General features: G+C 42.2%; 1 long non-coding RNA gene across 1 annotated transcript; it reads left to right on the top strand.

The window, feature by feature from the left end:
- Positions 1-15,022: 15,022 nt before the first annotated feature.
- LOC148149701 (uncharacterized) lies at positions 15,023-67,806 on the top strand. The gene is made up of 3 exons (XR_015757318.1): positions 15,023-15,138; positions 58,480-58,664; positions 67,537-67,806. It is a non-coding gene; the product is annotated as an uncharacterized LOC148149701 (long non-coding RNA).
- The last annotated feature ends 4,283 nt before the right edge of the window (positions 67,807-72,089 follow it).

Raw genomic sequence — 72,089 nt, 5'->3', positions numbered from 1 at the left:
TGTGAGAGCTTGAGAACATGCAGCCAGGCTGTTTCTATTGTTCCAACCTCACAAAAAAAAACCCAAGGCCTCACAAGTTGTTAATTTTCACATAGACTGCTCATCACCTGTCCCCAGTCCCTGTGTAAAGAAAACTGGGACTAAACATACCTCTTAAAGTCACAGCATCATCACACCTCACCATCGGCGCAATTCACCAAGAGTAGGGCATCCACCATGGCTTTCACTCTGACTCTACCCCAGAAAATCCTCCTCATTGATGTTAAATTGACCGACCTGGTGCAGATAAGAGAGTTGTAAAACTACAGCGAAAATAGAAATATCAGACTCTTATGAAAAGAAATTCTGATTTTCCTCTCAAGGTTTAGACAGGAAGCTCAGAACTCAACACCGACCAGTTACTATCTTGTTTTCATGGATTTTCAAATAATTATTAGCTAAACTTGCCTCATTCCTAAGCAAACCTCTGTATCCCCTTGAAATGTTATAATGATGGATTCATGTCAGAATGTCACTCCCCCACTGTCGCATTACCAGTTTAGACATCCATCCTAAATCTGTATAAGGTTACATATCTCAAATCTCTCTATCAAGGCTTAACAAAGGTGGCAGGACGTGACATAGCCATTCACTGTGATTGATGAGTAGGCTTAGAGGTAGTGTTGGTGAAATATTGTTCGACTTCTGATGATCCCCAAAGATTAATAGCTCATTATCTGCCACGGACATCATGGTTGGTTCATGTCATGTGGCCTTTGCTCACAGGGCAGGGTGAAGACAGTGTTGAAAGAGAACGAGAGCAATTACATCCTCATCAGCAAGTCCAGGAAGAATGGCAACTTCTAATGGCTCCTACATAGGTCTCCAGATGGAGATGGAGCAGCCGAAAATCCTCCCCAGATAGCTGAAGGAAAATGGTCAGTCCCTACATCTATCAACCTTGCTGTTGCTTTTCCATTTGCTCTTGGAAACCTAGTTCAGTTGCAGATGAAGGATGTCCCGGGCTACCATTAGCAAACTCTGATATCTGTTGGGAAAGAATGGGTGACTATCCCAGCCTACCGGCCATCACAGTTACCGCTGCATTAAATTATACCGGTTACTTATTTGAAAGTTCAACCCGAGAACAGTGTGGCATCTTCCAGTCCTTGAGACACAATGCATCTAGGATGTCATTGAAACCATTGCTTCAGTTAACGCCTGGTTGTATCCTTCCCAGGGTAATAGAGAGAGGTAAGCAGCTCAGATAGTGGGACTCTCCAACATTGTTGACTTTCTTCAGGTGCAGTGTGTTGTAGACTGCACACAAACTGCTTTGAGAGTGTTCAATCACCAGCCTGCAGATTTTGTCAGTTGAAGGGATTTCCACTCCCATCGATGTCCGATGTAATCATTGATGCCAAGTTTTGGAGGAAAGCCCAGCTATCTTGGGAGCAGCCATGAAGCATACATACTAGAGAACTCACAGGTCTCTGTTCCCTTTCAAGGATGATTGGACCACAGAGGAGTGGCTGCTGGGAGAGAAGAGCTACCCTTTCCTGGGAGCGGCACATGGCTCAGTGCCAGGGACCCAGGTTCGATTCCAGCGTTGGGCGACTGTCTGTGTGGAGTTTGCACATTCTCCTCATGTCTGTGAGGGTTTCCTCTGGGTGCTCCGGTTTCCTCCCGCAGTCCAAAGATGTGTAGGTTAGATGAATTAGCCATGCTAAATTTTCCATAGTGTTCAGGGATGTGTGGGTTAGCTGCATTACTCAGGGGTAAGTGTAGAGTAATAGGGTAGGGGAATGGGTCTGGGTGGGTTACTCTTCGGAGGGTCAGTGTGGTCTTGTTGGGCTGAATGGCCTGTTTCCACACTGTAGGGTTTCTATGAATTCCAATCTTAGCATCACTTGAAAACAAAAAAAAACAGAGATCACAGTGAGTCAGGCAGCAACCATGGAGAGACAGCAAACCAATGTTTTGAGTCTAGATGAGTCTTCATCAGACCAGTCTGTTCAGAACTGGTGAAGAGTCATCCAGACTCAAAACATTACATTGCTCCCTCTCTCCACGGATATTATCTGACCCGTTGTGATTTCCAGCATCTTTGGTTTTTCAGTACAGATTCCAGCATCTGCAGTAATTTGGTCCTACCTTAGCATAAACCTCAAATTATTACAGAACGAATCTACAATGCTGTCCATGTCTCCACTAGAGCTATAGTGGAACATATGAATGCATCCTTAAGATGAGGTTTCAATGCCTGGATCACTCCAGCACAGCCTTCCATTACAGCCCAGAAAGGGTCTGCCTTATTAATGTGGCATGTTGTCTCCTAACAAAGGGAGAATGGCCAAGATGGAGAGGAAATGGGTAAATCAACATTGACATTGACTTCCTGCTATCATACCTCTACACCGCTGAGGCCAAACGCCAGCTCGCAGATACCTCCTCCTACTGCCCCCTTGGCCATGACCCCACCCCCCACCACCAAACCATCATCTCCCAGACCATCCATAACCTCATCACCTCAGGGGATCTCCCATCCACCGCCTCCAACCTCATAGTCCCACAACCCCGCACCTCCCGCTTCTACCTCCTGCCCAAAATCCACAAACCTGACTGCCCCGGCCGACCCATTGTCTCCGCCTGCTCCTGCCCCACCGAACTCATCTCCGCATACCTTGACACTGTCCTGTCCCCCTTAGTCCAAGAACTCCCCACCTACGTTCGGGACACCACCCATGCCCTCCCCAACGCCTTATTTTCACCATGGACATCCAGTCCCTGTACACCTCCATCCCCCATCACGAAGGACTCAAAGCCCTCCGCTTCTTTCTTTCCCGCCGTACCGACCAGTACCCTTCCACAGACACCCTCCTTCGACTGACTGAACTGGTCCTCACCCTGAACAACTTCTCTTTCCAATCCTCCCACTTCCTCCAAACCAAAGGAGTAGCCATGGGCACCCGCATGGGCCCCAGCTATGCCTGCCTCTTCGTAGGATATGTGGAACAATCCATCTTCCGCAACTACACTGGCCCCACCCCCCACCTTTTCCTCCGCTACATCGATAACTGTATCGGCGCCGCTTCGTGCTCCCACGAGGAGGTTGAACAGTTCATCCACTTCACCAACACCTTCCACCCCGACCTCAAATTCACCTGGACAGTCTCAGATTCCTCCCTCCCCTTCCTCGACCTTTCTATTTCTATCTCAGGCGACTGAATCAACACGGACATCTACTACAAACCAACCGACTCCCACAGCTACCTGGACTACACCTCCTCCCATCCTGCCCCCTGTAAAAATGCCATCCCATTCTCCCAATTCCTTCGACTCCGCCGCATCTGCTCCCAGGAGGACCAGTTCCAAAAACGCACATCCCAGATGGCCTCCTTCTTCAAGGACCGCAATTTCCCCCCCCGACGTGGTCGATGATGCCCTCCACCGCATCTCTTCCACTTCCCGATCCTCCGCCCTTGAACCCCACCCCTCCAACCGCCACCAGGACAGAACCCCACTGGTACTCACCTACCACCCCACCAATCTCCATGTACAGCGCATCATCCGCCTCCATTTCCGCCACCTCCAAACGGACCCCACCACCAAGGATATATTTCCCTCCCCTCCCCTATCAGCATTCCGTAAAGACCACTCCCTCCGTGACTCCCTCGTCAGATCCACACCCCCCACCAACCCAACCTCCACTCCCGGCACCTTCCCCTGCAACTGCAGGAGGTGCAAGACTTGCGCCCACACCTCCCCCCTCACCTCCCTCCAAGGCCCCAAAGGAAACTGTACCTCCACACATATCATCTATTGCATCCTTTGCACCCGATGTGGCCTCCTCTATATTGGGGAGACGGGCCGCCTGCTTGCGGAGCGTTTCAGGGAACACCTCTGGGACACCCGGACCAACCAACCCAACCACCCTGTAGCTCAACATTTCAATTCCCCCTCCCACTCCACCAAGGATATGCAGGTCTTTGGACTCCTCCATCGTCAGACCACAACAAAACGATGGTTGGAGGAAGAACGCCTCATCTTCCGGCTAGGAACCCTCCAACCACAAGGGATGAACTCGGATTTCACCAGTTTCCTCATTTCCCCTCCCCCCAGCCTGTCTCAGTCAAATCCATCAAATTCAGCACCGCCTTCCTAACCTGCAATCTTCTTCCCGACCTCTCCGCCCCCACCCCAGTCTGACCTATCACCCTCACCTTGACCTCTTTCCACCTATCACATTTCCGACGCCCCTCCCCCAAGTCCCTCCTCCCTATCTTTTATCTTAGCCTGCTGGACCAACTTTCCTCATTCCTGAAGAAGGGCTAATGCCCGAAACGTCGATTCTCCTGTTCCCTAGATGCTGCCTGACCTGCTGCGCTTTTCCAGCAACACATTTCCATTCCTGCTATCATACAACAAGCAAACCCTGGTCAGGCCAAAGTGCATGTGTTTCTGATTATTTTGCACACTGCAAACTCGTCTGTTGCTGAATTAATGTTTCGTTCTCCGTATGATGGTATACTTGGTGTCTGCAGCTTTATAGAACTTTAGTTAGACCACACTTGGAATATTGCATACAGTTCTGGTCACCACACTACCAGAAGGATATGGATGCTTTGGAGAGGCTACAGGAAAGGTTTACCAGGATGTTGCCTGGGATGGAGGATTTTAGCTATGAAGAAAGGTTGGATAGATTGGGTTTGTTTTCATTGGAAGGCAGGAGGGGCAACCTAATAGAAGTTTATAAGATCATGAATGGCATGGATAGAGTGGAAAGTATGAGGCTTTTTTCCAGGGTGGAAGGGTCAATTACAATCGAACACAGGTTAAGGTGTGAAGGGAGAAGTTTAAAAAAGATGTGCGAGGCAGGTTTCTCACACCTAGGGTGGTGAGTGCCTGGAACGTGCTGCCAGAGGAGGTGGTGGAAGCAGACACAATAGCAGCATTCAAGAAGCACCTGGACGCATACCGGAATAGGAAGGGAATAGAGGGATACAGATTCTGAAAGTGAACACAGCTTTTTAATATAGAAGGGCAAAATATAATGGTGCAGACATGGAGGGTCGAAGGGTCTGTTCCTGTGCTGTATTGTTCTTTATTCTTTGTGTGATGCCACTTTCAAGTATCAACCCTTGACAGGTCCTACTTACTGTGAGGGAGAAAGCAGCAGGCAGAGAAACAAAGCAGTCACATTGCTTGATATTAATGGTCAGTGATTTTTAAGGCTTCGTCAGCATAGTCCATCCGAATGTCCTACACTGGGGTCTTTTGTGATAGGCAGAGCAATAATGTTCACCCTTCCATCATTAGTTAGCCCTCAATAGTTCAGATCTCACTTAGATTGCTAAATTGCACTGAAATGTGCCTTTAACATGAGAGAGGCACACTCAGTACAGAGTCCTTTGGGAGAAAAGTATGCTACAATGAGGCATGGATATGTGAACACCTAGCTTTGGATAGCAGTGTGCTCATAGAATCTTATGAAAAGAGGCTGTCCGGCTCATTGAGTCTGCACTGACCCACCAAAGAGTATCCCACCCAACCCCAGCTTTCTACCCTATTCTATAACCCTGCATTTTCCATGGCTAACCCACCGAACCTGCACATTCCTGGGCACTACAAGTTTCTTTAATATGGTCAATCCACCAGACACATCTTTAGACAGCACCCAGAGGAAACTCACACAGACACGGGGAGACTATGCAAACCCTACTCAGGCAGTCGGCTGTGGCTAGAATCGAACTCAAGTCTCTGGTGCTGTGAAGCAGCAGTGCTAATCACTGAGCTATCATGCTGCTTCCTGGAAAAGTTCACACGTAGAATGTTCTTTCACCTTTAGAGATGCTTGGAATCATCACTGATTTCATACTTTCATTCACAAAGTGCGTGTAAATGTGGAAGACCTCTTCAGGGTAGATCCCAATATAAAACCTCCACCCTCTTTGTAGCCTCAATGTTATCCACATTAAAGTACAAAGCCTTGGGTGCAGCCAATAATATCATGGTTCAAGGAGCCGTGATGCCTGAGGCTACCTGCAGCTAAGGAGTCAGTCACCTGTGAGAAATGGAACACTGATTGGCCATTACAATTTCTTTCATTTTTCTGATGCCTGAAAGTGGCTGTGTTTTCCTCACATGGACACAGCTTCACCAGGTCAGACAGGTCCAAAGAGACTAGAGCAGGCATGGTGCAGGTGAAAGCCTTGCTGCTGTATCTTCGAAGCACTGAGGCTTCCTCCTCAGAAGACGAGGTGGAAGACGAGATGTGGATTGCCAAAACTGGCTGTATAGCACCAGAGGACATAATCTCAGAATTAAAGGCCACACATTTAAGACAGAGATAAGGAAGGATATCTTCTTTCAGAATCTGTGGACTTCTTTACTGCCGATTTTTTCAAGATTGAGATTGACAGATTTTTGATCAGTGAGGGAATCAAGACCAAAAACCAAGAGTTGAGGATTATTAGATTTTTGACTGATGGAGTAGACTTAATGAACTAAATGGCTTAGTTCTGTTCCTACATCTTACGGTCCTGCCTCTGGTGATACGATTGTTCCTGCGATGGGACAGAAAGAGTTTTGAGTGTAATGGACGTGGATGGGAGGGGCATCTTTGATGGTCAGGCAGACAAAGGGTGAGTTGCTTCTCCTTACAACAGCATGTACTTCTGGGAGTCTCGGGAGTGGGGCTGGGGGGAAGGGGACTGAGAGTGTGATAGGTGGATGGAGGTAGGGGTAAAGGTGATAGGGCAGAGGAGAGGGTGGAGTGGATAGGTGGGAAAATAGATGGACAGGTAGGACAGGTCATGAGTGTGGTGCTGAGCTGGAAGGTTGGAACTGGGTTAAGGTGGGGGGAGGGGAAATGAGGAAACTAATGAAATCCACATTGATGCTGTGGTGTTGGAGGGTCCCAAGGCAGAAGACAAGGTGTTCTTCCTCCTGGCATCGGGTGGTAAGGAAGTGGTTCTGGTGGCGGGGTGTGTTTGTAGGTAACGGAAATAACGGAAGATGGTGCGATGTATACGAAGGTTGGTGGGGTGGAAGATGAGGACCAGGGGGTTCTGTCCTTGTTGTGGTTGGAGGGGTGAGGTTCAAGGGCAGAGGTGCAGGAAGTAGGGGAGATGTACTGGAGGGCATCATCAAGCACGTGAGAGGGGAAATTGCAGACTTTAAAGAAGGAGGCCATCTGGTATGTTCTGTGGTGGAACTGGTCCTCCTGGGAGCAGATGCGGTGGAGGCAGAGGAATTGGGAATAAAGGATAGCATTTTTAAATAAGGCACGCTGGGAGGAGGTGTAATCCAGGTAGCTATGAGAGCTGGTGGGTTTGTAGAAAATGTCAGTGTTGATTCGATCACCGTTGATAGAGATTGAGAGGTGCAAGAAAGGGGAGGGAGGTGTCAGAGATGGTCCAGGTGAATTTAAGGTCAGGGTGGAATGTGTTGGTGAAGTTGATGAACTGTTCAACCTCCTCGTGGGAGCACGAGGTGGCACCAATGCAGTCATCAATGTAGTGGAGGAAAAGGTGGGGAGTGGTGCCGGTGTAATTACGGAAGGTGGACTGTTCCATGTAGCTGATGAATAGACAGGCATAGCTGGGGCCCATACGGCTACCCCTTTCATTTGGAGGAAGTGGGAGGTTTCGAAGGAGAAATTATTGAGGGTGAGGACCATTTCAGCCAAACAAATGAGTGTCAGTGGAAGGGAACTGGTGGGGAAGTCAGGAGAGGAAGAAACGGAGGGCTTGGAGGCCCTGGTCATGGCGGATGGAGGTGTATAGGAACTGAATGTCCATGGAGAAGATGAGGCGTTGGGGGCCAGGGGAACAAAAGTCTTGGAGGAGGTGGAGGGTGGGTGGTGTCCCGGACGTATGTGGGGAGTTCCTGGACTGGGGGGTTAGGACAGTATCGAGGTATGTGGAGATGAGTTTGGTGGGGTAGGAGCAGGCTGAGACGACGGGTCGGCCAGGGTGGTCCGGCTTGTGGATCTTGGGGAGGAGGTAGAACCGGGCGGTGCAGGTTCCCGGACTAGGAGGTTGGAAGCTGTGGGTGGGAGATCTCCTGAGGTGATGAGGCTGTGTACGGTCTGGGAGGGGATGGGCTGTGAGGGCATGGTCAAGGGGCAGTAGGAGGAGGTGTCTTTGATTGGCACCTGTCTTCAGCGGGGTAGAGGTCAGTGCGCCAAATTACCACTGCACCCCCCCCCCCACCCCCCACCACCTTGTTCTGCTGGTTTGTTGGTGAGCTTGAGGTTGGAGCGGAGGGAGTGGAGGGCTACGCATTGCGAGGGTGAGAGGTTGGAGTGGGTGAGGTGCGTGGAGAGGTTGAGGCGGTGCATGTCCCAGTGGCAGTTTGAAATAAAGAGATCGAGGCAAGTAACAGACCAGGTGGATGTGTTGGAGGTGGGTGAAGGGGTTCTTGGAAAGTGGGCGGGAGTCTTGGTGGGAAAAGTAAGCTCCGAGGCGGACGTAGCGGGAGAAGTGTTCAATGTCTCAATGCATGTTGAATTCATTGATCCGGGAATGGAGGGGGATGAAGGTAAGTCCTTTGCTGAGGACTGATCATTCGTCCTCAGTGAGGGGGAGGTCTGGAGGGACGTTGAAAACTCGGCAGGGCTGGGAACTAGGACCTGGGGTAGGTGTGGAGCTGGGAGTGGGGGTGGAGCCTGTAACTAGAGTGGGCCTGGTAATGGAATGACCGGAGGATGACGTCATTTACGAAAGTGACGCTCACCCTGGGCGTCGGGGCGGGAGGGGAAGTGGTGACTGTGGGGTCTGTGGAGGGATGTGTGGGCGGTGTACAGGTGAGTGGTGTCAGTGGGGGTGGAAGTGGTGTCAACGACGGCAGCTGCCTATACCACCCAGCCAGTCTGGCTGACCCAAAACACTTCACCTCATTCTTGGTCTCTTTGCCACTTCATGCCACGGCATTCCATTAACATGGAAGTGGCACCTCACCTCCTACCCCCTTCCTACCTGGCACCCTCCTCCCTAATCACCTGTCATCTTACCCTTCCGGCATCCTAAACTGCCACTTGCTTACACACTTTCCTTTGGACAGCGCCTGTCAAAGTGGTTTTCCGTCATTCTGGACCTTTATGTTTGAGAACATGGCAGCTGACTGCTCAGTAAAGAGGGTAAGTTTGCCTTCAGACAGTTCTGTAACACTAGGGAACTGCTCACATTGAAGCATGGCTCCATATTTGTGAAGGAGCCCTCATCAGAATCTGCTGTCAAAAATGCAGAGCTCTCTTTCATGGAGATATAAAAGGATCCCTCAGAAAATCTGGACAATTATGTTAGAACTACAATGGCTATTGTCCTACCACCAGCTAAAAAACCAGGCAGTAATGATGATCAAAGACATATGCTTCTTGTTTTGACCATTTGCTCACTGATGTTTACAGTTTGTCAGTTTATCTCAAAACTATAATGACACAACCTGAACATCCTCACAAACATATTTCTTGGAGTCATTCTTTATAAAGTGAACATGATCTTAACCAATTATGATTACAAAATGAGCCAAAATTCTTTCCAAACCAGATGGGCAAAAATCCTGAAAGCCAAGAAAATTTTCATGGCTTTCCAGGAAAATTGTGCTGCTTAAAGTTGCTTGTTATAAAGAACTCATTTACCTTGAACAGGGACAATTGCCAATTTTTTAATCTTTTGCGCACGATACCTGCTGAGAATACTCTCAATCCCTGGCAACTATAATGTATTGGTGAAGCAGATTTTTTTAAAAAAATTCATGTACAACAACAATAGGTTACAGTATGCAGTAATGTAATTACTTCTTTCTTGCATTTCTTGGCGTGTGTCCATTTATATAATATACTGATGAGAGAGAGGACTGTTACTGTTGGTTAATGGAACATTTTCAGTCACCAGTGTCAGCATACCATTTTAGATATAGAGTAAAATTCCTTTAATATGTTCTAACATTGTCCCTTAGGCCAGCTTCAGAAGAATACACTAATGCGCTGTGACATTTTCCCATTTCCTACACCAGTCACCCTGTGGCCTGTTTGATAGAGTCAGACCGAATTAAGGTAGTTTGTGGTGTCAGATAATGTTCATGAGAACAAAATTGTTCAAATTTCTTTCAGTATAGTACTGTTACACTCAAGGTAAGTTACTTTAACAAACTGAATATAGCTTTTATTGAAGAAGTGGTGTTTGTTTGTAAAGAGAAAACACAGTTGGTAAACAAGCAAGTAGGGAGAGACACACTGACTGATCCAACAAGCTTACTCATGAGTCTTGCTTCATACAATCCCTACAGTGTAGAAGCAGACCATTCAGCCCATCGAATCCACACCAAGCTCCGAACTGCATCGCGCTTAGACCCATCCCCTTAACTCTGCATTTCCCTTAACTAATCCACTTACCCTACACATCCCTAAACACTATGGCACAGCCCACTGACCTAACCTGCAACATCTTTGTGGGAGGAGACCAGAGCACCCAGAGGAAACCCACCTAGACCCGGGAAAAAACTCCACACAGCCGAGGCTGGAATGGAACGCAGGTCCCTGGTGCTGTGAGGCACCGTGCCACCCATGCTTTTTCTATATGACAATTGGTATCTAAAACAGTTAACTGATATGACAACATAAGCTCCCCCCTTGCAGGATGCTCCTGGGTGCAGCTAACCAGATTCAGGGTGCTCCTATATCTTTAACAATATTATGTTACCAATTGCTCCTTTACTAAGTTCATGTAACTAACAGTAATGCATGTTTTTCCTTAGATTGAGCTTGATATCTCTCAGGAAGGCATCATGTTTATTTGTTGGAATGTAACAAGTTAATAAATACTGCACAATAAATCTTTTCCGTTTTCAAGATTGAGCTTAACCTCTGCTGAAGACATCTTCACATCTTGGGCATCTTCCCATGGATGGTGTTTGTAACTTAGATTAATGGATGAAATTACTCCAGGAAGGCTGGTATCCTGTCACCAAGTCACCCTTCATTTACACGTGCACAGTGTATGACACTGACCGAGCTAGCACAGAGCTGGCCCCTGGAGTGAGCAGAACCTTTGACACTCCTGATTATATCTGTCAGCCAGAGCTGCCTAATTGGGCCAGGTCAACAGCCCCAGTCAAGGAACTCATATTCAATGAGGTCCACCTGGCTGACCACATTGCAATTACTGGAGTCAGCACACTCTGGGTGAGAGAGGAACATTTCCTGGTAGCTGGTGTAGGAATTGAACTCACACTGTTTGGCATCAATCCATAATGAACACTAGCTATCCAGCCAACTGAGCCAGCCAGGTCCCACTAAGGACAAAGGGAACTCTATCATGATTCAGAGAGAAATGGGAAGGGGTGAGTGAAGAGATTTACTAAATGGAAAACAATGTTGAAAGCCCTGTTGACCATGTGTAATGCAATCCTCATTGAGGGGAAATAAAAGACAAACACAAAATTCCATATTCCATGGAAACTTTCTTTTGACAGAGTCCAGTAATAAAAGAATCACAATTTTATTAACAGGTGAAAGTTAGAGTCCTGTCGCAGTTTTGTGTCATTCCATTCCAGGATAATCTCTAAAGCTGTAAGACAGCATGTTGTGTAGATTCACCAAGCTGCTGTTACTGATGGGCAACTATTATTCTGAGAGGGCACTTAAAGTAAAGGGATCATTTCTATTGAAGTAGACAAGGCCAAAACTTTAAAAAGGTTTTAAAACTGTGAAGGATATTTTATGCAATGAATTAAAAAAAGGATTTATTTGGCTATTCAGTGATGATGGCGTTATCAATTTAAAATAATCATAAAGGCAAGTGGGAGAGATGTTAGAAAATAAATTCTCTTACCGTATCATAGTTACTTCAGATAACAATTAAAAGATGCAATATTTAATTCAAGGAAAAATTGAATAAATAATTGAAGTAAAGGATGAACTGAAGCAGTTGGGAGAAAATGAAAGTGGTAATTTTCATTTTGAAATGCTGCCAGAGAATTAGCACAAGACAGACTGAATGTTTGTTTGGCTCTCCAGTTTCTTGTGAAGGAAAAGTAACTCCACCATTTTTCAACATAGATCAAATGACCTGATCAAGTGTAAGACTGTGAATTAACTCTCCGAAATCTGAGTGTAATCAAGCGTCCAGTATAAGTCAATTGGTGATAAAGATATCTCATCAGACCAAGTAACATCAATTAGAAGTAGCTGTAGTGATAAGGCTGATTTAATTATAATGTAATCAGCAGGACCAAATCTGCAAGCAGACCAATACAACATTAAGGCAGATGTTCTTCAATGTGAATACTAAGCTTCTTTCACTTTCTCACCAGCTAACATATATTTGGAAAATGCTCAGTAACTTACAATATCATCAAGTGTTTTGAATCATGAACTTTATTCATTTTTATAATATGAAATTTTATTTAATTTTTATTCAGAACAAAAATAAGTACATCATTAATAATGGGTTGAAATTTGCTGACAAAATAATAGTGAGTTTTAACATTCTGCCTTTTATTAGAGTATAAATCACCCAGCAACTTGTGGTAATGAAGCAAGGTCCCATGAGTTGATAATCAGTGCAAATTACTGGGCGATTTGCAGTGCTGCACGGTTAGAAACAATGCAGTTATCGGAAACTAACTCAGAGCCATGGAAAAATAGAGCACAGAGGGAACCATTCAGCCCAATGTTTCCATACTGTTTTCCTTGAAAGGAATTAGGAATTTGTAATTAATTTCTGTTGCTTCCAGTTAGATCCACTTCCTTCATATAGGTCAACATGATTCTGTTCTGAGGAAGGGTCACTGGACCCGAAATGTTAACTCTCATTTCTCTCCAAAGATGCTGCTAGACTTGTTGAGCTTTTCCAACAATTTCTGTTTTTGCTTCTTTTCTCTCTCCAGCATTTATCAGATTCCTTTTAAAAAGTAATGTCCCCCTGACTGGTCCCTTGAATTGTCCATGTGTTCATGCAGGTGGCTTGATAAAGAGCTGCTAAACACTGTATCCCACCCCACTTCCCAGGAATATAATGAATGTCTCTTGAAGCAGCCATTTGATGGGACTTCAACAACTTGAATTGATCCCTTAACAGTTTCAGGACAGTTCCAAGATACCCAAATCACACCCTCCCTTTGGGAAGATCAGCAAGTCTGGAAATGACTATTTTTCGCCCTACCTATCCTCAGCTCCAGTCCCACCTAGGATGGGATAATCCAGTCCTTCATCTCACCCAGCATTTATTTCAAGTTGGAAAGGTCAATCTGTTAGTTCACTGTTTCACACTTTTCATCGTGTTTACATTATTTAAAAATAGTTTTAAAATAGAGAGGTTATGCTGCAGCTGTATAGGATGCCAGTGAGGCCAGGTACGTGGAGTACCATGTATAGTTTTGGTCTCCTTACTTGAGAAAGGATATAATGGAGGGAGTGCAGAGGAGGTTCACTAGTTTGATTCTAGAGTTGAGGAGGTTGGTTTATGGGGAGAGATTGAGTAGCCTGGGATTATATTCATTGGAATTTCGAAGAATGAGAGGGGACCTTGAAGAAACATATACAATTATGGGCGAGGTGACCTACTCCTACTCATACGTCTTATGTTCTTATCTTTTAACAATCAATTATGTGCATAACATTTAATGGGTGAACCCTCTTCAGCATAGCCATTGTGCAGTATCTCACCTAAAATGTTTGCCAGATAAAATACTAGATTCACTACATTCAAAAGAGCCTGTGTTTAACAGCGAAAGTACTTTTATAAACCTCTTTATTTTCAAAACATTTTCCATTTTCCAGGCTGTGACGAAATCAATTCCATGGGAATAACTCCGAGGAACTTCGGCATGTGAAGTGTCACAAAAAATTGAGCAGGTCTTTGGGTAACCTAACGATAGGAGCTTAATTATGCACTTCTCCAGTTTTAAGACTTTTTACTGGTTTATTTGTCAATAAATCATTTTCTACAATAGGATGTTTCACCATAATACTTAGCTTGAATATGTTAAATGAGAATCTGGTCCAGTCTGAATGCTCAATGATTTTCTTAGGCTACTTCATATATAAGGAGAAAGTGAGGACTGCAGATGCTGGAGATCAGAGCTGAAAATGTGTTGCTGGAAAAGCACAGCAGGTCAGGCAGCATCCAAGGAGCAGGAGAATCAACGTTTCGGGCATGAGCCCTTCTTCTTCCTGCCCGAAATGTCGATTCTCCTGCTTCTTGGATGCTGCCTGACCTGCTGTGCTTTTCCAGCAACACATTTTCAACTACTTCATATATAACATCATTTATCCACGATAAGTCTGATTAGCTGGGATATGAGCAATAACAAAAGTTAGCCCAGATCAGGTATGCTTAACAACCAAACTAATATGTTTAATAGCTCCGCAACCCCGACTCCAATCTAAATCCTGCCTTAATCTTAATAACGTCACATTTCTGAAATTCTGTCGTTCCAGCCCATTATTATTGAGTTGCAGCACAAAGAGCTGGCTTGAAAGTTTTTCATTCTGATGCCAATAAAAAATGCAGGGTTTCTTTCTGATTAAACACATTGCATTTTCAGCAAAACAGATCTCGCTGAAAAGTAATATTTACAAAAATCAGATCATAGATGTATTTGTCGAGAGTGTGGTGCTGGAAAAGCACAGCAGGTCAGGCAGCATCCGAGGAGCAGGAGAATCAATGTTTCGGGCATAAGCCCTTCATCAGGAATGAGGCTTGTGGGTTGGGGCTGAGAGATAGATGTATTTGTTTTGGTTTCTTAGGTTTCCTTCCACCTCTACTACCTCATTGGACAGTTTCTCTCTGCGAAATATCACTTTGTGCCCAGTGTTGATCTTATGTTAATCGATCTGTAAGTATATGATCAAAAGAACTAGAGCAAAATAAGAACACTTTTCCAGCTGTGGAAGTGCTCACTTTAACATCATTCCTCAAAACCCATAGCAACTGGCCTCGTTTTAAACTTACTGTCACATCTGTCATCGGTTTCCACCAATTAGACAAAAGAGGTTGTTCTTTACCTGGAACCTCATCCAACCTACGTCTCTACTTCCCTTTGTTATGTCTCTTGTTTAGTTTATTGGCAGTAACAAGAACTTTTGAACTATCAGAACTTCTCTGCTTCTCATACTGTTTGAAGACTATGCAGTGGCTTGTATTTCAATGTGTAAGTTATTCAAGCTTTACCTCTATTTGCATTTAATGTCTGTCGGACCATCAACTAAAGACACTTTGCTGTTTTACTGGAGGGTGTTTCTGCAGTATCTTGTCATCTTCTGACCCCTGGACCCACGATCAGTACTTGCACTGGACCTTCTTAGTCTCCAGTTTCTCACCACATTCCACCACAACAAGATTAAAGCAGGAGAAACGGGTTCAAATTCATGAGACATTGGCACCAGTACTGGGGAAGGAGGGTGCTGTCCCAATGGGATAGACACCTTCTGAATCAGGCTGGGACCAGAGTGCTGGTGAATCACATATCTAGTGCTGTGTGATCCAGGGCTTTAAACTAAATAGTGGGGGTATGAGTTCGGTTGCACTTAAATTTAAGGACAAAGTTGAAGGGTTGAGTGGGGGGAGAGGGCTCAGCAGAGGTTATTAAAGTTTCCAGAATAAGTAAAAGGACAGAATATGGAAAGAGTCAGGAATTTTCGGGCATGGCAGATAAAGAGGCAGTGAATGCAGGATTGAGGGTACTGGTGTACTTAAATACATCCAGTGTATGAAACAAGGTAAATGAGCTTATGATGCAGATTAAAATTGGCAAGTACAGTAATGTGGGTAACACAGGGATGAGGCTGCAAGGAGATCAGGACTGGGAAATCCACTTTTAGAACACCATGTACAATTCTGGTCATCTTTCCATAGGAAGGATGTTGTTAAACTTGAGATGGTGCAAAACAATGACTTACTAGTATGTTGCTGGGACTGGAGGGTTTAAGCTTTAGGGAGAGGCTGAATAGGCTGCGGCTATTTCCCTTGGAGTGTCAGAGGCTGAAGTGTGACCTTATTGAGGTTTATCAAATCATGAGGGACATTGTTAGGGTGAATAACCAAGGCCTTTTTCCTATGGTGATGGAGTCTAAAACTAGAGGGCATTGATTTAAGGTGAGAGGGGAAGAATTAAAACGGACCTGAGGGGTAACGTTTTCATGTGGAGGATAGTGTCGGTATGGAATGAGCTGCCAAAGGAAGTGGTGGAGGCTGTACAATTACAATTACAACATTTAAAAGGCATCTTTAGATTTTTTTTTTTTTAGATTACTTGCAGTGTGGAAACAGACCCTTCGGCCCAACAAGTCCACACCGACCCGCCGAAGCGCAACCCACCCATATCCCTACAACCTAACACTACAGGCAATTTAGCATGGCCAATTCACCTGACCCACACATCTTTGGACTGTGGGAGGAAACCGGAGCACCCGGAGGAAACCCACGCAGACACGGGGAGAATGTGCAAACTCCACACAGTCAGTCGCCTGAGTCGGGAATTGAACCCAGTTCTCTGGCGCTGTGAGGCAGCAGTGCTAACCACTGTGCCACCGTGCCGCCCTTTAAAAGGATGGATATATGAATAAGAAAGGTTTAGAGGGATATGGGCCAAATGCTGGCAAATGGGACTAGGTCAGAATGGGATGTCTGATCAGTGCAGATGAGTTGGATTGAAGGGTCTGTTTCTGTCCTGTATGCCTCTATGATTCTATGACTATCCAAAGATGAGCATCCTATCGAAAGGATAGGCAGATGGGTAGAGGGGGCAGTGCTGACACTTAGTAAGAAATGAAATTAAATTGACAGCAGGAAGTGATAGAGAGTTGGAAGGCATAATGTGTAGGTTGGGAAAGTGCAAAGGGGAAAAAGACCCCGATGGCAGTCATGTACAGCCTCCTAGGGTAGCCAGGATGTAGTGCAGAAAATAAATCATGTAAGGAAGGCACTATAATCATGGGGGACTTCAATATACAGTTGGACAGTGAAAAGCAAGGTGATAATGAATCTTGAAGAAAGGAATTTGTGGAATATCGACAAGATGTTTTTTGGAGCAGCTTATGGCAGAACCCACAAGGGAACAGGCAATACTGGATTTGGTGATGTGTATTGAGACAGACCTGTTTAGGGAGCTTAAGGTGAAGGAATTCCTCAGACCATAATATGATAGAATTCACGCTGCAGTTTGAGAGGGAGAAGCACAGTATTACAATTGAATAAAGATAACTGCAAAGAGATGAGGGAGGAGCTGGCCAGATTGATTGGAAGTAGAGCCTAGCAAAGAAGACAGTGGAGCAGCAATGGCAGAAGTTTCTGGGAGTAAGTTGGGAGGCACAGCAGAAATTCATCCCGAAGGAGATGAAGCATTCTTAGGGGCAAAACAACCATGGCTGAAAAGGGAAATCAAGGAGAACATGAAAGCAAAAAAAAAGTACATAATGTGATGAAGATTAGTGGAAACCAGCAAGAAGATAACTAAAAAAAGCAAGAAAGGGGAGAAGATGAAATATGAGAGGAAGATAACTAAAAAAGGGATTGTAAGAGTTTTATTAGAGATAAATAAGATAACAGAGAGTGAAAAGTGGACATCGCACAGCTGGAAAATAAGGCTGGAGAAGTGGCAACATGGAGCAAAGAAATGAAGGTGAAACTGAATAGGTACCTTGCATTGGTTTTCACACTGAAGGCACCAGTAACGTATTAGAACATCAAGGAAGTCAGGGGAAGAGATAAATGTAATGACCATGACTAAGGTGACGATGCTGGGAAGATTAAAGATCTGAAGGTAGATAATTTACCTGGACCAGACGACTACACCCCAGAGTTCTAAGGGAGATAGCTGAGGCGTTGGTAAAGGCAATCACTGGAGTCAGGGAGGGTGCAAGGGGAACTGGAAAATGGGTGACATAACATCTCTTCTTAAGACAAGAGGAGGCAGAGGAAATTATAGGCCAGTTGGCCTGACATCAGTTGCCGATAAGAGTTTAGAGTCCATTGTTAAGGATGGACTTGCGGAGTTCTCGGAGGTACATGGTAAAAATAGTCAGCACAGCTTCATCAAGGAGAGGTCATGCCTGTCAAATCTTTTTGAATTCTTTAAGGAGCAAGTTAGACAAAGGAGAGTCAGTGGATATAGTCTATTTGGATTTCCAGATGTCCTGAGATAAGGTGTCATGCAGGAGGCTGCTAAATCAGGTAAGAGGCCATGGTATTCAGGTCAATGTACTGACATGGATAGAGGATTGGCTCACTGACAGAAGGCACAGGCAATATAAGGGTCTTTTTCAGGATGGCAGCCGGTGTAGATCTGCAGGGATCTCTGTTGGAACCACAACTATTCATGTTATTCATCAATGATCTGAATGAAGGAACTGAGGGTATTGTGATAAGTTTGAAGATGAGACAATGATAGGTGGAGACAGGTTGTGCTGAGGAAGCAGGGAGGCTGCAGGAGGACTTGGGCAGGTCAGGAGAGTGGGCAAACAAGTAACAGATGTAACACAATATGGTGATCTGTGAGCTTATACACATTTTCAGGAAGAATAGAGGTGTAGACTATTTTAGAAACAGGGAAAAGCTTTGGAAATCTAAAGCATGAAGTGACTTAAGAGTCCTAGTTCAGAAGTTTGTCAATATTAATAGGAAGGTTCAGCTGGCAGTAAAGAAAACAAATGTAATGTCAGCATTCATTTCAAGAGGGCTTGAATACAAGAGTAGAGATCTACTGCTGAGGCTGTATAAGACATTGGTCAGACTGGAATATTGTGAACAGGTTTGGAATGTGTGCATAAGGAAGGTTCGTGTTGGAGGGGTTCAGAGAAGGGAGAGATGTCTAAGAGCATCCTCAAGTTCTGTGTTCAGAAGTGCAATTTGAGCACTTCACCACACGTGTGGGAGAGATCAGAGACCACTCCTTTGTGTGGGGCCCAGTCACCCTTTTAATATCCAGCTCAGATTGGAAGAGAGGTCAATGATGCTCTAGCTCCTCTGTGGGATACAGCATTTTTATACATTTGCATTACAATAATTGTATGCAACATTGTCACTGTTCTTTCCTCTTAATCTGTGAAACACTTGATCAATGATGGACACCTCTGCAGACAACCCTAGGTTCCCCATGACCTTACAATGTTTACCAGTCATCGTTATCGTCAGGCCTTGGGATCTTACAATGTATCCCATCAATTCATATTCCAAAGTTAACAGCTATACTCTTTTTCTGACATTTCCCAGACTTTCTTATCTCTAAGGGCTGCTCGAATTCTGTTATTCATTTTATTAATTGCTATCCCTGTCTCATTCTGTTACCCATCTTATATTTCCTATTGCCCTGATCACAGGTGATACAAAAGGGTCAGGTAGACACTGTTCCTCTATCTTACAGCTACAATTTAGCTGATTCTACTCACATACTGTGTTCTGTGATGAAAGTTACTGCCTCTACTCTGACTAACTCTTTACCTAACAAGACAACATACCTTTCATTGATACAACTAAAACTCAACCACTGTCACAGTTTAATGAACTTGTCTGATCTCCTAGATTTTTATGAGCCATAATCCCACCTTTATCATCTGCCTCTGCTATTATGGGATCCTACTTTTCTCTTTCATGCTTACTACAAATTTCAGGCTCTCTGTTCTTAGACATTTCGTATTAAACTGCATCCTATAGACCTCTGCAGCTGCTGTTTCTGCAGAACTTCCTGTATATTAATTTGTAAAATTCTTTGTTCAAAGTAGACCCTGTTACATTGGATTATCACTCTTCTCAATGCTACCATTATTCTAACTTGTGACCTCAAATAAATGCTGGAGCAGGCAAACTAAATCTGTTACTGCGTCCATATTTATGTCAATGCCGAGCACTACTCTGGCCACATTTATGCCAATCTGATCAGGGACTACCTCAACAAGAAGTTTACAAGAATGATCCCAGGGATGAAGGTCTCATCATATGAGGAGCAGTTGAGGACTCTAGCTCTGTACTCAATGGAGTTTAGAAAGTTGAGGGGAAATCTGAGAATACTGAGAGGCCTGGATAGAGTGGACATGGAGAAGATGTTTCCAATGGTGGGAGAGACTGGGACCACAGGGCACAGCCTCAGAGTGGGGAGCGATCCTTTAGAACTGAGATGAGGAGGGATTTCATCATCCAGAGAATGGTGTCTCTGTGGAACTCATTGCCACAGAGGGCTGTGGAGGCCAAGTGTGTTTAAGACAGAGACAGAGAGGTTCTTAATTAGTAAGGAGATCAAGAGCTACAAGGAGAAGGCAGGAGAATGGGGTTGGGAAACATAGTCGCCATGATCAAAAGACTGAACAGACTCGCTGAGCCGAATGGTCTACTCTGCTCTTATATTTTCTGGATAGTCTGCTAGCCCATAGAGCTCAATTCTTGGCTAACCAACAAACAATATTTAAACTTACCAGTAACTTTTCCAGCACTGGACCATTCTTGAATCTCGTCAAGAGTGTGGTGCAGGAAAAGCACAGCAGGTCAGGCAGCTTCCAAGGAGTAGGAGAATTGACATTTCATGCATAAGCCCTTCCCAGGAATGAAGCTTGTGAGCTGAGGGGGTGGAGAGATAAATGGGAGGGGGGTTGGTGAAGCGGACAGGTGGCAAGAAAAATGGACAGGTAGGATAGGCCATGAGGGCGGTGCCGAGTTGGAAGTTTGTAACTGGGATAAAGTGAGGGGGGGGGGGTAATGAGGAAACTGGTGAATTCCACATTGATGCCATGAAGTTGGAGGGTCCCAAGGCAGAAGGTGAGCTGTTCTTTCTCCAGGCGTCAGGTGGTGGGGGTTTGGCGATGGAGGAGGCCCTTGACCTGCATGTCCTTGGCAGAGTGGGAGGAGGAGTTGAAGTGTTTGGCCACAGGGTGGTGGGATTGGTTGGTGTGGATGTCCCAGAGATGTTCTCTGAAGCACTCTGCAAGTAAGTGTCCTGCCTCCCCAATGTAGAGGAGATCGTATTAGGAGCAACAGCTACAGTAAATGACGTGTGAAAGTGAGGTGAAACTCTGATGGATGTGGAAGGCTCCTTTGGGGTCTTGGATGGAGGTGAGGGGACAGATGTGGGTGCAGGTTTTGCAATTCCTGCAGTGGCAGGGGAAAGTGAAGGGAGGGGAGGGTGGGTTAGTGGGGGGTGTGGACCTGACAACAGAGTCGCGGAGGGAATGGCCATTATGGAAAGCAGATAGGGTTGGGAAGGGAAATATATCTCTGGTAGTGGGGTCTGTTTGTAGGTGGCAGAAATGGCGGAGGGTGTTGTGATGTATACGGAGGTTGGTGGGGTGGAAGGTGAGGACTGGTGGGGGGGGAAGGTGGTTCTGTCCTTGTTGTGGTTACAGGGGTGGGGTTTGAGGGCAGATGTGGGTGAGATGTGCCCGAGGGCATCATTGACTGTGTGGGAGGGGAAATTGTGGTCTTTGAAGAAGAAGACAATCTGGTGTGTTCTGTGGTGAAACTGGTCCTCCTGGGAGTGATGGAGATGGAGGAATTGGGAGTAAGGGATAGCGTTTTTACAGGAAGCAGGGCGAGAGAAGGTGTAGTCCAGATAGATGTGGGAGTTGGTGGGTTTGTAGAAGATGTCCGTGTTTAGTCGGCCACTGTTGGTGAAGTTGGAGAAGTCCAAGCAGAGGAGAGAGGTGTCTGAGATGGTCCAGGTGAAATTAAGATGGAATGTGTTGGTGAAGTTGATGAACCATTCAATCTCCTCATGGAAGCACAAGATGGCATCAATACAGTCATCATTGTAGCGGAGGAAAAGGTGGGATTGGTGCCGGTGTAACTGCAGAAGGTGGACTGTTCCACATAACCGACAAAGAGACAGGCATAGCTGGGGCCCATATGGGTGCCCATGGCTACCCCTTTCATCTGGAGGAAGTACGAAGATTCAAAGAAGAAATTATTGAGGTTGAGGACCAGTTCAACCAAACAAATGAGAGTGTCACTGGAAGGGTACTGGTGGGGATGCCAGGACAGGAAGAAATGGAGGGTTTGAAGACTCTAGTCGTGGCGGATGGAGATGTAGAGGGACTAGATGCCCATGGTGAAGATGAGGCATTGGGGACCAGGGAAACAATCGTATTGGAGGAGGTGAAGGGTGTGGGTGCTGTCCTGAACGTATGTGAGGAGTTCCTGGGGAATAGGACAATTTCAAGGTATGTAAAAATGAGTTCAGGACATCACACCAACCAATCCCACCACCCCATGACTGAACCCTTCAACTACCCCTCCCACTCCATAAGACCATAAGTAAGGCTATTTGGCCCATCGAGTCCACTCCGCCATTTAATCATGGCTGATGGGCATTTCAATTCCACTCACCTGCACTCTCCCTGTATCCCTTAATTCCTTGCGAGGTCAAGAATTTATCAATCTCCACCTTGAAGACATTTAATGTCTCGGCCTCTATTGCACTCTGCGGCAATGCATTCCACAAGCCCACCACTCTCTGGCTGAAGAAATGTCTCTCATTTTCTGTTCTAAATTGACCCCCTCTAATTCTAAATTTTTATGGCTGCAGCTGATTCTCCCCGTCATTAGAAACTTTATAACCAAACCATTGTCCCCAATACTAGAAGCTGCAGGATATGCAGGCCCTGGGCCTCCTCCATCACCACTCCCTAACCACCCGACAATTGGAGGAAGGATGCCTCATCTTCCACCTTGGGACCCTCCAACCACACAGCATCAATATGGATTTCACCAGTTTCCTCATTTCCCCTCACCCCACCTTACTCCAGTTCCAACCTTCCAACTCGGCACCTCCCTCACGACCTGTCCTACCCTTCCCACCTATCTGCTCTACTCTCCCTGCTGATCTATCACCTTTACCCCACCTCCACCTACCTATCGCACTCTCAGTTACCTTACGCCCAGCCCCACCCCCTCTCATTTATCTTTCCACCCCCTCAGCTCACAAGCCTCATTCCTGATGAAGGGTTTTGCCCGAAACGTCGACTCTCCAGCTTGTCTGATGCTGCCTGACCTGCTGTGCTTTTCCAGCACCACACTCTTCGACTCTGATCTCCAGAATCTGCAGTCCTCACTTTTTCCACTCTTGAATATACAGGTAAAAACAAGGACTGCAGATGCTGGAAACCAGAATCTAGATTAGAGTGGTGCTGGAAAAGCACAGCAGGTCAGGCAGCATCATAGGAGCAGGAAAATTGACGTTTCGGGCAAAAGCCTTTCATCAGGAATAGAGGCTTTTGCCCGAAACGTCAATTTTCCTGCTCCTCCGATGCTGCCTGAACTGCTGTGCTTTTCCAGCACCACTCTGATCTAGACTCTTGAATATCTGTCACGATAAACTCGCTGTGGTCAATCAAGCTGTGTGTGTGATATTTCAATCACAATCACTCACAGTACCACATTCTGGCAAGTTCTGGTCCTCAAATCTTCATCATAAAACACATGAGCATTTAACATGCAGGTTGCCTTGATTATTTTTATCAGAGTCTGCAATTTTGTAATTAATTCTGATTAATCGTAAGGAATGAAGTTAAAAATTTGATTGCCATGTTTAATAAGTACTGTTTCATCATTGCAGCTTATTAACTTACCATTCCCTTTGGCACTCCCTTTTGTAATCACGAAATCTCATGTATTTCATTCGGTGTCAGATGGTCTTATCCAATGCCTGAAAACTCTCTGAATTTCCCTCTTCCACTCAGCCTGTATGAGAGCCCATTTCCCAGCATATAAACATTAAAAGCATGTGAAACAGAAAATATGGAATTAATCACTGTATCTTCTAGTGCAAGAGGATAATTATTCAGCACAAAAAGCCATTTGGTAATTCACCCATCGACTAATTGACAGGACTTAACGGTTCAATCATCTGCAGTGAATTCTTTTCAAACTGGTAGTTGTCATCTTGCAGGCTGATTTATCAGCTCAAATTTAATGCAGCATTTCATCGATCACTGCATGATTCCAGTCACAGCGTTTCCTACTGAATGGACATCCTGCTAAAGTATTGATGACAGTGAGCTTCACTTTCTCACACATATTTTTGACCTTATCATTGGCAAGTCCTTCTTCACTGTCACGTACATAATTGGTGCCCAAAGCCCAATCCCTATCCATTGCCAATAATTACCCTTTTTATTCTTATAAATTGTTATTACGTAGAAAGACTATTTTTCATGGCCAAGTCTGCAAAAGTTTGAATGGAAATATTTCTGTCTTTGCATCTTTAAACCCCAAAAGTGTCTTAAAGTTGTGTGTCAATAGATGATGTACAATAGATTACAATGGTGTCCTCCAGTAATTATTAGAGATTTCATATCCCTTGCTCATCTCCATTTTTAAATCTTTTCGATACTCTTCCTTACCATATCTGCTTTTTTTAGCATAATGTTAAATCTTTGACATGAGGAAATTGTCCACCCTAGTTTCAAACAATTGGCTTCTTTACCCTCTTGTGCTTATCACCTGGTGCCAGTTACTCTTTGATTTGTGTTTTCTTAAAAGTTTCTGATTACCATTTGTGCTTATTTAACATTCTGAGGAGAAGCAAATGTTTTCTTTAAGGGATTACATGAATGTCCTGATTAAATACAATAACGATCTGATGATATTGCTGAATTAATTACCTTATCATGTTCCATGTCAAGATTCATTTTTGCATTTTTGTTGAAATGTTTACTAAACAATGTAGATAGCTCACTAGAGACTGCATCAATAATTCTAAAATGGCTTACTTCAGCTCTGTTGCTTGGAATTACAATTGTACTTGATGACCTCCCCCACCCCATCACAAAACCAAAAGAAAGTCAGTGGATTAATATTATTTAACTTTCTGTCGATGGTTCTTACTCCGTGAATCAGGATAATATATTAGCCAATCATTGCACATACTGTTCCACTGCATGTACAATTGTAAAAAAACAATGTCTCTTTTTATTACTTAATATTTGAACTGAATTGGGAGAATGGACTGTTTTACAACCACTGACTGAGGAAGGAATTGCTGTACTTATTAAAACACAAGTTTCTAAAACTCATTGTTCGTCCTGTTTATGTTGTTTCAGTGTTCAAGCAGCGGACGAAGCTGTTTGTAGATGGGTTGGCACTGGGGGTGTCCACAAAGTGAAATACAGTGACACTTTGTACCTGTTTACCTGTGGCTAGAGTCGATTTATTTAAAATGAATAGTAATTCTTAACTACAGAAAACTGGTCTGTGTTCTCCATTTTCCTGGATCTCTCCAACAGATAAATTAGGGAATTTACATCCTTTGATAAAATGTTGTGATGATTCTGAGTGTTGAGGAACTTTTTTCCAGAATGCGAAGCTTTAGAGGCACAGTACTTGCAGCACTGGCCAGTGAGACTACTACGTAGCTCATATGGAAAACATTCTCATTTTGGGCAACATAATTTGTTCAGTTTCACCATTATCTTCAACCTCATCCTCGGAATTCCTGGAATTCCTTCCCTAAAGGCATTGTGGGTCAGCCCACAACAGGTGGACTGCAGCGGTTCAAGAAGGCAGCTTACCCTCACCTTCTCAAGGGGCATTTAGGAGCGAGTATTAAATCCCAGCCAGTGATGCCCACGTCCCACATCTAACAAATGAATAAATAAAAAATAAACATTCTCTGCTTCAAAATATATTGGGGGCTCTGCCTCTCTTCTTGGGAAAACCATCATATAACAATACTTCAAAGCCCAGATTTTTGCCATGGTAGGCATGGCCTCTCCATCCTGGGAAAAATACTAAGAATCTCTAAGAATTGGAAATGCTACCTGCACATTTGGCTTTTTGTGTGGGAACAAGTCTGTGACAAACTCAGACTTTATGCATATGCATTCTTGAAGTTAGCTGTTCTTTTAGATGGTCAGTTGTCTTTATTTAACACAAGTTTTGATATATCCACTGTTTGGACATGGAGTGCACAGAACAGACTACAGAAACAGCTGGTTTGTTTCTGTTACTTTAGTTTAGGCTGTCAGGATAAATGAAATATTAATGATAATATGGTCTTTGGACACCTAGGAAGTCAGATGCTCTTCAAGAGGTAGGAACCATTGAGGAGGGATAATGTCAGGGAGTTGTCATTGATGGTGAAGGGGTCTGGGGGATAGTGCTGGAAGGGTACATTGGCTCCTGATCCAGGAGCAAACATCAATGACCATTTTTTACCTGGAGGCATCTAATAATCATTCTCTGGGCTTTCCTCAGATTCTTGTACAACACCAAATCTACTAAAGAAAACTTTATCTTTATTCTGTTTGTCTTTAAACTTTTTATTGTATCGAAACTTATTTCTAGCTCCAGAGCTATTTTGAAAGCTGGTAATCATTCAGTCCTCAATCCTTTCTGTAACTGAGTAATATCCCATTTGCACCATGAAATCTGAAAGGAATTAATGTCTCCCCAGAAGTTTGTAAAGGTGTCAGACATCAAAGTCAAAAGAACTCACTCAGTGAGAGCAGAATATCAGTTAGAATGAGGAACCAGTTTCTGTGAAGCATCATAGCACAATCCAGCACTTTAACTGCACAAACTAATCCAGGAATTCCCACATTAGATTGTCAATCTTTTCTGCAAATCCTCCTCATCTCAGATGTAAATTGGCATTCCTTTATTCTGAGCGTAAACTTCTGCTCCTCAACTCTCCCATGAGGCCTAATAAGATATCGAGTGTTTTGAAATTGGGGTGGTGTGGTGGCTCAGTGGTTAGCACTGCTGTTTCACAGAACCAGAGACCTGGGTTCAATCCTATCCTTCTATCACTGTCTGTGTGGAGTTTGCACATTCCCCCGGTATCTGTGTGTGTTTCTTGCTACAGTTCAAGGAGGGTTAGGTGGATTGACCATGCTATAGTCTCCAGGGATGTGCAGGCAAGGTGGGTTAGCCATAGGAAATGGAGGGTAACAGTGACAGAATAGGGATGAGTTCTGGATGTGATGCTCTTTAGGCAACTGCTGTGGGATGAATGGCCTGCTACCACACTAACTTTTATGATTCAATGAAATGTTTTTTCTTAACTTTTAAGCAAGCATTCTCTGCTCCCGTGTTAATTTCCTGAAATGCGGCTAGTGAAGAATGCACTGGGAACTAATTGTTTACACTTACTAACAGGGCTGTACATTACACGAAATGTTCTTGCTTAGCTGTATGCTGCGTGGACATGCAGCCTCTCCAAGAGGCTGGTATTGTCATTGGCCAACATCTCAGAAAGGTGGGCCTTCCTCTCTAATAGAGCCAGGGGCCTGTCTTGAGGTGAGTGGGGCACAATCATGCCACCTTGGGCCTGATTTTTATGCATTAGTTGGTATCATCCAGGAGAACTGGTGTTTCACCTGTCCTCTGATTACCAGGATCCCAGCGCCTATCTCATTTCAGCCTTTCTGGACCAAGCCATGATATTAGTTGCTGCCACTTCTACAGTTTTGAAAAATGGCAGATCTGTTGTGCTGTCGAGGTCATATTATAGGCAGATAAGCACCTTTCTGCACTTCCAGACATCTTCTTGGATTCATAAATTGGCATGACATGCACTGCTTTCAATGTTAGACCCAATTAAATGTTTCATAACTGATGTGAGCAGTTAAGAGAATCTGAAGTGCCGGCTTCAAGTAGAATATATTCTACACACGTCATTGAAGGTGGCCAGGATAGCCCATCTCACCATCAATGTTGCTACCACATGCTAATTGATAACCAACAAAAATTGTTGCTCTTGATCTCAATAAATTATTCCCTTCTGTTTGTCAGAGGTGAATTCCTCATGGCATCAGTTCAAAACTAAGATTATTTTGCCTCTCTCCTGTATTCCCCAGTGTCTAAATCCATGAAATTACAAATCACAATACAATCTAAAGAAGAGAGACACCCCTAAGTTCTGTTAACTCTTGTAAATCATGTGCTCCACTTCATTTTTTGATGCAGCAGGTAGGTTTCTCATGGTGATCAATGCTAACCAACAGAAAACCAGTCCCCAGTTAAAATCAGGATCTAAGACTAGAGCAAAAATATTATTTCTCAAATAGGAAACTAAATAGTTTGCAGTTTTCCAAGAAAGGTTGGTGATTGAGCTGTCTGCAATGGGAAATGGCATCAATGCAATGCTATTAGTCTCTTAGCCCATGTTTAGAGAATGAACCAATAGATTTTATTTTACTGACTGCTAGGGAAAGTATTGACCTTCAGCATCTAGTCAATTAAGCTTTAACTACAAGGTCCCAGAGGCAAATGACAGTTTGGTTCAATCCACTTCTGAGCCGGTAGTTCACACATGTCTGCAAGGACATGAAGATGGTACACACTTCCCAGCATGAGGAATGAATCATTGATACTCATGACCATGTTGGCTCTGATCAAATCAGAACCTCTGTAGTCCAGGAATGTAACCCATCTCTGAACTGTGGGGCAAGTTGGAGTAGATCCGATATCTAGAAAGGGATGGATAAGTCATGTATTTTGGTGGCTGAGAGACCAGAGAAGTCAATGTGGGTGATTCTTCATACTTAAGATTAGAGTGATTCATCTGCAAATGACACAGTTTGGAAAAAAGCACAGAGCGAGGAATGGTAGTGCACAAAATTAATTTTATTTCAAGTAGTTTTTTTGGTAGAGCATCAGAGAGGACAAGTTGAATATGGAGAACTGGAAGACTTTCTCTCCTTGCATTCTCTCAGTCTTTTGTAAGACAGTGCCCAGTGGTAAAGCAAATTCAAGAAATATCCATTGATTAAGACTCAAAGATATCTGCGATGTTTGTTACTGCTGAGGATACAAAATAACCTTCAAATATAAGGATTAGCAACAGAATTGGGTCACTTAGCCCCTAGAGTCTGCTTCACTATTCAGACCTGTTTGTGTTCTGAATTCCATATTCCTCTCCTATTCTTTGATTCCCTCACGTAACAAAAGTCCTTCTACCCCACCTTAAAAATAGTCAATGACCTCTATAGCAGAGAATTTCAAAGTCACACAAAACTCTCTGCAGAAAAAAAAACTTCTCCATTATATCCTAAAGGATAATTCCCTCATATCTAAACAATGCCTCCTACATCTGACCTGATCCACAGTGTTCCCACATCGACCGAACCAGGACTGTTCAAAATGATGTATACTTCAAGCAAGTCACCTTACATTCTTTTAGATTCCAACTTAGTCTGCCCAATCTTTCCACATTAGACAACTGGCGTTTTATCGGTACAACATAATTTGGCGTCATGTTCAACACTACATTGTGAGCTGAAGGGCCTGTTCCTGTGCTGTACTGTGCTATGTTTTATGTAAATTGCTAATTTCAGGTATTAATCTACTAAAGCTCTTCTGAATCACTTCCAACACATTTACATCTACTCTGAAATAAGGAGCTCAAAACTGCACATAGTAAACGAGATACGGTCTCACCAATTCCCCGTATAATTTAGCATAACATTCTTACTTTGTATGCAATTTGTTTTATAATAATTGATAAAATTTCAATAGCCTTCTTAATTAATTGCTGTACCTGCATACTAACTTACTGTGATTCACGAGACTAAATCCCTATGCACTTCAAACTTCTAAAATTGTTCTCCATTTAAGTAAAACTTTGCTTTTACATTTTTTTTTGCCAAAGTGAATATTTTTGCATTTTCCAATATTATACTCCATTTGCTGAATATTTTGCCCACTTACTCAACATATCTATATTGCTTTGCAACCTGCCTTTGTCCTTTTCACAGTATATTTTTCTACTTTGTGCCATCTACAAACTTAGCTAGGTCTTCACCACCCCCCCCCCCCCCCCCCCCCTACATCACTAATATAAATTGTAACAAACTGAGGCACCAGCACAGACCCCTGTGGGGACACATTCATCACATTCAGCCAATTAGCAAAATACCCTTCTTGCCTACTCTGTGTTTTCTGACTGACAGTTCTATCCAAACCTGTATGTTAGCTCCAAACCATATTCTTCAACTTTGCACAAAAACATTTATAATTATCCGCTGGAAATCCAAATACAATATGTCACTTCTCCATAGTTCTTGAACAGAGGGATTATATTTGATACTTTCCAATCTGATAGACCCTTTCCAAATTTAACACCAGTATATCTATTATCACTTTAGCTACCTTGTATTAAGACTTTAGGGTGAAGTCCATACAGAGCTGTTGCCCGGCAGCTCAGTACCCCACTTTCTTAGTGATTGAAATTTTACTAAGCTCCACGCTTCCTTCCACCTCCTGACTTTCACATATGACTGAGATGTTTTTCTTTTGTTCTATATTGTGAAGATAGAGCACAATATTTGTTTATTTCATCTGCTATTTAATAATTATCTAATATCAACTTCTCACTTTCAATCTCTCGAGGGCAAGTGCTCACTTTGTTTACTATTTTTACTTTATAGGCAGCTGGAGAAACCTTTGCTAATGTTTTTACATTTTTATAATAAAACAAAGAACTCCAATGCCAGATATCTGAAACAAAAACAGAAATTGTTGGTAAAACTCAGCAGATCCCAGAAGCATCTGTAGGAACAAAAAGAATTAGTGTCTCAAATCCAGTAATTCTGATGAAGAGATGCTGCCAGATCAGTTGAGTTTCACCAACAATTTCTGCTTTTATGTTTTTAACTAGCTTCCTTTCATACCATTAACCTCTTTCCCTCAATTAATCTTTTAGTCATTTTTTTGCTATTCTTTATTGTGACAATGCTGTGGGTTTAAGAGGTGTATTTTGTCCTGTTTTTTTGAAGATAGCTTTTAATGCAATGATGCCAAGCTGGCTAGTGAAGGCCCATGGAGTAAACAGTTTGTAAGGCCTTGAGGTTTTTTTTTAAAAATTGGAACAATAGAAGCAATCTAGATGGGTGTGGCCAGCTCACACAGACAAGGATTTCAGACTTTTACTCTTATCGCTTTTAGCTTCAGCAGTTGCTGTTGCAAACTCAATAAGGTTGGAAGCTGCAGTAGATTTCTGCTACCATTTCTGAGTTTTCTCTTGATGTCTTTCCTTTTGGGTTGGTGGAGCTACCCGTGAGACAAATCTATTTTCTGAATCTTGCCGAGGGGTGTGTTTATGGGATGTTATTATATTGGAACAGTTAATTAGTAATAGTAACGGTAACAACTATTCTGTTAAGTTTTCCAATAGAGTTAAGCTATTCTAAAATCTTCTTCCTTATTTTATATTTTAACTACAGAGTTTTATTAAACTGTGTTTTGCTTGATATTGAGTCAGTTGCCTTGCATCTGGAACACAGCATTTTACATTGGCCTTTAAAATAAGAAAATGTTAGAGCACAGGCTACCTTCTTAAAGTATTTTGAAAGGGTGTCTGGTTTAGTCCATAATATTATATTCTGACCAATCACTGTATGATTACATGTTTTCTCCTGAAGTACAATGCTTTACTAAAACTTCTTCAGTTAAACACGGAGAGTGGGTTCTGCCCTCGGAATTTCTATTCGTTACAGATATATTCCTATTCTGGGTATTCTGAAATAATCTCTGAAAATTCTGCCATTGCTTCTCAATTGATCTATTTCATATCCAAATAGTCCAGTTTATTTTTGCATCAATATAGTTGCCTTACTTAATTTTTTTTAATGCTGGCATTGAGTGCACTTTTAAAACTGGCTGTAAAATCCAGTTGTATTGTAGTTGCTGCTACATCGGGTTTCCTTTACTCTGAGGTTAATAATTAATCCTGTCTCATTACAGCGTACCGAACTTATACAATCTGCTCTCTGGCTTGTATCAGAATGTGTGTTCTAAGAAAGTATCTCAAGATTATTTTATGAACTCCTCATCCAGACTACATTTGACAAACTTGTTTTTCAGTTTTCATGTACATTAGGGAGTTAGTCAGCTCAGTTGCATGAACGGCTGGTCTATGATGCAGAGTGACATCAACAGCATAATTCCTACGCCATCTGAGGTTACTTTGAAGGACTCCCCTTCTCAATCTCTGCCCACACCTGGCCTTCAGGCTAAACCACCACCGGTCATCTCTCTGTCTCTCTCTAACGAGAGAACAGCACCAAGGTCAGGTAGAACTATTGGAACTTTATCTTTGCCTTTTTCTGGAAACTGAAATCCACATATAATTACTGAAAACCCTGAACAGTCCCACTGGTATATTTTATTTTATGCAGTCCTAATTGTCAGACACTCCCATTAACAACTTCTTTCCCCGATTATTCCTGATTTCCACCCATATTATCCAGGTAGCTTGAAGCAAAGGCATCTTTAATTATAGCAGCAATGCAACCTTTGATTGACAGAGCTACCTCTCTGCCTTGACCTACCTTCCTATTCTGGTAGAATGTTAAATACCCTCAGTATTCAAGAGCCAGTCCCTGTCATTCTGCAGCCATGTCTCTGAAATGGACATTATATCATATTTATTTTAATGTGAACTATCAATTAAACATCCATGGTCTCAGTTTAAAAGCTAAAACATCAAGGACTCTGAACAAAAGATTATTTTATATTTTTTCTTGTAACCTTTGGTAAACTATATCCCTCTGTTAGTTCATGTAATTAGTGTCAGATTGTATTATTTTTCTCAGGGTTAGTATGTAATAAAATTCTCTTTCTTTGTAATTGTGTACTTAATTCTGAACTAGTGAAGTACATTTTATTTGAAAAGTGATACAGTTGCATGCTAAAATGAAATGAAATCATTGTTGCAGCCAACTACTGGGATTTAGAAAGACTGGTACTAATTCATCCCTCCACACCTGCATTTATTTCCTTTTATCAATATTTGTCTTCAGTATTCATGATTTGGAGATGCTAGTGTTGGACTGGGGTGTACAAAGTTAAAAATCACAAAGTTAAAAATTGTCAATCACCTGATGAAGGAGTGTCGCTCCGAAAGCTAGTGTGCTTCCAATTAAACCTGTTGGACTATAACCTGGTGTTGTGTGATTTTTAACTCTGCCTTCAGTATTGCAGTGTACATGTTGCAACTTCACAGCAGCTGGAAAAGATATTGAACAAGAAAAACCTTGCATTCATATAGCACCTTTCAAGATGATCAAGTCATTGTTATAATATAGGCAACCAAATACATAGGAACTTTCCACAAATAGCAATGAAGCACAAACCTTGGATAAGACAGATGCAGGCCGTCAGCATGCCTGGTCACATCTTTGGAGGGAGAAACTGAGTTAACCTCTGGGTGGCACAGTGGTTAGCACTGCTGCCTCACAGTACTAGGGACCCAGGTTCAATTTCAGCCTTGGGTGACTGTTTGTGTGGAGTTCACACATTCTCCATGTGTCTATGTGGGTTTGCTCCAGTTTCCTTCCACAGGCCAAGTGAACTGGCTATGCAAATTGCCCATAGTGGTAGGTGCATCATTCAGAGGGAAATAGTCTGGGTGGGTTACTCTTCGGAGGGTCGGTGTGGACTTGTTGGGCCAAAGGGCCTGGTTCCACACTATAGGGAATCCAATCTATTGAGTCTGCGAATACCCTTATTTGGAACTCAGTATGCACTTTCAATAATCTGGAGCATCTGTAATCAGCAGAACCAATATTAAGTTTCTTCTCATTATCCTGAGGTCAACATTTATCAGGACTTCATTGGGAAAATACTAGAATCAATTACTGAAGAGGTGGTAACTGCAGTTAATGTTAGCATGAGCCTCCCAATTCTCGAATTCTCTTCCATCTTTCCTCACCACAACCCTGTCCATGTGCCATTCTCCTTTCAGATATTCAAGCATTGACCCTAGTCTAAGCAGGTCACCAGGACTCTGAAGACAAAAAGGAAAATGAGACTGGGAATGGTGGTCAGCCCAGGAAAACATACTGGTCTTGTAGAATTCAAAATAGCAATACATCTAGCAAGTTTGTTTCCAGGTATTACTTGTTTTGATATGTTTCTCCCATCCTAACCCCACCCCTAACCCTAACCCTAACCCTGTACTAACCCTAGCCCTAAGCCTAACCCTAACCTCACCACTATCAAAATCCTGGGGTTACTATTGACCAGAAAGTCAACCGGACTCAGTACATAAACACAGTGGCTACAAGAGCAGGTCAGAGATGTGATGTGATGGTGATGGTGATGTGATGGCCTAGAGGTAGTAATGCATGACTATTAATCCAGAGACCCAGGTAATGGTCTGGGGATCTGGGTTTGATCCCACCATGACAGAAAACAGAATTTGAATTTAATGAAAATCTAGAAGCAAAAGTCTAATGATGGCCATTAAACCATTGTTGACTTTCAGTAAAAGTCATCTTCTTCACTCATGTCCATTAGGGAAGGAAACTGACATTGTTACCTGGTCTGGACTACATGTGATTCAAACCCACAGCAATATGATTTCCGAGTCAGGATGGTGAGTGACTTGGAGATAAAGTTGGAGTTGGTGGTGTTCCCGTGTATCTGCTGCCCTTGTCCTTCTAGGTTGTAGTGATTGTGGGTTTGGAGGTGCTGTATAAGGATCTTTAATGAATTTCTGCAGTGTATCTTGTAGATGGTACACACTGCTGCTACTGAGCATGAATGGTGGATGTTTGTGGACGTGGTGCCAATCAAGCAGGCTCCTTTGTCTGGATATCTTGAGTGTTGTTGGAGCTGCACTCATCCAGACAAGTGGGAAATATTCCATCACAAAACCTGACTTGTGCCTCGTAATTGGTGTACAAACTTTGGGAAATCGGGAGGTGAGTTATTCATCGCAGTATTCCTAGACTCTGACCTGCTCTTGTAGCCACTGTGTTTATGTACTGAGTCCGGTTGACTTTCTGGTCAATAGTAACCCCAGGATTTTGATAGTGGTGGATTCAGCGATGGTGACACCAATGAATGTTAATGAGACGGTAGCTAGATTGTGAACAGCCAATCGAGCTCCTAAACATGGATCTTGAGCTAATCATATGTGGTTACTCAAAATAATAAAAGCATCCTGGCACTTCCACATAGAACAAGATCATCACTCCACTGAAATATCATGCCAAGCCTCTATCGATGAGACTATTAATTGTACAGAAATAAGCTTAACTTAAACTTAAGACTTAAATAAATATCCCGGGTGATGATATCAAAACTTTTATAGGGAGGCGAACTTAAATCATTTAGCTGTTGCTATCTCAATATCTCAGATTCTAATGAACTGAAAAATTCAGACCCCTTTAATGTTACTGTCCCTTGTCATTCAATTATGACTTAATCTTGTGATCCAATTAGTTGATTGAACATTGACAGTAATTATATGACATATTATTAAATTTGGTTTAGTTTTTATGCTAATTAACTGATCTTGTCTTACTTCATAGTTGACTAATTTAAATTAAATTAAAATTAAATTAAAAGTTTACTTCTATATTCATCCCATGAGAATCTTTGTGTTTCAATGTCACTTTGCATTTTTTTCCATGTGTTTCAGTTTAGACTCGCAGCCAGATAGACCAGTCTTAGAGCTGGACAGCATGGAAACTGACCCTTCAGCCCAACTCGTCCATGCCGACCAGATATCCTAAACTAAACTAGTCCCATTTGCCAGCACTTGGCCCATATCCTGCTAAACCCTTCCTATTCATATACCCATCCAGATGCCTCTTAAATGTTGTAATTGAACCAGCCTCCACCACTTCCTCTGCCAGCTCATTCCATACACGTACCACCCCCTATGTTAAGGAGTTGGCCCTTAGATTCCTTTTAACTCTTTCTCCTCTCACCTTAAAATTATGTCCTGTAGTTTTGGACTTTCCCACCCTGGGGAAAAGACCTTGTCTATTCACCCTGTCCATGCCGCTCATGATTTTATAAACCAAAGAAAAGATTTCCACAAGACTCACACTAAAACAATGGGTAGTTGAGATACTAAATGGGCTAAAACTGAATAAAAAGGAGGTTCCAGAAAGGCTTATTTCTGAAACCAAGTAGCCACCAGTTCCAGTCACAAACTGATTATCGAAAAAACGTCTGGTCAACCTTTTGGAGATACAAGCCATAGCCTTTTTAAATAGAATTAAAACAGAATTGTTAAGTAATTGTGCAGTCATAGTCATATAGCACAGAAACAGACCCATACTGACCAGGTTTCCAAACTAAACTAGTCCCAACAGCCTGCTCCTGGCCCATATCCCTCCAAGCCTTTCCCATTCATATACTTATCTAAATGTATTTTATATGTTGTAACTGTACCCATGTCCACCACTTCCTCTGGAAGTTAGTTCTACACATGAGCCACTATATAAAACTACCCCTCATGTCTTTTTAAAATCTTTCTTCTCTCATCTTAAGAATATGCCATCTAATCTTGAAATCCCCACCCGAGGGAAAAGACACCAGCCATTCACCTTATCTATGTTTCCTCATTATTTTATAAAGCTTTATACATTCACCTCTCAACCTCCGACACTCCAGTGAAAATTGTCCCAGCCTTTCCTTATAATTTAAACCCTTCTTTCCCAGCAACATCCTGATAAATCTCTTCTGAACCATCTCCAGCCAAATGATATCCTTCCTATAACAGGGAGACCAGAACTACACATAACAATCCACTCACTAACATCCTGTAAATCCTCAACATAATGTTCCAACTCATATACTGAAAGATCAGAGCAATGAAGGCAATGATGCTAAAAGCCTTCTTAACCACCCATCTATATGTGATGCAACTTTCAAAGAATTAGGCACCGGAACACCTCAGTCTCTGTTCCACAACACTGGCACACACTTCATGGGCCAAAGGGCTATTTTCTGTGCTGTGGACTTCTATGACACTTTAGCATCACTTTTTTATTGATATGACTGGGAAATTCTGAATGTTCAAAGGGGATAAAGCAACATCTACAGTCAATTGGAAAAGAATAGACTATTTACAGAGATCCGGTATGGATTTGTTCAAATCAAATAGTATTGAACCAACTTGATTGATTTCTTTGTTGAGGTTTCTGAGTGAATGGGGCTTTCCAGTTAATGTGATGGATTTCTCAAAGGCGTTTGCCAGCTAATAGACTTATCAGCAAAGTAAAAATCCTCAGAGTAAAATGGGCTGTGACAATATGGATACACAAACGATTAAAGGACAAGAAAGGAAAAGTAATAGTGAATTGGTGTTTTGAACTAGAGGAAGGTTTAGGAACAGGAATTGGCCATTCAATCTGTGAAACCTACTCCTCCTCCACCACTACCTAACTTGATCATGGTTGATGAAAGACTTCAATGCTTTTAGCTACCCATCCCTATAACCTTATATGCTACTGGCAGTCAGTAATCTATTAATCTCTACATAATCTCTATGAGCTACTTTCTTAAACATACTCAAAGATTGAGGTACTGTGGCCTTCATTACTCCAGGTACTGTTGAAACAAGCACTGACACAACTGAAGCAAAACTTCATGACTCCTGCACTCAAATCCACATGCAATAAAAACCTCACATTCCATTAGCCTTCCTGATAGTTGTGACTTATCAACAAGGACCCCTATATCCCTCTGTACATTGATACATTCCTATTTTTTATTGTTTAAGCAACACTGTGCATATACACTTCTCCAGCCAAAGTGGATAATATTTACATTTTTCCATACTATATTCCATCTGTTATTTTTTTTTCCATCCACTAAGCCTATCCAAATCCTCCTGAAGACTTATGGCTACACTTTGGAGAATGAAGAGGTGGCTGCTTCCTGAGGTGGGCTGAAAGGCAGTCTGCCAAAAGAGTCCGGCACTAAGATGAAATTTAAAAACGTTACAAGATTAAATACCCGTACTTCTCAAATTGTATCACTACCCTCACTCTCCAAGCGCCTCATTCTTTATGCCACCTACCTCACTACCACCCTCATGGCCACTGCATCCTCCATGTCAACCCATACCAATCTACCCTTTACTCATTGCTCTTAATAAGCCCAATCCCCATTCAAGTATAACACATGGCCTCAATGTGCCATGCATAAGATGGACATCTTATGTCCATCTACCCATTTCCCATGGCTCCTTATGCCTTCAATCCACCCCCTGGCTCTTTATAACCCAATATAAACTCAGTGTTAACACATACAAATTCATAGACCTCACCCTGATCTTTCCTCCCTCAATGCCATGTCGCCAGTTATTCACTTCAGAAAACAGCATGGCAGAAAATAAAAATTATCTGAAGAATCATCTATACTCAACACATTAGCTTGCTCTCTCTCTATAGATGCTGCCTGACCCACTCTGAACTCCAACATTTGACGTTTTCAGTACAGATTCCAGCAGCTGCAATAATTTGATTCTAATCTGACTGGTCATAGTTTCACTCCTGAAAAAAATTATTTGATACAAAAAGAATCGACATCTGGAAGTTTTTCAACAAATCGCCAATGAAAGATTTTTTTTGGTCTCAAGTACGTAATCCCTTGTGTCAATAAACAGATCCATTCTGTTGTGTATATTTGGAACTGTCCATCAAAATGCTCACTTGATAGGCTCCCATTGTAAAAATGATAGTTTCAGAAATCAGTCATCTTTATCAAATTCTATAATGGCTTATGTCAACAGGAACTCTGGGTAACTGCACACATTACTTTTCACGGTTCCTTGACAGCTTTGGCAGTTTCTTGAAATCTTTCATCAAACCCAACATCAAGAGTGATGGAGGAGTTCGTCATCTGTATGAATTAGTGGCACTTGCTCAGCAATAACCTCACTGCTGCTCAGTTTTACTTCTGTCAGGGCCATTCAGCTCCTGAACTCATTACAGCTGAACCTCAGTGTTGTACTAGAAGCCCAAATATCAATTGTTTTATTAACGATCGTCCATCTTATCAGGCGTCAGAAATGGAGATGCTTGCTGATTGTGCAATGTTCAGTGTTATTCAAACACTGGAACAATCTATGTCCATGTGCAGAGAGACCTGGACAATATCAAGACTTGGGCTGATCAGGAGCAAGTAGCATTTATACCACACAAGTGCTAGATAATGTCCATCTCCTGCAAGAAGTAATCTAACCATATCCCTTTGACATTTGATTGCATTACAAGCACTGATTCCTCCATTATTAACAGCCTGAAGGATGTCATTGATCAGAAACTAACTGTATGAACCATATAATTACTGTTGCTGGAATAGCACATCACATGCTAGGAATTGTGCAAGATGTCTGTTACCTTCAGTCCCCCAAAGCCTGTCCAGAATCTTGAAGGCACGAAGCAGTGATGACATACTTTCCTTAAAAATCACACAACACCAGGTTATAGTCCAACAGGTTTATTTGGAAGCACTAGCTTTCAGAGTGCTGAAGAAGCAGTGCTCCAAAAGCTAGTGCTTCCAAATAAACCTGTTGAACTATAACCTGGTGTTGTGTGATTTTTGACTTTGTACACCCCAGTCCAATACCAGCATCTCCAAACCATGACATACTGTCTAGATGGGTGCAGCTCCAACAACATTCAAGGTGATCAATGATCATTGGCAGCCCATCTATCGCATCACCATGGGTCCACAGAAGCAATGTGTACCATGAACAAGATGCACTGCGGTAACTCACCAGAGCTTCGACAACAACACCTTCCAAAGCTATAAATCACACAACACCAGGTTATAGTCCAACAGGTTTAATCGGAAGCACTAGCTTTCGGAGCATTGCTTCTTAATCAGGTGGTGTTGTGTGATTTTTAACTTTGTACACCTCAGTCCAACACCGGCATCTCCAAATCATGACTCCTTCCAAAGCTATGACCTCCATCTAGGTGAATGAGGGTAGCAGATAGATATATGGGATCATCACAACCTGTAAGTTCCCTCCAAGCCACAAACCATTACTTGGAACCATATTGCCAATGACTCATTGCTGCTGTATCAAAGTCCAGACATTGCCTTGCTAACGGTGAGTGCTGCTACACACCAAGGACTGCAGCATGTGGAGAAAGCAGATCACCAGCATCTTCTGCAAGACAATTAGCAATGAACAAGAAATACTGAACTAGCCAGTTATGCCCATGTCTCAAAGAAGAATACAAAGAAATGTGCTCATGCTGCTTTTGTATTCATGCATGTCTACGTTTTAGAATTCCATTAACAGGCAGCCTACCTCCCCCAGAAGTGTACTAAAGACATCTAAAGAGGTACCTTACCTCTCCAAAAGGGTCCCTTAGCTATCCTAAAGAAATGCATAGAGAACAGTCCTGTTCTTATCTGGCCCAATCCCCAGTTTCTCCCGTTCCAGGGACTAAGCTGTGACCTCACTGGAGGTAGATCAGTTGGTCCAACACACAGGCACAATAGACAATAGGTGCAGGAGTTGGCCATTCTGTCTTACGAGCCTGCACCACCATTCAATATGATTATGGCTGATCATCCTTAATCAGTATCCTGTTCCTGCCTGATCTCCATAACCCTTGATTCCACTATCATTGAGAGCTCTATCCAACTCTTTCTTAAATGAATCCAGAGAATGGGCCTCCACTGCCCTCTGGGGCAGAGCATTCCACACAGCCACCACTCTCTGGGTGAAGAAGCTTCTCCTCATCTCTGTCCTAATAATCTACCCCGTATTTTTAAGCTGTGTCCTCTGGTTCGGCACTCACCCATCAGCGGAAACATGTTTCCTGCCTCCGGAGTGTCCAATCCTTCAATAATCTTATACGTCTCAATCAAATCCCTTCTCAGTATTCTAAACTCAAGGGTATACAAGCCCAGTCGCTTCAGTCTTTCAGTGTAAGGTAATCCTGCCATTCCAGGAATTGACCTCGTGAACCTATGCTGCACTCCCTCAATAGCCAGAATGTCTTTCCTCAAATTTGGAGACCAGAACTGCACACAGTACTCCAGGTGTGGTCTTACCAGGGCCCTGTACAGCTTCAGAATAACCTCTTTGCTTCTATACTCAATTCCTCTTGTTCTGAAGGCCAGCATGCTATTAGCCTTCTTCACTACCTGCTGTACCTGCATGCATACCTTCATTGACTGGTGTACAAGAACACCCAGATCTCTCTGTACTGCCCCTTTACCTAAATTGATTCCATTTAGGTAGTAATCTGCCCTCCTGTTCTTGCCACCAAAGTGGATAACCATACATTTATCCACATTAAACTGCATCTGCCATGCATCTGACCACTCACCTAACCTGTCCAGGTCACCCTGTAATCTCCTAACTTCCTCCTCACATTTCACCCTGCCACCCAGCTTAATATCATCAGCAAATTTGCTAATGTTATTACTAATACCATCTTCTATATCATTAACATCTATTGTAAAAAGCTGCGGTCCCAGTATTGATCCCTGCGGTACCCCACTGGTCACTGCCTGCTATTCCGAAATGGAGCCGTTTATCACTACTCTTTGTTTCCTATCAGCCAACCAACTTTCAATTCAAGTTAGTACCTTGCCCCCAATACCATGCGCCCTAATTTTGCTCACTAACCTCCTATGTGGACCAAATATGGGAAATGTTGATGGTGAGAGTTAGAGTGATTTCCAACTTCAAATGACATTTTTGCTGCCACATCATAAAAATCTGGGCCATATATACAAAAGTAATGATTTATGATGAACTTTTAAAACACTCCGCCTCAATCTGCAGTATTGTTCTCATTTTTGACCAGGAGCTGAAGGCTTTAGAGAAGATTCGGAAAAGATTGACTAAAATGGTTCAGGGATGAGGCATTTCAATTGCTTGGTAGACTACAGAAGCTGGGTTGCTCTCTTTAGAGCATAGAAGGTGTTCAAAATCATGATGGGGTTAGACAGATGAATAGAAAGGTACTGTTCTCATTATGAGAAAAGTCTAAACCCAGAGGATATTGGTTTATGGTATCAGCAAAAAAAAACTGCACGACAAAGAGAATGTTTTACTCAGTGTTGTGGAGAGATGGCAAAGAGTAGCCTTGTGTGTTCTGTGTTCAGAAGTACAATCGATCTTTGGAATGCACTGCCTGAAATAGCCATGGAGGCAAATTCAATTGTGGCATTCAAAAGAGACCTATGAAAGTACTTGAGGAGAATAATTTCATGACTGTAGAGAAAAGATGGGGTCTTGGAGCTAACTGGATCTCTCATGCAGGGAGTCAATGTACATACAGCATTTCAAATGGCCTTCTCTACGCTGTAATCATTGTATCATTGATTGATTGAAAACCTCTGGATTTACAAGGCTACCAACAAAGAATCCAGTAAAGCAACCACTGGACTCGAAATAACCTCCCACGTATACTGTATAATACTGACCTTGTGAGTATTTCCTATTTTGCAGTCATTCCAGAATGCGTGAGGTGCAACAATTCATAAACAATTTAATGCCGTCACAAGGTTCAGTAGTGGGAATCACACAAGTAACTAATCAGTAGGTCACAATGGGTTGACAACAACTTAAGTTGAAATATGGTCAGTCAAAAATGGATTGGTATAATTCGTGAAAAACAAATTGTGTCAGGAGCATTAAAAAAGGTCTTAGAACAAATGCTTTTTAAAAAAATATTGAAGGTCGCTCTTCAGCATAGAGAGCCAAAATAGGCAAACCAAAGGAAATCACGATGGGTGTAGAGAGCTTAATATTGTAGAAAACCTCGAGGAGTATACAAAACGCAGGCAGCAACTGAAAAGGAAATAAGGCAAATAAAGTGAGGGCATGACAACATATTGATTAGTAAAGTCAAGAAAAATCATTTTTTTGGTGTATTCCTGAAACAAAGCAAACCAGTCCCAGTAACCTGCTGTTAGCCATCATTCTGCATCTTCTCCTACTTAAAATGTTTATCTACTCTTCTTCTTTGCCTCAACTTTTCTCATTGCTTCCTAGAATCATAGAGATGTACAGGACAGAAACAGATCATTCAGTCCAACTCGCCCATGCCAACCAGATATCCTAAATTAATGTAGTCCCATTTGCCAGCATTTGGCCCATATCCCTCCAAACCCTTCCTATTCATATACCCATCCAGATTCCTTTTAAATGTTGTAATTGTACCAGCCTCCACCACTTCCCCGGCAGCTCATTCCATTCATGTACCATCCTCTGTGTGAAAAATTTCCCCCTTAGGTCCCTTTTAAATCTTCCCCCTTTCACCTTAAACCAATGCCCTCTAGTTTTGGACTCAGCTACCCTGGGAAAAAAGTACTTTGGCAATTCATCCTGCCGTCATGATCTTATAAACTTCTACAAGGTCACCTCTTAGCCTCCAGGGAATCTAGCCTCAGCATAAAGCTATCCCTGTAGCTCAGATCCTCGAACCCTGGCAACATCCCTGTAAATCCTTTCTATACCCTTTCAAGTTTCACAATATTTTTTTCTATAGCACTTTTAAGATGAGAAGAGACAGAGTTAAGAAAGATATAACAGGTACATTATTTTACACAGAAGGTGGTTCCAGTGTGGAATGAAGCTCCTGAGGAAGTGGTGAATGCACGTACAGTTACACCATTTAAAAGACTTCAGGATGGATACATGGACAGGAAAGGTTTGGAGGGATATGGGCCAGGAGCAGGTGGGTGGGGCTAACCTAGTTTGGGATTATGTTCAGCATGGACTGGTTGGACTGGTTGTTACTGTGCTGTATGATTCTGTGACTCTGTAGCAGGGAGACAAGAATCGTATGCAGTATTCCAAAAGTAGCCGAACCAATGTCCTGCAACATGACCTTCCAACTCCGATAGTCAATGTACTGAATAATAAAGGCAAGTGTACAAAACACCTTCTTCACTACCCTGTCTACCTGTGAATCCACCTTCAAGGAACTATGAACCTGTACCCCAAGATCTCTGTTAAGTAACACTCCCCAGGTCCCTTAAGTGTATAAGTCCTGCCCTGATTTGCCTTACCAAATGTAACACCTCACATTTACTTAAATTAAACTCCATCTGCCATTTTTCAGTCCATCAGCCCATCTGGTCAAGGTCCCATTTACTCTTCCTCACAGTCCATGACACCACTAATCTTGGTGTCATTTGCAAACACTTTGCCAAGTCATTTAATTTTCTAGGAAACAGATATATATTGAGTTAAATAAGTGAGAATAAACTTGAATTTAATATGTGAAAATATTTTTCATGCATTTTGCTAGGAAAAAGAAAAAGGCAGACTATTACTAAAATTGAGAAGGTTCTATAGTTATGCAGTACAGAGAGATTTGTGTGTTCTTATACATAAGACATGAACATTTAGCATGCAGGTGTAGCAAGTAATTAAGGCAAATTAGGTTTTGACCTTTATTGCCCAAGTGGCTGTACTTTATAAATAAGGAAGTCTTTTACAACTGTACAGCGTGTTAGTGAGGCTATACTTGGAAAATTGTATGCAGATTTGGTATCTTTATTTAGGAAAAGACACACTGGAATAAGAGACAGATCAAAAGAGATTCACTGGATTGATTCCTGAGATGAAGGGGTTGACTTATCAAGAACAGCTAAACACATTAAACTTTTATTCATGAGAGTTCAGAAGAATAAATGTGATCTTATTAAACCATACCGAGTTCTGAGGGGCTTGACAGGCTAGATATTAAGAAAATGTTTCCACTAATTGGGGAATCTTGAGCAACAGGACATAGATGAAAAACAAGTGGGACATTAATTTAAAACTGAGATGTGAAAGAATTTATTTTCCCAGATTATCATGAAGGTCTCGAATTCTTTACCCTACAGAGTTGTGGAGACTAGATCACTGAGAGTATTTAAAGAGGAGGTAATTAATAGCTAGATGGATTTGGCGTGAAAGAAGAATTTAGGCCTGGATCAGGTCAGTCATGATCCTAAAGCATGACAGACAGACATGAGGGGCCAAATGATCTCGTCCTGCTCATGTCTCTTGTGATCTCATGTTTCTTGTGTGAACCAACATTGTTGAGGTGCTTTTCCTGTTGTGATAGTTGTAAACTGGCAATTCTATATAACTGCACTCTAACTAGAGAAATGCTTATTCCTAATACACTGTATAAAACTCCCACATAGCTTTTTAAAAATATATCATTTCTTGACTTTTACTGCCAGTTGAAATATTTACAGTTTTTTCAATTTTCTCCTCATAACTATCATCCTGATGAGCATTGCTCTTTATAACTTTAATGCCTTTTCTGTATTGAAATGCTCCAAACTGTATAAGATAGTCCATATTGGCCAATATTATACAAATTTGTTATCGCTCCTTTGCTTTTGTATACCATACTTAATTTATGAAATATTAAATGCTGCTTTTTAAATAAAAAAAGGCTTCATTTATCTGTACACACACTTTCACAGAATTGCCTTCATACCATTCCTTGTTTTTTTTCACAAAATGTTTCAAAATAACCTGCAATCTGCAGATGCTCAAAATATGCATTAGAAAATTCTTTGGAATGAGATAGGGCTGAATATCTTATTCCAGGACCAGTTCCAAATCTCTTCCTCGTTTTGACAATGAGGTGACTTCTTTGAACGAATACTTAATGTGGAAGGAGGAAAAGGTAATTTTACCGGCCAAATTCTGAGCAAGAATGCTGAATAAATTAAGTACATCTTGCATAATCTATGTGGGGAAAATATCACGATTAATATTTTGAAGTCAATGATGCAGTTCTTAAATTTTTCTCTCCTTTATTTCCAGTTTCCATAATCTCTGCAGTACTATGCTTTTGTATCAAATGGATGATTGAATGAAGGAAAATTGTAGGATAGCTCTTTGCAATAAGAGCCAAAACAGCACGTGATTACTTAATCTCGGGTTAATTTAGCAAAGAGAATGTCATTGATGTAGGTCAAGAATCAATGAGGATCAGAAGGAAATAGTAATGATGTGGAGGTGCCAGTGTTGGACTGGGATGGACAAAGTTAAAATTCACACAAAACACTTAAGGAGCAGAGCTCCAAAAGTTTGTACTTTCAAATGAACCTGTTGGACTATAACCTGGTGTTGTGTGATTTTTAGCTTGGAGATAGTTAAGGGAGGCAGCCAGCAAAAATAGTATGTTTATGACACTGCATGATCTCAAGGAGAGTTATGTAGTTAGAAGACTAAAGTTATAATTTGATTTGATTCATTAGCATGTACACTTGCTGCTGCCTGTAAATCATAGTCAAAAAATCTCAAGGAATGGAAGGGAAGGGAGGGAAGGCATAGGTAGAAAGATGCAGATAGGCCCAGAGAGAGGTATGAAGGTAGGTAAACATGGAGATTATGGACAGCAGGCAAGGACAGAAGAAAAGCTGAATAAGTGATAATGAAGGCTAAGTGTAGGAAAGAATGGGTGAGCTGTATTGAAAGCAACACAAATAATAATCTCAGGAGTAGGAGAGAATAGGCGACTGCGCTAAAATCTATTCATGTCATATCGGGACTGGGTGGAGTGTGAAACTTGCCTCTGGATTTCAGCTCTTTCAGTCTATTTATTGAGCCAAGGCAACAATGAGACAGAGACATGTTGGTGGCACAGTGGTTAGCACTGCTGCCTCACAGTACCAGAGACCCGGGTTCAATTCCCGCCTCAGGCGACTGTCTGTGTGGAGTTTGCATATTCTCCCTGTGTCTGCATGGGTTTCCTCCGGGTGCTCCGGTTTCCTCCCACAGTCCAAAGATATGCAGGTCAGGTGAATTGCCCGTAGTGTTAGGTGAATGTAGAGGAATGGGTCTGGGTGGGTTGCGCTTCAGAGGGTCAGTGTGGGCTTGTTGAGCCGAAGGGCCTGTTTCCACACTGTAAGTAATCTAAAAATAAAATGGCAGATGCTGGAATCCATAGTGGACAGGCAGAAGGGTGGAAGGACACAGTGATCCAGGCAGTATTGGGAGGTGGCAAAATCAATGTTTCAGGTATAAGCTTTTTTCAGGACTGCAAACAACGTTCTTATTTTATATTATCATGCATCACACTGTTCACAAAATTACAGTCCATTATTCTAAACAGTTCACTTTTGCTCTCATTTTCCAGTGAATTCAAGTTTTCCCATTAGGGCCAGCTCCGAAAGCCACAACCAACAGTATGATGCAAAAATAAAACATGCCTAAAGCCTTCAGCTCTCACACCTTGCTCAGCCACATTTTCCCCTAGTCCCATCCATGTCATTCATTGGCTTTTATCAAGTCCACATGTCCTTTCATACCACTTCTACCTTCTTATGCTATTCTTCCCATCTTCATGGCCATTCTACCCCTACATCATCATATGCCACCCTACAACTCCATATGTTCCCATATAACTGAGTATACACTTTCCCCCATCACTAATTTCCCCATTCATCTACCATATCAACTCACCAGCTATCCACTTGTACCCATGCACTCAAGTTAAAAGTTTTCTTTTCAATGTAAAGTTTTATATTATGCATTGCACTACACTGCATTGGGAAAACCACTCTGATAAAAAAAACACACTTTGAAAGATGTTGTCAGCTATTGACAGTTTTTGAGACTTCACAACATTTCATGACACCTCTTGACTGGTCTTATCACTTCTTGATTTGACTCAACGCGTTGACACTTATTGACATGTTTTAAGAATTTTGACAGGTCTTGGCATTTCTTCTCATGTTTGAACCTACTTGTAACCTCTGGGCATGTTGAGCAGTTCCATGGGGATTATGCATTTTTATGCATCTTCTTCTCTGTAGTCAATAATCCCAAATAATTCATAGCCATCAGCCAAAGGGCCCCTGACCAAACCCCCAAAATGATACCTGTTTCCCATCTAAAGAATCTCTGAAATGCCAACTCACTTTAGGGTCCTTCCAGCATGGCTTCTGTTTAAGGCTCTGCCGTTCAGCTCTCAGAGCTGACCTTCAGGAACACACGCCTTTTCCCTGCTTTTGATCCCATCCTCTCTAATGGATGTCACTCTGGTGATTACCCTCAAATAGAGTTTATCTTTGCCTGGATTTCTGACAGCACAGGATCCATATTTACTGTGCTGCAGTTTTTTTTATATATTAATTCCTTCAGACATGTTATTTCATCCCTCTGGAGTAGGTGGAACTTGAACTTTGGCCTCCTGCCTCAGAGGTATGATTGCATCATAAGAACCATGGTGTTTATTTATATTAAAACTGTGCATTTACTCAAAATTAACTGCATGTAACTTCAAAGTAATGAGCTTTTCAGTGGTCTAGATTACCTTCCCGCATGCCCACTCCCTTCACACCATCTGTGTGATTTATTTCTATTTTCTGATTCCAATCCTTTCGCGAGAATGTTAATTGCCCTTCAACCTTGCCCCACCCACACACAAACAATGTTTGAAAATTAATATTCTGCTTTAGTCTGAGTACAACTTTTGCATTTATAACAGAAGGATTATAAGGAAAGCGAGAGGTTTATGATAGTGATATAATACAATCTCACTATTCTGTGCTTTTCATAGAATGTGCACTGGAAGAAGTACAATTTATAATGTGTAAGCTTATTCGCATAATACTGTGTGCTCCTGTAACAGTTAATAAATGCTTTTATACACAATTTACACAATCAATAATTATTGAGATAGAGAGGACTCAATTAAATTTTGAACTTGAATTAGATTACTTACAGTGTGGAAACAGGCCCTTCGGCCCAACAAGTCCACACCGACCCGCCGAATCGCAACCCACCCATACCCCTACATTTACCCCTATACCTAACACTACGGGCAATTTAGCATGGCCAATTCACCTGACCTGCACATCTTTGGACTGTGGGAGGAAACCGGAGCACCCGGAGGAAACCCACGCAGACACGGGGAGAACGTGCAAACTCCACACAGTCAGTCGTCTGAGGCGGGAATTGAACCCGGGTCTCTGGCGCTGTGAGGCAGCAGTGCTAACCACTGTGTCACCGCGCCGCCCACTTTTGATTCTTTGATATGATTTACTGGTTAACAGTTTTGGAATCATCATGTAGGTATGTAAATTTGTAAAACTGCTGCAAATGTTGTTTTATATCGTGCATAGTATGTCAACATACCTTTAAGAAATAAGCTATAAATGCCATCACTGTATCATAGCATGAGGCCTGAGGATCTTGTTACAACACAGGGACTGCAAGCCAAACTAAATCAGCCTCACTATCACTGGAGTTGCGACACAGTGGAATTAAAATATTCAATGACGCTGAAAATGACCCAATTGTTCCTAACCAGACTTTATGAGGTCAGAAGTCACATGACATCAGGTTGTACTCCAACAGACTTAGTTGGAATCACCTGATGAAGGGGCAGTGCTCTGAAAGTTTGTGATTTCAAATAAACCTGTTGGATTATATCCTGATGAAGGGGCTCTTGCCCGAAACGTCGATTCACCTGTTCCTCAGATGCTGCCTGACCTACTGTGCTTTTCCAGTACCACACTCTCAACTATAACCTGGGGTTGTGTGACTTCTGATTTAATCCGCCCCAATCCAACACTGCCATTATAAATGCAAAGTAGAGAGAGCAAAAATCCCACATGCGGCATTCAAAAAAATGGGAATTATATCATGAAATTTTGGGAAAGGCTGCAACATAAATATATAGGATTCTATGAATATATACTGTTGGTCGATATGGAAATCAAGAGATCATGTAGACTTGTAGGTCAGCATCTTTCACACCACTGCTAAAGCAATGTTTGTTTCTTTACAGCATTCCATGAATAATTCATTCAGTTTTTCTCACGTTGACTTATTTTTCTGACTCTGCACCAAACTTTGATTTCATCAAATAAAAACTGAAAGCATTGTGGATGCTTGTAAATCAGAAACAAAAACAGAAATTGCTGGAAAAGCTCAGCAGGCCTGGCAGCTTCTTTGGAGAGAAATCAGAGTTAATATTTTGAGTCAAGTTCTGAGGAAGGGTCACTCGACCTAAAATGTTAACTCAGATTTCTCTCCAGAGATGCTGCCAGATTTGCTGAGCTTTTCCAACAATATCTGTTTCATCAATATATTTTAGCATGGTAGTACGTAGAGAAGGTAACAAAAGAAGATGGATCACCTCTGTTCCCTTCTCTGCCTGGAATTATATCCAAAGAGGATGCCATTTTAACCTCAACAGAGCAGATGGAAACTGGTGGGATCAGATCAGCTGCTCTATTTCTATCTGCCCAATGGTAATATCAGCGTTTTGCCCTGTGGGTTACATATAAATTACCTTGGCTAAGAAACATGAAAGCCTTTTTAAAAAAAATTTGCAAAACTCCATGCATTACTCAAGATTTGGAAACATGGGCATACAGGTCATTGATATCAATTGTAACCTTTATTTTAAGATTTATTAATCTCTCAACAGACATAAGCCTGAAATGTACAGACATAATTACAATGCAAAATATGTCATAGACAATAAACAAAGCTATAGAAAAAATTAAATTTTCAATCTCAAGGTACATTATGACTGATTTCTTTAAAGAGAAGTCATACCATCAATTACTATATGCTGTAATTCAAAGTTTCAGTTTAAAAAAAAGACATTCCCAGGATTTCCACATGACTTCTAATGACAATTCTCTTTTATGTCTCAACTGACACAGTCCATGCTCTCTGACATACAAAATATTTTCTGGTCTTTTGGACGTGGGAATTAAACATCTTAACAACTGTGCTTCCAACTTCATCCTGTTTTTCCATTTGTATTCAGTATGTCTTTTGGTAAAGAAAAGGTTTGAAACTGATTTTAAAAATGAGAAATGTTATAGCATTGTAGCAATTATTGTATTTATAAACTAGATTTTGCAGCTGACAGGAAGCTAATATACCAGCTGCATGAAGCTTCATTCATTGGAATGTCAGGAAGAAAAATGTACAGTGCACTTAAATAATATCTCACTTTTATGTGAATATCTGCAAGGCAATGATCAGAGACTGTCAAACAATAATAATGGTTTGTTGAATTAGATGCATCTTCTGGGGGAATTCAACGAGGCATATTAATGAACTGAGTCAAGGTCAGAAAGCATAGTAGCAGCATGTTTTTAATCCACTGTATTTGTTTTAATGCCTTAAGCTTTGAAGTGCTCTGCATATTATTCAAGCATTCAGATTTTCTTTTATCTTTCAACATCGTACTTTTCTTTCTCACTTCTTCTTTTTTCCTGTGGGCATTTTCGCATTTTCCTGATTCCTTGTGATGGAAACACTTCTTCACAAGTTGCTACAGACTGCTGTTGCCTTTAGGAGAAAGTGAGGTCCGCAGATGCTGGAGATCAGAGTTGAGAGTGTGTAAGTAGAAAAGCACAACAGGTCAGGCAGCATCTGAGGAGCAGGAGAATTGATATTTCAGGCAGGAACCCTTCCTGATAAAGGGCTTCGGCCCAAAATGTCAATTGTCCTACTTCTTGGATGCTTTTCCAGTAACAGACTCTCGACTGCTGTTGCTTTTAGACAACTGTGTGCCATTCTTTCATGAGGCTTGACAGTGTTGGTATATTGTTACAAATCCAGTCTCTTTTCTTTCTAAAAGCTGTTCCTTGGCGCAAGGATACGCTATCCTTGATTGTTTTCAGAGGGGTAATAAATCAGGCCGGGCTCTGATCAGACTGGTTTGGTACAGAGATGAAAAGGATTTTGAGAGGCCTTTTGTTAATATGTAAACAGATGAGACTTCAGGCCAAGGTGGTCATGTTTTAGAAGTCACCTGAAAGGGGAGTGGTCATCACTCTAGCTGAGCTGAGCAGTTTAATTCAGTCCAGAACTTGTTGAGAGTTCAACAGTGAGGTGCATGGAAACTCTCTCTCTCGCTTCTAACTTCAACCTGTAAGCATCTGACCCTTTTTTGTGTGTTTTAAAGGGGGTTTGCTTATTGGGACTGTTGTGAATATTCTGAACAGCATAATTAAGTCTAGTTTGGATAGACTGAGTTCTGTACTTGGTGTTTCATTGTGTAATTTTGTAAATACATTTTTTGTCTGTTTTAAACCTGGTAGGCAACCTAGCTAACTTATTCAGGGTGATTTTCACTGTACACTTACTGAAACAATTTGCAAAGTAATGATCTGGGCTGCCTGCTTAAGAATATTTTGAGTGGTCTGGCCTAGTCCAGAACAGATTGGGGCTCTTTGTGAGATTTTAAACAGCGAGTGGTAGGTGCTAGTGTCTTTAGTTCAGGTGTTGGTTTGGTTGAGTAGACAAAGCTTGGGATAGGAATGGCTCTTTCAGTCTCCAGAAGATTTCTGGATGTGGGTGCAGTGACTTTGGAAATTTTTCAAAAGGTGAATAAGACCAAGCTGCAGGAATTAGCAGAGAAGCTGGAATTGGAACTGCCTGCTTCTGTGAGGAAAGGAGAGATAATTACAGCTGTAGCTCAACATTTATACTTGCTGGAGAAACCATCAGAATCTATAGAGATGGCAAGGATTCAATTGCAAATGAAGCAGCTTGAGTTAGGGATAAGAGATAAGGAAAGGGCATCAGAAATGAAACAGTTTGAGTTACAATTAGAAGCCGGAGAGGGAAGAAGAGAGAGACGCAGAACAGAGAGAAAAAGAGAGCAGCAACAGATGAGAAAGAAAAAGAGAGAGCTTTTGAATTTCAAAAACTGACACTTAAAAAGGAAAGTTGAAACTTTATTGCTGGAACAGCACAGCAGGTCAGGCAGCATCCAGGGAACAGGAGATTCGACGTTTCGGGCACAGGCCCTTCTTCGGCCTGTGCCCGAAACGTCGAATCTCCTGTTCCCTGGATGCTGCCTGACCTGCTGTGCTGTTCCAGCAATAAAGTTTCAACTTTGATCTCCAGCATCTGCAGTCCTCACTTTCTCCACTTAAAAAGGAAAGTCAGCTTAAAAGGTTGGAGATGAAGGCTTGAGGGTAGGCTTAGTGAGGAAGAGAGTGAGGGGGAGCAAGCCCCTCACAGTCAGAAGCCGAGTGAGTAACAGTTTAAGTATATTTAAGCACTGCCTCAATTTGATGAGGAGGATGTGGAAGCCTTTTTCATCTCATTTGAAAAAGTGGCTAAACAAATGCAGTGGTCAGTGGCAATTTGGGTTTTGTTGGTCCAAACGAAACTTGGAAGTCAGGCGAGTGAAGTATTCACATTACTATCAGTGGAGACATCTGGGGAATATGAGGAGGTGAAAAAAAGCCATTTTAAATGCATATGAGCCTGTACTAGAAGTCTATAGACAACGTTTCAGGAATCTAAGGGGGGACTCTGGTCAAACCGACATTGAGTTTGAAAGGATCAAATTATGATTATGAGTTGGTCCATAAAACTTGGTTTGGCTTCCAGAATCAATTTCAGTCCATGAGGGATAGAAATTGGGGTTAAGAGAAATCCTCACGGGGAAAGGGAAAGGTAGATCTCAGTGAAGATCATAAGGATAACTTACCACAGGGTCAAAAAGAACCCCTTGAGGGGGACAAAGAAGTTAAAAAGCTCCAGTGTTTTCATTGTAATAAAGTGGGCCACACAAAATCACAGTGTTGGTGGGCTAGGAGAAAGCCAGATGTAGGAAAACCAGACAAGCCTGGGCGTTTTGTTGGACTAGTAACAAAAAGCACAAGGGAAGTTAGACAACTGCCTCAGAGTGTACAAGATGATTAGAGGCTGGTTAAGGCAGCCTCTAAAAAAAAAATACATGCAAGGGTAAAGTTTATTCACATAGGGCAGGAGTAGCAGGTAAAGAGGTTACAATATTGAGGGACACAGGATCCTCTCAGTCTGTGATGCTGAAGGATGAGGAGATATGCACTCCTGAGGGACTATTGTCAGAGAAGGTACTGGTAACAGGAATTCATGGTGAGAGAAAAAGTGCTCCATTATGTAAAGTGAGGTTAGAGAGTCCAGAGAAGAGTGGAGAATTTGTGGTAGGACTACTGGGCAAACTCTCAGCTCTAGGAATACAATTTGTCCTTGTAAATGATATCGCTTATTCACCGGTAGGCATGCTGCCTACTCTAGTTGAGAAGCTCGTGATGAAGCAGGTAACTGAAGACCTGGAGAATGTTTATCCAGGAATTTTCCCTGATTGTGTGATTACAAGATCACAGAGACACTAGCTGAAGCAGGAGAGATCAAAAGGAACAGATAAGGAAGCCGACATAGCTTTATCCAAGACTTTTTTTGATCAGATAAGTGGCACAGCGCAGGAGCAATTGGTACACATGCAAGTATATTTAGCTCTGCTAAGTTACAGCAGAAAGATGAGAACCTTAAAGTTATATCACTTTTCCATGTCTGTGGAAAGTGAATGCATCCTTTAGATTAGATTTAGATTAGATTACATTACAGTGTGGAAACAGGCCCTTGGCCCAACAAGACCACACCGACCCGCCGAAGCGCAACCCACCCATACCCCTACATTTACCCCTTACCTAACTCTACGGGCAATTTAGCATGGCCAATTCACCTAACCTGCACATCTTTGGACTGTGGGAGGAAACCGGAGCACCCAGAGGAAACCCACACAGACACGGGGAGAACGTGCAAACTCCACACAGTCAGTCGCCTGAGGCGGGAATTGAACCCGGGTCTCTGGCGCTCTGAGGCAGCAGTGCTAACCACTGTGCCACCGTGCCGCCCACAAATGATTACTTAACAAATTATGTCTTAATGGGGAAATGGAGAACACCACACATTCAAGCAGATGAGAAATAGGCAGAGGCTCATCAAATTGTTTTGCCAATCGGGTATAGAAGGGAGGTGCTGGGAGTGTCACATGAGCTACTACTTGGAGGTCATTTAGGGGTGATGAAAACATAGGCTAAAATACAAAGACATCTTTTACAGGCCTGGACAACACAAGGATGTTGTTTGAATTCTGCCAGACGTGTCATACATGTCAGCTAATCAGAAAACCACAGGCTGTAATAAAACCTGCACCTTTAATACCTATTCCAGCATTTGAGGAACCTTTTACAAGAGCCTTGATTGATTGCGTAGGTCTCCTACCTCAAACAAAAAATAGGAAGAAATGTTTATTAATAATAACGGATGTGTCGACTAGATTTCCAGAGGCAATCCCATTCTGCAACATCACAGCTAAAAGGGTTGGATAAAAATTACTTATGTTTTTTAACATGATATGGACTACCAATAGAGATCCAGTCAGATTAAGGATCAAACTTCACATCCAAACTATTCAAGGAGGTTGTGGATAATTTGGGAATAAAGCAATTCAAATCTACTGGACACCATCCAGAATCACAGGGAGCACTAGAGAGATGGCATCAAACTCTAAAGACCATGGTCAGGATTATCAGGATGATGGAATAAGGGAGTTCTGTATGTACTTTTTGCGATCAGAGAGGACCGAATGAATCAACCAAATTCAGCCCATTTGAATTAATTTTTGGGTATGAAGAGGGGACAAAATTGGGTATCAAATGTTTGGGCATAAAATTGATTAAGGAGTAATTAATAAGTCAGAATTCAGAGACCACCCATTTGGACTCTGTGTCAAAATTTAGAGAACGATTAAATAGAGCTGGAGAATCGGCTAGACAGCATTTGAAAGTATCACAGCATACAATGAAACAGGAAGCGGATATGAAATCACAAATTTGCAATTTTGCAATTGGGGATAAGGTATTGGTGTTACTTCCAGGAACAGGTGAGCCTTTAAAAGCAAGGTTTGGTGGATTTTATCAAATCGAGAGGAAATTGACTGAGGTGAACTATTAATAAGGACTCCAGATAGGACGAACTCTCACAGAGTGTGTCATGTGAATATGCTGAAAAGGTATTTTGATCGGGAAGGAAAGCAAGAGGAGAAGGTGTTAATGATTACAGCAAGGAAGGGAGAACCAAGCTCAGAGGATTGTGAATTGGACATTCCTCAAATCAGATTGGACAATGAGGAAGTTGTCAAAAATTGGGATAAATTATTGAGTTAACTTCCAGAAGAAATGACCTGAAAGAGTGATAGCTCTCACTTGGGGAGATATGCAGAAATAAACTGGGAGGTACTAACTTCATTGTGCATTATGTAGGTATAGGAGATGCTGTTCTAATTAAACAACATCCTTTTAGGCATAACCCTCTAAAGTTGCCACAGTGGGCACATGGTCCAAGATTGCATAATCAAAGTGAGTTACCTTGACTGGAGCTCACCAATAGTCATGGTGCCGGAGCCAGATGGTACCCAATGGTTATGTGTGGACTACCGCAAAGTCAACGCCGTTACAAAGACTGATGCATATCTAATTCCCCAGTTAGAGGACTGTGTTGAAAAGGTGAGACAAGCAACTTACATTTCTAAGTTGGACTTGCTCAGAGGCTGCTGGCAAGTACCTCTGTCAGAGAGAGCAAAGATGATTTCGGCTTTCGTAACACCAAATGGACTATATCAGTTCAAGGACATGCCATTTGATATGAAAAATGCTCCAGCTACATTTCAGAGACTGACTAATAAGGTCATTGCTGGATTACCCAACAGTTTGGTAGATATTGATGACCTGGTAATTTTTAGTCACTCATGGAAGGAACATTTACAGTATTTATCAGACTTGTTTGATTGAGTTCAGAAGGCAGGCTTGGTGGTAAACCTAGCTAAAAGTGAATTCGCCAAAGACCAAGTCACCTTCCTGTGCCATGTTATTGGACGTGGCAAATGGCCCCACAAGATGCAAAAATGAAAGTAATTGGGGAATTTCGCACACTGTTGACAAAAAAAACAGTACTACGGTTCCTGGGACTGAGTGCATTTTGCCGAATGTTTGAGTCAAACTTTAGCAGTGTGGCTGCTCCACTCACTGAATTGTTAGACAAGGGCAAGAAGTTTCAGTGGACAGTGGACTGTCAAAAGGCATTTGACAGCCTAAAACCTGTGTTAACCACTGCCCCAGTGTTAGCCACACCGGATTACATGAAGACTTTCAATGTGGCTATCAATGTCTGTGTTGTGGGTGTCAGTGCGGTGTTCCTGCAGGAGGATGACGAGGGGAATAGAAAGATCCACCGGATATTTTTCCAGGAAGTTGAGCGTTTGTCAACAGAAATATTCAATGTGACAATGGTGCCTGCGGCAGGTCGTGAAAATGTGATTGCCGATGTGTTATCGAGATTTGAATGAGATACTGGGGGCATTCGGTGGTGGGTGTACCGCGGCCTGAATTTGCATGGGGTTGTGCATGTTTGCATGTTTATAATTAGTATAGTGTATATGTGTGTTTAGACTACTAACCGGGTTTTGAAGGATTAAAAAATGAAGCCATCTTTTGGTATTGATAGTTCATTTTTTAAAGGGGGGGGAGGTGTCACAAAGCTAGTTCCTTTTTTTTCTAAAAGCTGTTCCTTAGCTCAAGGAGATTCTGTCCTTGATGTTTCTCAGAGGGGCAATAAACTGAGCCGGGCGCCGATCAGACTGGTTCGGTACAGAGGTTAAAGGTTATTGAGAGGCCTTTTGTTTATATGTAAACAGATGAGACTACAGGCCAAAGTGGTCATGTTTTAGAAGTGACCTGTATAATGAAAGGGGAATGGTCAGCTCTTTAGCTGAGCTGAGCAGAACTGGTTGGGAGTTCAACAGTGAGCTGTGTGGAAACTCTCTCTCTCTCTTCTAACTTCAGCCTGTAAGCATCTGACCTTTTTTTGTGTGTTTTAAGGGGGGTTTGCTTATCGGGACTGTTGTGTACATTTGGAACAGCATAATTAAGTCTAGTTTGGATAGACTGAGTTCTGTAGGGCTTCTCTATTCTGTTCTTCATGTTTCATTGTGTAATTTTGTGAATAATTTTTTTTGTCTTTTTAAACTTGATAGTCAACCTCACTCACATACTCTGGGTGATTATCACTGTACACTTACTGAAACAAATTGCAAAGTTATGGTCTGGGGCTGCCTGCTTAAGAATGTTTTGAGTGGTCTGGCCTAGACCATAACAATATTTAGCAGCAAGAGCACATCATAGTCAAATCTGATCCTGTCCATCGGATCAACTGTGCATTGCCATAGACCATAGGACCCCCTCACTGGAGGGAGATGGTGGTGGTGGTTTAAATTGAGGGTCACTGTGCCTCAACAGGATGTGAAGGACAGTCCTTCATGGTAACCTCAGCCAGTGCGGGAGTTGAACCCACGCCATTGGCAACACACTGCTTTGCAAACCAACCATCCAGCCAACTGAGCCTAACCCATTATGTAAGTGGATACGAGGAGGGGGAAACATTGCCCTAATACTAGGAGAGTAGCATTGAGGCAAACTCCAGGCACCTGGTAAACACTAGACACTCAATAAAAAAATACTCTGAGCTTTTAAATGAATATCTGCAATATGCATTTTCAAACAGATTAATTCAGATGTTTTAAGCTGCCCTTCCTGTTCTGCCACTTTTAACTCTGGTGGCATCCCAGTGGGAATGCTGTTGATGTATTTGCACTGAAGCCAAATTGGCAAGATGAAGATATGAGAATATTTGTCCCTGTGACATCGAATGCTGTATTCTTGTGATACTTTCATGTAACAAACTTCATTGTCAGATAGTGCAATGTAGTGGTAACTTCATTGCACTCACAATCTTGACTGCTGGACAAATGATCAAAAGAGTTAGATATATAACACAGCTTCTTCATTGAAGTTGGGTGAAAATCCTGAAATGCTGCAACTGACAGCACTGTGGGAGGTTCTATTTCTGAAGAATGAGTCCTGACAAAAGATTATTGACTTGAAAGGCTAACTCAGTTTCTCACTCCACATATGCTGTCAGACATACTGAGCATTTTCAACATTTTTCTGCCTTTTGTTTCAGATTACCAACATTTGCCGTATGGTGCTTTTGTAGCATGGTGGGATTACTTTCATCCCGAAGACTGCAGTGGATCAGCAAGAAATAAAAACATAAACTGCTAGAAACACTCAGCAGGACTGGCCAGCATCTATGCTTCATGTTAATATTACAGGTCTGTGACTTGACATCAGCACAGGGAAAGTTTGGTAAGTTGGAAAGCAGGGCTGTGTGAGTGGAGCAAAAGGGAAAATGTGTAATAGGAAAGAGAGTGAGACAGATTAAATTACAAAAAAAATCATGGTGCAAATCCAATGGAGTGAAAATGGGAGCAGGAAATATTTTTTCATTGGAGTGTAGGAGTTTGAGAAATTACCTTATAGAAGTTTATAACATCCTGAGGGGTACGAAAAGGGTTAATGGTAGCTGTCTTTTCCCTAGAATGAGTGATTTCAAGACTGGGGGTACGTTTTTATGGTGAGAGGAGGGGGATTTAAATAAGACATGAGGGGCAATATTTTTACACAGAAGGTGGTTTGCATATGAAATAAACTTCCTTGGAAAGTGGTGGATGTTAATACAACGTTTAAAAACATTTAGTTAAGTACAGAAATAGGAAAGGTTTGGAGGGACATGGCTGAAAATGTGTTGCTGGAAAAGCGCAGCAGGTCAGGCAGCATCCAAGGAACAGGAGAATCGACGTTTCGGGCATAAGCCCTTCTTCAGGAAGAAGGACTTTCCTGAAAAAGGGCTTATGCCCGAAACGTCGACTCTCCTGTTCCCTGGATGGTGCCTGACCTGCTGCGCTTTTCCAGCAACACATTTTCAGCTCTGATCTCCAGCATCTGGAGTCCTCACTTTCTCCTTGGAGGGACATGGGCCAGGATTGGACAGGTGGGCCTAGTTTAGTTTGGGATTATGTTCAACATGAACAGGTTGGACTGTGCTGTAAGATTCTATGACTATGTGTCGAGATGAAGTTTGACTGGCAGGACAGCTGTTCCCTGAATGCAAAATAGAAGGAAATAAGAGGGGACCAGAACTAGCAAGAAGCACAAAACATAATTCAAGAAGAGAGATTACTCATGACTTTTTATTTTAAATGCCAGTCTTGCCAATGATGCCTAAATAAAGAGAATGATTAAAAATAAAAACACTTTTCCTTGAGAAACACAGTAGGTAAAATAAAATGTTTTTTATTCTGAACAACAGCAAGAACAAAATTCTTAGCAAGACGAAGTCAGTTTGCAAGGCAACATAGCAGGGATAATTTACTCTTGACAATGCAAGCAATTAATCCAGTCTTTTACACGGCTTCATTTTGCGTTCTATTAGTTTCTAGACTCAAACTTTCAAACCACAAATCTAATTGAAAACCTCTTAACTGGTGTTATGCGGTAATGTGTTTCTATCTATGTGGAGTATCTAAAAGAGAATGATAAAAGCTGAATGCTAATTCAGTTCTGTATGTGGAGATGGCCTGATAAATAATATATTGTCTGCACTTGCCATTACCCAGACAGAAAATATCAAAGTAAAGACACAAAGACAGAGGTAGGGATACAAGAGGGAAGGTGAAAAATGACAAAAGAAAATGAGCAAGGTAACAATAATCAGTAGGAAACAATCTATTTTTAACTGGATGCAGTGTTACTATATAACCTCACGCAGTTAAGTGATTGCATTAATAATTCATTGTTGTGTAATTATTGTAGGCCATTATTTCACTGTTCTTTTTCTAATTTCCATGTAACTCTCTTCTTCATAAATCTCTTTGAATTTAGGTTTTTATGCCTGGGATTTTCAGTCGTTGGTTTTCCTCTTTTATTTGAATGCTACTCTCATTTCATTTTCTTCTGTAAAGCAGATTGGCTGTTTCATTTTGAAACCATATTAAATCTAAATAAAATAATTCTTATTCTGGAGGATTACTTGGAGCAGAAGGAAAGTGTCATAAAACCTGACATTGTTCAACGTCATTAATATAATTGATCATGACAGGGCACTACTTTTAGGTTGTGTTTAATATAATTTATCAGTCCATAAAGAATTTTGGGAATGAAATCGCTTTCTTCCAGCCAATGCACCCATTGCCACTGACAGCAACCCACTTTGAAATGTATGACATTTTTATACTTCTCAGGCAATGTACTTGAAAAACATTCTGGGGAGGCTGGTGTGATTTTTCTTTTTCTGTGTGATTGTAAGGTTTCAGCTTGAAGTTAAAGTACTGAACAGTACAATAAAAACCTGGACTAAAATAAAATGCAAGCTAGGCTTTGCCAATGATCAGCTTAAAAATTACTCCTGGTGATGTTAGTGAATGTACTTTCAAAGTATATTGCTCCAACTGCTGTTCAGTGTAGGCCTTCATCCATTTATTTTAAATAAACGATCCAATCCACTAAAATATAAGGCAACCTCAATTATCTGAATGACACAGTGGGGGTGGGGGTGGGAGTATTTTGGCAGATAATCGAATGTTCAGATAACACGGTTTACCCAAACATCAGGAGCTTGAGATCTTGCTCAGATAATCCGAAATTTGGATAATCGATGTTCAGATAATCGAGGTTGCCATGTAATGGACAGGAGAAAGCCCATGGAGGAGAAAGTGAGGACTGCAGATGCCGGAGACCAGAGTTGAAAAGTGTGGTGCTGGAAAAGCGCAGCAGGAGAAAGCCCCATGAGTAGTATGGCCCATTAATTGTGGCAACAACACTTTTTATTAGGTTGTGTGAACAGGACAGATGTCCAAAGGACAAAATGAAAGTTTAATCATTGCTGGAGTGTAGACATTATCGGCAAGGCCAGTATTTATTGCTCACTGATAGTTGTCTTGTTTAGTCGATCTTGTTGAACTGCTGCAGTCTGGCTTCAAGGTACTCTCGCAATCGTATTCATCAAGAGTTTTTACTCAACAAAAAAGTGGATAAATAGCAAAAGTGTTCAAGCCAGTCTGGTGTCTGGTTTCAAGGTGGTTGTGCATCTTTGCAGATATTGTCTTTTTCCATCAAGATAGTGAAGAGTATGGATTTTGAAGATGCTGCTAAGGTAACCTTATCAAGCATCAATGGTCCAGCCAGCTCTGGTCTTCCTGTTATAGGAGGAAATGTTATTAAGCTGGAGAGATTAACCAGGATGTTGCCAGGAATGGAGGGTTGAATTATAGGGTGAGACTGGATAGACTGGGACTGGAGCAAGGCTGACCTTGTAGAGGTTTATATAACCATGAAGGATATAGATAAAGTGAATAGCAGGTGTCCTTTCCCTAGGGTGGGGGATTTCAAGACTAAGGGCATATTTTTAAGGTGAGAGGAGAAAGATTTAAAGACCTGGGGGGTGGGCTGCATTTCTATTACACACTGAGTGATTCGTATGTGGAATCAACTTCCAGAGGAAGTGGTGGATGCTGATACGGTTACAATGTTTAAAAGACATTTGGATCATTATAGGGATAAAGCTTTGGAGGAATATGGGCCAGGTGGAGGTAGGTGGGACTGGTTTATTTTGGGATTATGGTCGGTATGGGCTGGTTGGAATGAAGGATCTGTTTCTGTGCTGTCTGACTCTATGACTCCCATCGTCATTCGTATCAGCAACTGTAATTTACAGCAGCAGCAGCTGTCTCCTATGGGTCACATAATCTTCTCACGTGAAAGTAGGTAGAAAATCGCAAAATATTAAACAAGAACAATTATTCAGATACAGCGAGCGTAGTTGTAGAGTCTTCTGCATCTTTTACTCCAAAGCTTATTTTGAGTGCACTGCTAGTTACTTCATTAACTAGGAGAATGCTTTGTTATAGATCCACAAATGGACACAGAGAATTTCAGACATGAAGTAAAGCAGCTGAGTGCATTGAGTTGGAACCACTGCTTAATTCAGTGTCAGCAGAAATTCATGAAAGCATCATGTGTTTTCTCCTATGTAAATACCTCTATATTCCTGGCAGTATGGGCATGTTCATGGTCAGAAACACTCATATGTTCACTGTTCTCCTGTTGCTTGTCATTTTTTTGTCTCAACACCTTTCAGTTGAGTGAACATAGACCCAGATCCAGGCTTCAGCCAGTGGCAAGTCAGTCATTTAGAAATACACGAGACCAGTCGCAGAGTAGGCACTATTCAATTTATTCTTGTTTCTTTTGTAGAAAGAGAGCTGAAATATTTGCTGAGCTAACGTGAATTGCAGATACAGTGGACCTACCCAATTTTACATCGGCACCTGAAACACTGACAAACATAGCCCTGCTGACCCTGCAAAGTCCTCCTGACTAACATCTACGGCTGAGAGTAAAAATTGAGAGAGTTGTCTCTTAGATAAGTCAAGCAACAGCCTTACATAATCATTCTCAGGATCACACCTCATTGACAATGCCATCTCTCACTCTCTCTCTTTATTTATCTCTCCTTTTTCTGTAATGTGTCTGTCTCTCTCGGTTCATCTCTCTCCCCTTCTCTCCATGTTTTTCTCTCTGTGTCCACCACCTGCAGTTCTTCTTTTATTTCAAATATCTGTGATCACCTGTGTCTTTTATAAAAGCATTTTATAAAACAGAATGGACAAAACTTTCCCAACCCTTTAATTATTTGAACAAAATATAGTGAAATCGAAAAGCTAAGATTCTCAAAGTCCAATTTTCCACCCCTGGTTTTAACAATGAGATGAAAATCCCATCAGTGAATGGTAAGGCTCTTTTTTGCATATATTAACATCTCTTTACTAGTTAATGCTGCCTCATTTATATGTCAGTTTATTTGTACCACAGTACCAGTCAATGACCATCTCCAACAAGTAAGAATCTAACCATCACCTCTTGACATTCAATTGCGTTTCCATTACTGACTCGCCCACTATCAGCATCTTGGGGTTACCATTGATCAGAAACTAAACTAATTAGCCATATAAATACTACGTCAATGACAGCAGGTGATAGGCTATAAGTTCTTCAATGAGTAACTCAGTTCCTGACTCCCCAAAACCTGTCCAAAATCTACAAGGCACAAGTCAGGGATATGATCGAAAACTCTAATTTGTTAGATGAATCATCTCCAACAATACTTGAGGAGCTTGACACCATCCAGGACAAAGCTGCTGCTTGGGTGGCATCACATGCACAAACTTCCACTTCCTCCACGACCAACACTCAGGAGGAGCAGTGTGCACCACTCATAAGATGCAATGTAGGAATTCACCAAGCCTCCTTCAATAGAATCTTACAAAGACATGACCACTACCACCTAGAAGGACAAAGACAGGGAAGATGGTAAAAGAGGGGGTGGTGTGGCATTGTTCGTCAAGGACAGTATTACAGTTGCAGAAAGAATGTTTGAGGACTTGTCTACTGAAGAAGTATGGGCTGAGATTAGAAACAGGAAAGGAGAGGTCACTATGTTGGGAGTTTTCTTTAGGCCTCCGAATAGTTCCAGAGATGCAGAGGATAGGATTGCAAAGATGATCCTCGATAGGAGCGAGAGTGACAGGGTGGTTATTATGAGGGACTTTAATTTCCCAAATATTGAATAGGAATATTATAGTTCAAGTACTTTAGATGTGTCAGTTTTTGTCCAGTGTGTGCAGGAGGGCTTCGTGACACAGTATGGAGACAGCCAACAAGTGGCGAAGCCACATTGGGTTTGGTACTGGGTAATGAACCCAGTCAGGTGTTAGATTTGGAGGTAGGTGAGCACTTTGGTGATAGTGACCACAATTTGGTTATGTTTACTTCAGTGATGGAAAGGGATAGGTATATACTGCAGGGCAAGAGTTATAGCTGGGGGAAAGGCGATTACAATGCGATTAGACAAGATTTAACATGCATAGAATGGAGAAGGAAACTGCAGGGGCTGAGCACTATAGAAATATGGAGTTGTCTGTGTGGAGTTTGCACATTCTCCCCGTGTCTGCGTGGGTTTCCTCCGGGTGCTCCGGTTTCCTCCCACAGTCTAAAGATGTGCAGGTTAGGTGAATTGGCCGTAGTGTTAGGTGCATTAGAGGGAAATGGGTCTGGGGGGTTACTCTTCGGAGGGTCGGTGTGGACTGGTTGGCCGAAGGGCCTGTTTCCACACTGTAGGGAATCTAATCTAATCTCATTCGAGGAAAAACTAATGCGGATCCTTGAGAAGTGTGTACCTGTCAGACATGGAGGAAGTTGTCGAGCGCAGGAGCTGTGGTTTACTAAGGAAGTTGAATCTATTGTCAAGAGGAAGTAGGCGGTTTATGTTAAGATGAGATGTGAAGGCTCAGTTAGGGCACTTAAGCATTACAAGTCAGCCAGGAAAGACCTAAAGAGAGAGCTAAGAAAAGCCAGGAGGGGACATGAGAAGTCTTTGGCGAATAGGATCAAGGAAAACCCTCAGGCTTTCTATAGGTATGTCAGGAATAAAAGAATGATGATAGTGAGATTAGGGCCAATCAAGAGTAGTAGTCGGAGGTTGTGCGTGGAGTTAGAGAATATAGGGGAAGTGATAAATGAATGTTGTTCATCAGTATTCACACTAGAAAAAGACAACGTTGCCGAGGAGAATACTGAGATACAGGCTACTAGACCAGATGAGATTGAGGTTCACAAGGAGGAGGTGTTAGCAATTCTGATACGTGTGAAAGTAGATAAGTCCCCTGGGCAGGAGGGGATTTATCTGAGGATTCTCTGGGAAGCCAGGGAGGAGTTTGCAGAGCCTTTGGTTTTGACCTTTATGTCATCATTGTCTACAGGAATATTGCCAGAAGACTGGAGGATAGCAAATGTTGTCCCATTGTTCAAGAAGGGGAGGCGGGACAACCCTGGTAATTATAGACCAGTGGGCCTTACTTCGGTTGTGGGTAAAGTGTTGTAAAAGGTTATAAGAGATAGGATTTATAATCATCTGAAAAGGAATAATTTGATTATGGATAGTCAACACAATTTTGTGAAGGGTAGGTCACGCCTCACAAACTTATTGAGTTCTTTGAGAAGGTGACCAACAGGTGGATGAGGGTAAAGCAGTTGATGTAGTGCATATGGATTTCAGTAAGGCGTTTGATGAGGTTGTCCATGGTAGACTACTGCAGAAAATACGGAGGCATGGGATTGAGGGTGATTTAGTGGTTTGTATCAGAAATTGGCTAGCTGAAAGAAGATGGAGGGTGGTGGTTGATGGGAAATGTTCATCCTTGAGTTTAGTTATTATTGGTGTACCACAAGGATCTGCTTTGGGTCCACAGTAGTTTGTCATTTTATAAATGACTTGGATGAGGGCAGAGAAGGATGGGTTAGTAAATTTGCGAATGACACTAGAGTTGTGGATAGTGCCGAAGGATGTTGTAGGCCACAGAGGAACATATATAAGCTGCAGAGCTGGGCTGGAGTTTAATGCTGAAAAGTGTGAGGTGATTCACTTTGAAAGTAGTTACAGGAATGCTGAGTGCTGGGCGAATGATAAGATTCTTGGTAGTGCAGATGAGCAGAGAGATCTCGGTGTCCGTATACATAGATCCCTGAAAATTGCCATCCAGGTTGATAGGGTTGTTATGAAGGCATACGTGTGTTAGCTTTTATTGGGAGAGGTATTGAATTTTGGAACCATGAGGTCATGCTGCAGCTGTACAAAACTCTGGTGCAGCCACATTTGGAGTATTGCGGATAGCTCTGCTCACCACGTTATAGGAGGGATGTGGAAGCTTTGGAAAGAGTTCAACTAGGAAGTTGCCTGGAATGGAGGGAAGGTCTTATGAGGAAAGGCTGATGGACTTGAGGCTGTTTTCGTTGGAGAGAAGAAGGTTGATAGGTGACTTAATTGAGACATACAAGATAATCAGAGGGTTAGGTAGGGTGGACGGTGAGAGCCGTTTTCCTCGGATGGTGATGGCTAGCACAAGGGGACATAGCTTTAAATTGAGGGATGACAGATAAGGGACAGTTGTCAGGGGTAAGTTCTTTACTCGGAGAGTAGTAAGGGCGTGGAATGCACTGACTGCAGCAGTAGTAGACTCACCAACTTTAATTGCATTTAAATTGTCATTGGATAGTCATATGGATGAAAATGGAATAGCGTAGGATAGGTGGGCTTTGGATTGGTTTCACACGGCCGTGCAACAGCGAGGACTGAAGGGCCTGTACTGAGCTGTTATGTTCTTTGATCTATGTTCTAAACTTTGTTGTCAGCTAGTTCTGATGGAAGATTGCAGATCTCATCCATTGCTGCCAAACCCTTTGAATATTTCCAAAGATTTCTGTTTAAAATACAGTTTTACAGCATCCTCATTATTTTCCTTTTGCACATTCAACTAATCATTGGCAGAAGGAGTTAATACATAGACATAATATAAGGCACTTTGATAGGATAGTTATTATTATGAGCCCTTAAATAAAAATAACTATTTTCCATTTCAAAATCAAATTTACGTATAAAATAAGTTATTCTCCCTTTGTAAGTAGGTGCTTATTTTTAAAAGCACTTGTTGAGAGTGGTCTCCCACAATAATCATACAACTTCATATTCAACAAGGCATGACTCTTACAAGAACATATTTTCAAGATGAATCACTAATTTTATTAAAATAAATGCTGATGGTTTCATTGTCCTCATTTTCAAAGCTCACATGATGCCCATTATTGTGAAGTTTATTGACACTCTAAGCATGCAGGGACTTGCAGGTCTGTAACAATTCTGAGCATGCTTATTCGTGTTATGTGCAATTTCCAAATATCTTAGTGTTCAAAATTAATTTCTACATCAATAATACTAAGTTTAGAAATACATTTGATTTTCTGAGCTATCACCTTGACAACTATTCAATCTCATACTGAGACTGTCAGTACATGCCAGGGCAAGTATTAAACAATTGGAAAACATGTTCACAACTTTTACTAACAATGATTTGGAGGTGCCGGTATTGGATTGGGGTGTACAAAGTTAAAAATCACACAACACCAGGTTATAGTCCAACAGGTTTAATTGGAAGCACTAGCTTTCGGAGCGCCGCTCCTTCATCAGGTGGTTGTGCAGTACACAATTATTATAGGACAAGCCAAACAGAGAACAGCCAGGGAATTCCTAGAGACATGGCACTCATCCACTCATTCTATCAACAAGCAGATCGACCTGGACCCAATATACCGACCACTGCAGCGGACAGCTGGATCTGACAACCGGAAGCGGCAGAGACAAACCACTATAAATGCCGGAGGAAACATCACAGAAACGCTTCACCGGAGGCTCCCAAGCACTGAGGATGTCACCTAGACAGGGGACGAAACGTCTGCAACACACATTCCCAGCTCGGCAAACAGAACCACAACAGTACACAATTGTAAGGCACAGAATTTATAGCAAAAGTTTACGGTGTGATTAAACTGAAATTATACAGTGAAAAATACCTCGATTGTCTGTTGAGTCTTTTATCTGTTAGAATCACCATGATAGTTTCACTTCTTTCATGTGTAACTCACAAAACCTTTTTTAAAAAAGTTGCATTCTCAGATTAACTGTAACAATTGGTGTTAGATAGACAATATGTTGAAGGTGTTAGCCCCCTGTGTTCTCTGTCTCTGCCATAATGTTTAGATTGATTCTAATCTAAAAAGTGAGATAACAGAGTTTTACTCCCAATGTATTTATTGCTGTTTCTGATTTTAAAAGTGAAAGCGCAGTCGCAGTATTGATGGGGATAATTAGTGGTGAGGAGTTGAGATAGAATGCTCACAGCTTGTGATATTTTTGGATGTTCAACGCAGATTGATGGCTTTTCTTTGAGCACTCTGGAACAGACCTCAAGTCGGTATCCTGCATCTGTTACCTGTGAGTGGGGTGGTGTGGGTTGGAGCAGAACTTTATTCCACCCAAAGTGCTACTTGCATCCAACATCAGGGACTGAGGTAAGACTGAGAGTCTGGCGTGGGAAGTATCCTTTTTTCCACTGGGCTCACAGTTTGCTGTAAGAGTCCAGAGATCTTTGCCCTAAAGGACTTCTTTAAGCTCTCAGGTTTTCTGAGCTGTTGGAGATTCAACCAGCCAGGGTTAAAATTAGGGAGCAGGTTAACTGTACAATTGGCAGCCTCATTATAGAACATAGAACATAGAACATAGAAGAATACAGCGCAGTACAGGCCCTTTGGCCCTTGATGTTGCGCTGATCCAAGCCCACCTAACCTCCATATGCCTATCCAATGCCCGCTTAAATGCCCATAATGAGGAAGAGTCCACCACTGCTACTGGCAGGGCATTCCATGAACTCACGACTCGCTGAGTAAAGAACCTACTCCTAACATCTGTCCTATACCTACCCCCCCTTAATTTAAAGCTATGCCCCCTTGTAATAGCTGACTCCATATGTGGAAAAAGATTCTCACTGTCGACCCTATCTAAACCCCTAATCATCTTGTACACCTCTATCAAGTCACCCCTAAACCTTCTTTTCTCCAATGAAAACAACCCCAAGTGCCTCAGCCTTTCCTCATATGATCTTTCTACCATACCAGGCAACATCCTGGTAAACCTCCTCTGCACTCGTTCCAGTGCCTCCACATCCTTCCTATAGTATGGCGACCAAAACTGCACACAATACTCCAGATGCAGCCGCACCAGAGTCTTATACAACTGCATCATGACCTCAGTGCTCCGGAACTCAATTCCTCTACCAATAAAAGCCAGTACGCCATATGCCTTCTTCACCGCACTATTTACCTGGGTGGCAACTTTCAAATATCTGTGTACATGGACACCAAGATCCCTCTGCTCATCCACACTACCAAGTATCCGACCATTAGCCCAGTACCCCATCTTTTTGTTACTCTTACCAAAGTGAATCACCTCACACTTAGCTACATTGAACTCCATTTGCCACCTTTCTGCCCAGTTCTGCAGCTTATCTATATCCCGCTGTAACCTGCCACATCCTTCCTCACTGTCTACAACTCCTCCGACTTTCGTATCATCCGCAAACTTGCTCACCCAACCTTCTAACCCCTCCTCCAAGTCATTTATAAAAATGACAAACAGCAATGGTCCCAAAACAGATCCTTGCGGAACACCGCTAGTGACGGCACTCCAAGATGAACATTTGCCATCAACTACTACCCTCTGTCTTCTTCCAGCCAGCCAACTCCTAATCCAAACCTCCAACTCACCCTCAATGCCATACCTCCGTATTTTTTGCAGTAGTCTACCATGGGGAACCTTATCAAACGCCTTACTAAAATCCATATATACCACATCTACCGCTTTCCCCTCGTCCACCTCCTTAGTCACCTTCTCAAAGAATTCAATAAGGTTTGTGAGGCACGACCTGCCCTTCACAAAACCATGCTGACTATCCTTGATCACATTATTCCTATCCAGATGTTCATAAATCCTATCCCTTACAATTCTCTCTAAGATTTTGCCCACAACAGAAGTGAGACTCACTGGCCTATAGTTACTAGGGTTATCCCTACTCCCCTTCTTGAATAAGGGAACCACATTTGCTAGCCTCCAGTCTTCTGGCACTACTCCTGTAGACAACGAGGACATAAAAATCAAGGCCAATGGCTCTGCAATCTCCTCCCTTGCTTCCCAGAGAATCCTAGGATAAATGCCATCAGGCCCAGGGGACTTATCTATTTTCACCCTTTCCAGAATTTCCAACACCTCTTCTCTACATACCTCAAAGCCATCCATTCTACTTAATTGTGACTCAGTATTCACATCGGCAACAATGTCCTGTTCCTGATTGAATACTGACGAAAAGTATTCATTCAGTGTCTCCCCAATCTCTTCAGCCTCCACACGCAACTTCCCACTACTATCCTTGACTGGACCTATTCCTACCCTAGTCATTCTTTTATTCCTGACATACCTATAGAATGCCTTAGGGTTTTCCCTAATCCTACCAACTAAGGACCTTTCATGTCCCCTCCTTGCTGCTCTTAGCTCTCTCTTCAGGTCCTTCCTGGCTACCTTATAACTCTCAATCGCCCCAATTGAACCTTCACGCCTCATCTTTACATAGGTCGCCCTCTTCCATTTAACAAGGGATTCCAATTCCTTATTAAACCACGGCTCCCTCACACGACCCTTTCCTCCCTGCCTGACGGGTACATACTTATCAAGGACACTCAATAGTTGCTCCTTGAACAAGCTCCACATATCAATTACGCCCTTGCCTTGAAGCTTACTTTTCCAAGCCACACATCCTAAGTCATGCCTCACCGCATCATAATTTCCCTGCCCCCAGCTATAACTCTTGCCCTGTAGTGCACACTTATCCCTCTCCATCACTAGAGTGAAAGTCACCGAATTGTGGTCACTGTCCCCAAAGTGCTCACCTACCTCTAATTCTAACACCTGGCCTGGTTCATTACCCAGAACCAAATCCAGTATGGCCTCACCTCTTGTTGGTCTAAAACATTTAAATAGCTGATACACCAGTTGTGAGTCTGTTGATTGCTCACGTCCTGTTCTGCTTCCATCAGAACTGGAAAGAAATGGGTTGAAAGCAGGATAGTGTCGGATTTATGATTTTTAAAAAAAAATTAATATCTTATCCGACCCCAATCTATCAATTATTACTGGTTAAAATTCACACGTACAGTTCACAAATTGTATTTAAATTAAAGATTTATATGCCAAGCGTATCAGAGGTTCAACCATTTCTATTCCCAATTAATTTTGAGCTGAGAATGATCAAAATGAAACTTAAGACAAATTTCTGACGGAATCATCTATATGGGATTTAGAGTTGTAGGCACAGGTGAGAAGTGAAAGATTTAAATGGGACGTGAAGGGCAATGTTTTCACACAGAAGGTGGTGTGTGTATGGAATGAGTTGCCAGAAGAAGTGGTGGAGACTGGTACAATTACAACTTTTAAAAGGCATCTGGATGGGTACATGTATAGGAAGGGTTTACAGGGATATGGGCCAAATGCTGGTTAATAAGACTAGATTAATTCAGGATATCTGGTCAGCATAGGTACGTTGAACACTAAGGTCTGTTTCCATGCTGTACAACTCTAAGGCTCTATCTTGAAAAGACACAGGGACAGCAGGTGAATCTGACCCCAGAATGTCCCCACGCTGCCAATGGACTGATCAATCTGAAACATTAACTCAATGATGGACATGTTTGCCAGCGATGGGCATGTGTCGGTGGGGGGCGGGTAGTGAAATTACAACCCCAAGAGGGTTGTGGGGAGAGAAGAAGGCTGCAGGATGGATACTGGAGGAAGTAGGAGACTGCAAGACTGGGGTGAGGGCAGGAGTCTACAGGATGAGCCGTCAGTGGAGGAAGATGCTGTAAGAGACTTAAGAGAGGGGAGATAGTAAGATGGTTTACAGGGGAGGGGTGGGAAGGAGCTGTAGGAGAACTTTGCTGAGAGCGGAAGCCAACAAGTGGGAAATAGAGATTCAATGGAAAAAAAGGTTTCAAGTCTGACAACAAAATAAAACCAGACTAACTTGGATCCAAGAAAACTTTAAATTACTGAGAATGTAAGCTCCTTGTAAGTGCAAGGGGAATCTTCATAGAATCATAGAACCCTTACACAGTGTGGGAACAGGCCATTTGGCCCAACAAGTCCACACTGACACTCTGAAGAGTAACCCACCCAGACCCATTACCCTGCCCTATTGCTTTACATTTATCCCTGACTAATGCACCTAACCCACACATCCC

The sequence above is a fragment of the Chiloscyllium plagiosum genome, unplaced genomic scaffold (genome assembly GCF_037043375.1).
Source record: "Chiloscyllium plagiosum isolate Xiang-an unplaced genomic scaffold, Cpla_swu_hap1 HiC_scaffold_6, whole genome shotgun sequence".
Classification (NCBI taxonomy): Eukaryota; Metazoa; Chordata; class Chondrichthyes; order Orectolobiformes; family Hemiscylliidae; genus Chiloscyllium; species Chiloscyllium plagiosum.
The sequence above is the reverse complement of the archived record's forward strand: the minus strand, read 5'-3'. Positions and strand labels throughout refer to the sequence as shown.